Source organism: Helianthus annuus, chromosome 17 (genome assembly GCF_002127325.2).
Source record: "Helianthus annuus cultivar XRQ/B chromosome 17, HanXRQr2.0-SUNRISE, whole genome shotgun sequence".
Lineage (NCBI taxonomy): Eukaryota > Viridiplantae > Streptophyta > Magnoliopsida > Asterales > Asteraceae > Helianthus > Helianthus annuus.
Genome location: NC_035449.2, coordinates 188161693 through 188233781, shown reverse-complemented (window position 1 = coordinate 188233781; position 72089 = coordinate 188161693). Strand labels below are relative to the sequence as shown.

General features: G+C 37.5%; 3 protein-coding genes, 1 non-coding gene and 1 pseudogene across 5 annotated transcripts; 3 read left to right on the top strand and 2 right to left on the bottom strand.

The window, feature by feature from the left end:
- Positions 1-5765: 5765 nt before the first annotated feature.
- Positions 5766-5872, top strand: LOC118489429. Its single transcript, XR_004887449.1, has one exon. It is a non-coding gene; the product is annotated as a small nucleolar RNA R71 (small nucleolar RNA).
- A 32956-nt stretch (positions 5873-38828) lies between these two features.
- LOC110926344 lies at positions 38829-40588 on the bottom strand. The gene is made up of 4 exons (XM_022170087.2): positions 39885-40588; positions 39558-39798; positions 39359-39476; positions 38829-39244 (listed from the first exon to the last, which is right to left on the bottom strand). Exons 1-4 carry the CDS (start codon positions 40421-40423, stop codon positions 39153-39155), a joined length of 990 nt encoding a protein of 329 aa, XP_022025779.1. The 5' UTR covers positions 40424-40588; the 3' UTR covers positions 38829-39152.
- Positions 40589-45999: 5411 nt separating this feature from the next.
- On the top strand, positions 46000-53061 carry LOC110926343 (glucose-6-phosphate 1-dehydrogenase, chloroplastic). The gene is made up of 10 exons (XM_022170086.2): positions 46000-46310; positions 47466-47686; positions 47773-47867; positions 47996-48110; positions 48872-49077; positions 49561-49710; positions 50169-50289; positions 50719-50948; positions 51542-51742; positions 52428-53061. Exons 1-10 carry the CDS (start codon positions 46166-46168, stop codon positions 52675-52677), a joined length of 1734 nt encoding a protein of 577 aa, XP_022025778.1. The 5' UTR covers positions 46000-46165; the 3' UTR covers positions 52678-53061.
- Positions 53062-58812: 5751 nt separating this feature from the next.
- LOC110926342 (probable acyl-activating enzyme 1, peroxisomal) lies at positions 58813-61712 on the top strand. 2 transcript variants are annotated; one of them, XM_022170085.2, is made up of 4 exons: positions 58813-58943; positions 59007-59074; positions 59294-59626; positions 60263-61712. In XM_022170085.2, exons 2-4 carry the CDS (start codon positions 59021-59023, stop codon positions 61676-61678), a joined length of 1803 nt encoding a protein of 600 aa, XP_022025777.1. In that variant the 5' UTR covers positions 58813-58943; positions 59007-59020; the 3' UTR covers positions 61679-61712. The 2 variants fall into 2 exon arrangements, with proteins under 2 accessions (XP_022025777.1, XP_035842327.1); XM_035986434.1 differs by having other exon boundaries at positions 58840-58943; positions 59011-59074.
- A 155-nt stretch (positions 61713-61867) lies between these two features.
- Positions 61868-67205, bottom strand: LOC110925403 (annotated as a pseudogene).
- Between the last annotated feature and the right edge of the window lie 4884 nt (positions 67206-72089).

The window sequence follows — 72089 nt, the reverse complement described above, 5'->3', positions numbered from 1 at the left end:
CAGCTGTTTATATACTCAATAGAGTTCCTTCTAAGTCTGTCCCTAAAACTCCTTATGAACTTTGGACAGGAAGGAAACCGAGTCTTAAATATATGAAAGTATGGGCCTGCATTGCTGAAGCAAAACTCTATAATCCTTTCCTAAGGAAACTTGACCCTAAAACAGTTACCTGTTTCTTTATCGGGTATCCTGATCATTCGAAGGGTTATCGTTTCTATTGTCCTTCCCATGTCACCCGTATTGTTGAAACCAAGCGTGCTGCGTTCCTGGAGGATTTCAAGGTCAGTGGGAGCAGTACCAACCCTTACGAAGAATTGCAAGAAGTACAAGACGCGGGGGGGAGAGACTCGTCGCTTACCATTACTCTGTTTACTCCTCTTGTACCCCATGCAACTGCACCTGAAGTCACTGCACAAATTCCATCTCCACAATCAGAACCCATTATACCTCATAACGAAGGCACATCAAATGCTCAAAACCAAGACAACGCTGAACCCGATAATCAACTCAGGAGGTCATCTAGGCAAAGAAGGCCTACTAATTGGGATGATTATGTTACTGATGTGCGTTAAGTGTAATATAATTTAGATGTATATTTAAGCCCTTTTTACACTTTTAGCCAAGTTTTAAATTTATAAAACACGATATTTACTAACACTAAACACACATATGGGCAAGTGCACCCATCGTGGACGTAGTATAGTGTTGGTAAGATACCGAGGTCGTCCAAGGACACAAGAGCTTTTAGTACCGGTTTATCCTCAACGTCTAACCAAATCAAAATGTTAGAAAAGATTTTTAAACTAAGAAAATAAAAACTAACTAAATGCTGAAAATAAAATAAAAATAAAAACAGATAGACAAGATGAATCACTTGGATCCGACTCGTGTATGAGTATAACCTTTGATTATTTTCGCACTTTTGCACTTGTTTAAGAGATTATCTTAGTTATTGTAGTAGGCCCCTCTTTTGAAGGCGACGTTACCCTCAACCCAGTAGTTTGAGTCAGCAAGGATACAATCCTAAAGGGTCGGATTATTGAAAGATAATGAATTAAGTTATTAATGCATATTATGGTAGGCCCCTCTTTTGGAGGTGACGTTACCCTCGACTAAGTAGTCTGAGTCAGCAGGGATACAGTCCTAAATAGCCGGGTTATAGTATTAATAGTAGTTAACTTATGAGGGGGTCAAAGAGTTTGGATCCCCGCCATCCAATACCTATGGGCATTGAAGGAGATCCTACTAAATTTGACCCAGGTCCCTTGCAGGACCTCTAAACGCTGAACAAGGGCAAGACCCTTACCAAACCGTTCCCTTAACCCCCGACCAGGTAGCCAACATACCTCCATATAGACCGTTCCTACTAAATTTGACCCAGTTCCCTTGCAGGACCTCTAAACGCTGAACAAGGGCAAGACCCTTACCAAACCGTTCCCTTAACCCCCGACCAGGTAGCCAACATACCTCCATATAGACCGTGGAGATATGAATGGTGAAAATCTTTTATTTTATATAGACAGTAAAATAATGCCAAGACACCATGGACAAACGATAAGGAAAGATCACCTTCAACATAAGCAACTAGTTATTAAAGTCATTAATACAAAACCAAATAAAAAGTGCAAAAGATTGAAAATAAAAAGTATTATACTAAACACTTGTCTTCACCAAGTGATGTAAGAGACTTAGGCAAACATGGCCTTGATTGTCAAGAACTCTTACGATCAATCTTGGATCCCGAGACGACTCACACACTCTATGATGGACAACGGATGATGGTGGTGGATGATGGTGTTGTGATGGTGGTGGGTGGTGGATGAAGTGTGAGAGAGGTGGTGTGCCAAGGGATGAGTTGCAATGAAACCAAGCACTCCTATTTATAGGCTGAACAGAAGGCTGGGCACGGCCCCGTGTCCGCTGGACACGGCCCCGTGCCTGTCTGACACTCTCTCTCTTCATTAATTGTAATTCGCAATTACAATTAATGCGCCTGCTGTACTTTCGCCACGCCCCCGTGTTCACTGGGCACGGCCCCGTGGTGGGCAATAGAACCTTCTCTAGGTTTGTCTTTTCTGCTGCTTCTTGGGCACGGCCCCGTGCTGGCTGAGCATGGGGCGTGTTCAGTCTTCTGCCTTCTCTATTTTGCTTGGGAGGATGCTGTTGAGGGGTCGGGCAATCCACTTATGTTCCTTTTCTTGTATTTATGTTAGATTTAGCAGTCTTTTTGCTTCTTTTGTGAATTTGAGCTCATTTAATCCTGAAAATACAAAAGGAAGACAAAAACACTCTTTTTCCAACATTAGTACTTAAAAAGGGTTAGTTTTATGCCTCATTTGATGTAATTTATATGTTGCATTTTACACACATCAAATATCCCCACACTTGAATTTTTGCTTGTCCTCAAGCAAAACTCTTTAATACATGGCTTACACTCCCAAATGGAATGGGTAGAAGAGAAGGTTTTGGCTTGTCATAGAGTGTCGGGAATCCAAGATCTTTTTGGTTTTATTTTTATTTATTTACAATCCTATTCGTTATGATTTATTTAGAACGTTTCATAGGAGAAATTACTTATTTGGGCATAGCATGCCTTTTTAAAATTCCATTTATATACAAGTTCACATACCTCACGGGAGAAATCACTCACACTCGGCCGAAGGTGTATTTTTAGTGAATCACTCGAGAGCGGCGTGGAACTTATCCCTACCATAGGCTTGCCAAGCAATCAATCCTCCTCCTTTTTAACTTGTTACCTTTGTAAATATCAAGAGGACTTTTTGGGTAAAGGCTTGGGCTAAAGGTGGGTAGTTGGGTTAGTGGTTAGTAGAAAAGGGCGAAAAGCGTAAAAAGCGTCGGTTTTCGTAAAACATTTTGTTTTAGTGACTTTTTATTCTTAATGAAGTATTTCTTCAAACAAGCTTTTGTTTTAAGATCTTTGTTTGTTTATTTCTAACTTCATCATTTTTTTTCAGTCACACGAAAACCAAGCTTGTTACTAAAATAAAGGGTAAAAATAACAAGGGTTTTGGTAGGTAAAAGGGTTTTAGGGTAAAGAAATGAAAGGTTTAGGCTCAAAGGGGTTAACTAGGGGGAGTTTTTGGGTAGGTGAAAAGAAAAATAAAAATAATGGTTTTGAAAGAAAAAGGGTTAGTCCTAATGCCTCCATCATTTACTTACTTGGGTTTAAGTTGGTAAGGACCGGGAATGAATCGTCGTGGCAAGTTCTAGAGTCGTAAGAACCAAGCGGCTATTCACACAAGAAACGAAAAATGAGCATTTAGTCTAAAGATGTGTATTTATATGCTCAATAAAGGCTCAAAACTCACTTTTTATGGGAATGGGTTTTTCTATGTGATCAAGTATATATAATCGAATTTTAACTAAGCTTGTCATGCCGTTTCATAATTTTCTTATGTTAGTTCTTTTTATCACGACGCAATCGGTTGTAAACTTGCAAAAATATAACCTTATTAATCTTAGAATTCCCAACTTAAACTTTAGACAAGTAAAAAAAATGAAATTTTTTTTGAAAAATTTGGGGTGATTAGCGGTTCCAATAGAGTTTTGTGTAAGGCTTGTTATTTGGACTTGCAAAATTTCAAGGTTTTAGCATCCCCCCCACACTTAAATTACACATTGTCCTCAATGTGTTCCAAAAATAACTTTTTAGGTTGATTGAATGTGTAACATGGTGTTTAAAAGCAAAAATTTATGTTACTGGCAGCCTGGACACGGCCCCGTGGGGACCGGGCACGGCCCCGTGTTCGGGTGCCAGTAACGATAATTAAAAAAAAGAAACAGAAGCCTGGACACGGGGGCGTGTCTGGTGAACACGGCCCGTGTCCAGTTACCTGAACTGGGCATTTTCTTGCAGGGGGTTCAGCACGGGGCCGTGTTGGCTAGGCACGGCCCGTGTTGAACCTACTGTAACATAGAAATCGTCGACGTGTGGCCTTGTTCTTGTGCATGGGGCCATGTTTCTCATTTCCCTTATCATCCTTTACCACCATGAGTGTGTTTTATTTCTGCAAATTAAAACTAAAAGATTAAACTAAGCTAAGGATAGTTCCGCGGAATGCCTCCGTGGTGCGCCACGTTTATAATGGTCCTTGGCTAGACCCAAAGTGAGGTTATATATTTTCTGAGTGGGATATTTTGCATCCCATGTTGCACCGTCGGAGAGCAGCATCCAAACTCGAATCAATAACCTTCATGTAGTTGACCGGGTCATCGTCCTCTATTCTCTTCCCAACCCCGAACTTTACTTTATCATCTCCGTACCTTAAGGTGAGCGTTCCGTTATTCATGTCTACCACTGCTTGTGCGGTGGCTAGAAATGGTCTCCCTAGTATGAGGGGAACTTCGGTGTCTTCTTCCATATCAAGTATAACAAAGTCGGCCGGGTAGACAAATTTGTTTACCATTACTAGGACATTTTCAATGACACCTTGTGGGAATTTGACGGATCGATCAGCAAGTTGTATGCTCATTTTTGTAGGACTCGTTGTTCCTAGGCCGAGTCTTTTGAACATTGATGAGGGCATGAGGTTAATGCTAGCCCCAAGGTCGGCTAGTGCATTACGAACGGGGGAGTCCCCGATCGAGCAAGGAATTGTGAAGCTTCCGGGATCGATTTTCTTTTGGGGGAGTTTGTTGAGTACGAGGGCAGAGCATTCTTCGCTTAAGTTAACTAATTGCAACGTTTCAATTTTCCTTTTATGAGTGAGGAAGTCCTCATGAACTTAGAATATTTAGGCATTTGGGTTAGGACATCAATAAAAGGAATGTTGACATGCAATTGTTTTAGTAGACTTTCGAATTTTGCGAATTGCTCATTGGTCTTTTGACGAATTAACCTACCGGGGTACGGAACTCGAGGAGCTTTGGTAGGCTCTGATGATGGAGGGGAGTCCTTTTCTTGCAGAGGCGGTGGTATAGTCTCCTCTGTCGGCGGTGGCGCTTCCGCAGGCCCCACGGTGCGGTCTCGTAACGTGATGAGATGAACTTGCGCTTTTGGGTTTGTTTCGGTATTGCTTGGTAATGCGCCTGGTGGTCTCTCGGAAAAATTTTGGGCTAGTTGACTTAATTGTTTTTCTATGTTTTGAATACTAGCTTGTTGATTTCTAAAATTTGATTCTAATTGTAGAAACCTTTCCGAGTTTTTCTTTTCAGTGTCGGAGATGAGGCGAGATACAGTATCTTCAAGCCTTTCTCGTCCACCTTGTTGTTGAGTGAAATTTTGTGACTCATTTCTTGGTTGTTGAAAGTTTGTTCGTTGGTTTTGTTGGTTACTACTATTGCCGGGTTCTCTCCAACCAAGGTTAGGATGATTCCGCCATCCTTGGTTGTAAGTGCCCGTTGGAGGACCCGACGGCCTAGGTCTATTGTCAATGTAGCTTACCGACTCTTGTTGATCGTCCGTTTCTTTCATACAACTCCAATTTTCATGTGGCCCACCACACCCTTCACAAGCCATAACCGAGACCGTTTTTGTCATTTCCAATTTTTTTATTTTTGAAAAAAGGGCCTCGATTTGGGCTTGTAAAGAAGTGTTTTCATCAACCTTATGGGCGCCCGGGGCAATAGATTTATTGCCTCGGGGAGTGTGCCACTGGAAATTGGTTTGAGCAATTTCCTCAATTTGGTTATATATTTCATGCGGGCGGCGATTACCTAAAAGTCCCCCGGAGCTAGAGTCAAGTGTCTGCCTTGGGTGTGGCAACAACCCATTATAGAAAGTGGATACTTGTTGCCATATCACAAGGTCGTGATGTGGACACTTTCGCAATAGCTCCTTGAACCTTTCCCAAGTTTCATATAAGGATTCCCCGTCCTCTTGTGAGTATGTATTAATTTCAGTCATTAATTTAGCCGTTTTAGCGGGAGGGAAATACTTATATAGAAATTTTTGGGCTAGTTCATCCCAGGTGTTTACCGATCCAGCTGGGAGGGCGTTAAGCCAAGCTTTTGCTCGGTCTTTTAGTGAGAAAGGAAACATTCGAAGGTGGATGGCATCATTTGATGCTCCATTGATCCGAAAGGTATCACATATTTCTAAGAAAATAGTAATATGTAGATGGGGATCCTCGTCCGCAAGCCCATGGAAGGTTGCGGAGTTTTGGAGCATTTGTATCAAATGCGGCCGAAGTTCGAAGTTATTGGCTTCAACATTCGGTGCATTGATAACGGCGCCGAGGTTACCTACGGTGGGTCGTAGATAATCCATGAGAGTACGTTGATCCGCCATTGGAAGTGTTTTTCCCGAAACCTTCTCTTGGTTTTTGGCTTTTAGTCTTTTTCTGAGAAAGCGTTCGGGTTCTTCTAGAGGTTCTTTTATGTCCTTATTAGAACTGGAGCTCATACACTACGTAGGGGTGGCGTCTAGTTCCAAGTCCTGCAATAAAAACAAAAAAGAATGCTGGTCAGAAGGTTCACCACGGCCCCGTGCTCAGTGAACACGGCCCGTGGTCGGAGTTACAGTGATTGTTTTCTAGATTCCAGTTACTGGAGAGTTGGACACGGCCCCGTGTTGCACCGACAGGGCCCCGTGGTCAGCCTTCTGTAACTTGGAAAACTAAAAACTGCCAGTAACAACGCTGGGCACGGCCCGTGCTGAGCTCTGCAGAAGCTGAAAAACTAAGAAAATCCAAAAAAAATTAAAAATAAAAATAAAAATATGATTAGGTCGTTGATTCCTAACTTTCTTAAAATTCTTGTGTCCCCGGCAACGGCGCCAAAAACTTGATGTGCGTTAAGTGTAATATAATTTAGATGTATATTTACGCCCTTTTTACACTTTTAGCCAAGTTTTAAATTTATAAAACACGATATTTACAAACACTAAACACACATATGGGCAAGTGCACCCATCGTGGACGTAGTATAGTGTTGGTAAGATACCGAGGTCGTCCAAGGACACAAGAGCTTTTAGTACTGGTTTATCCTCAACGTCTAACCAAATCAAAATGTTAGAAAAGATTTTTAAACTAAGAAAATAAAAACTAACTAAATGCTGAAAATAAAATAAAAATAAAAACAGATAGACATGATGAATCACTTGGATCCAACTCGTGTATGAGTATAACCTTTGATTATTTTCGCACTTTTGCACTTGTTTAAGAGATTATCTTAGTTATTGTAGTAGGCCCCTCTTTTGAAGGCGATGTTACCCTCAACCCAGTAGTTTGAGTCAGCAAGGATACAATCCTAAAGGGTCGGATTATTGAAAGATAATGAATTAAGTTATTAATGCAAATTGTGGTAGGCCCCTCTTTTGGAGGTAACGTTACCCTCGACTAAGTAGTCTGAGTCAGCAGGAATACAGTCCTAAATAGCCGGGTTATAGTATTAATAGTAGTTAACTTATGAGGGGGTCAAAGAGTTTGGATCCCCCCCCCATCCAATACCTATGGGCATTGAAGGAGATCCTACTAAATTTGACCCAGGTCCCTTGCAGGACCTCTAAACGCTGAACAAGGGCAAGACCCTTACCAAACCGTTCCCTTAACCCCCGACCAGGTAGCCAACATACCTCCATATAGACCGTGGAGATATGAATGGTGAAAATCTTTTATTTTATATAGACAGTAAAATAATGCCAAGACACCACGGACAAACGATAAGGAAAGATCACCTTCAACATAAGCAACTAGTTATTAAAGTCATTAATACAAAACCAAATAAAAAGTGCAAAAGATTGAAAATAAAAAGTATTATACTAAACACTTGTCTTCACCAAGTGATGTAAGAGACTTAGGCAAACATGGCCTTGATTGTCAAGAACTCTTACGATCAATCTTGGATCCTGAGACGACTCACACACTCTATGATGGACAATGGATGATGGTGGTGGATGATGGTGTTGTGATGGTGGTGGGTGGTGGATGAAGTGTGAGAGAGGTGGTGTGCCAAGGGATGAGTTGCAATGAAACCAAGCACTCCTATTTATAGGCTGAACAGAAGGCTGGGCACGGCCCCGTGCCTGTCTGACACTCTCTCTCTTCATTAATTGTAATTCGCAATTACAATTAATACGCCTGCTGTACTTTCGCCACGCCCCCGTGTTCACTAGGCACGGCCCCGTGGTGGGCAATAGAAGCTTCTATAGGTTTGTGTTTTCTGCTGCTTCTTGGGCACGGCCCCGTGCTGGCTGAGCACAGGGCGTGTTCAGTCTTCTGCCTTCTCTATTTTGCTTGGGAGGATGCTGTTGAGGGGTCGGGCAATCCACTTATGTTCCTTTTCTTGTATTTATGTTAGATTTAGCTGTCTTTTTGCTTGTTTTGTGAATTTGAGCTCATTTAATCCTGAAAATACAAAAGGAAGACAAAAACACTCTTTTTCCAACATTAGTACTTAAAAAGGGTTAGTTTTATGACTCATTTGATGTAATTTATATGTTGCATTTTACACACATCAGTTACCTGCCTGACTGAAATGGATGCTGGAAAGCTCAATGATCATATCTCTTATAATGAAGCCATTAGCAGTGATCAGTCTTCTAAATGGAATAAAGCGATGATTGATGAGCTTGAATCCATGAAGAAAAATGACGTTTGGGATTTGGTAGAATTACCCAACGGAATCAAACCTTTAGGTTGTAAATGGGTGTTCAAAACAAAACTGGATCCGAATGGGAATGTTGAACGCTACAAAGCGAGATTGGTTGCAAAGGGCTACACTCAGAAAGAGGGAATTGACTATCAAGAGACGTTTTCACCTGTCTCTCGTAAAGATTCATTAAGGATCGTTATGGCCCTAGTAGCTCATTTTGATTTAGAGCTGCATCAGATGGACGTCAAAACTGTTTTCCTTAACGGAGACTTAGACGAAGATGTTTACATGAAACAACCTGAAGGCTTTAAACTTGAAGGTCAGGAGCATCTAGTCTGTAAGTTGAAGAAATCCATTTATGGGTTAAAACAAGCATCACGTCAATGGTACCTCAAGTTTGATGAAGTCATGAAGTGGCAAGGTTTTATGAAGAATCAAGTGGATCAATGCACCTACCTCAAGATGAGTGGGAGTAATTTTACTATACTTGTCCTTTACGTAGATGATATTCTATTGGCAAGTAATAGTTTAGACATGTTGCATGAGTCGAAGCGGTTACTCTCGCATAACTTCGACATGAAGGATCTCGGAGATGCTTCTTACGTCATTGGCATCGAAATTCACCGAGATAGACACAAAGGGATCTTAGGATTGTCTCAAAAGACTTACATAGATCGTGTCCTTACACGTTACAACATGCAACAGTGCAAACCCTCCGTCGCTCCAGTAGTTAAGGGAGATGTTTTCGGTTCATTCCAGTGTCCGACAACAGAGGTTGAAAATGAGCAAATGAGCCAGATACTTTACGCGTCAGTAGTCGGGAGCCTGATGTATGCTCAAGTCTGTACTCGCCCAGATATCGCTTATATTGCTGGAATGCTAGGCTGTTATTAGACTAATCCTGGCCTAGATCACTGGAAAGCAGCTAAGAAGGTCCTTAGATATCTGCAAGGGACGAAAGACTATAAACTGACTTATAGAAGAAGTGATATCACTTAGAAGTGGTAGGTTACTCTGATTCTGACTTTGCCAAATGCAAAGATGACAAGAAATCCACTTCGGGCTACATCTTTATGTTAGCAGGCGGACCTATCTCATGGAAGAGTCATAAACAACAGTTAATTACAACTTCCACAATGATGGCAGAATACATTGCTGTTTATAACGCAACCTGTCATGGAATGTTGCTTAGAAATCTGATCACTGGACTCAAAATCATTAATTCCATTTCTAGACCATTGAAGCTTTACTATGATAACTCAGCTGCCGTTAGTTTCTCGAACAGTAACAGTTTGACTGGAGCTGGTTTATATCTCGATACAAAATATTTGTTCGTACGTGAACGAGTTGAGGAAAATAATCTTTGTATTGAGTATATTAGTACTAAAGATATGCTTGCGGATCCGATGAATAAAGGTCTCCCACCTAAAGTTTTCGAAGAACATGTATCGAATATGGGACTTACTAAAGACCTTATTTAATGGCATATTGTACTAGCTTATATTTTAATTAATAAAATTTCCTCAGTTTGATTTTGTATGTCTCTAACATATGTTCTGCCGGTGTAATGACATATAGACAAATATAAATACAAATCAGACGCTAAAGGGCTTATAAGTATTTTGATCATAACTATTAGGTTTTAAATTGAGGCTATAGTATGATTAATGGGGGTCCTGAGTCGAATGATGATTCAACGGCTGTATTTCTCTGCTATAGTTCTTGGTTTAAGGCTAAAATGAGTGTTAACTCCTGGCCAGGCTCATCTAATACTCATGATAAATGATTACTCGACTAAGTGGGAGAATGTGAGATTAAATATATTATTAATATAATATTTAATCTTGTAGCCATTATAATCATTTATATTATATAGATCAAAATATATTAATAACCTATTAATAATTAGTTGGTAATTGTTGATGGGCTATATTACTCTTACTAACTAATTAGGTTTCCTCTTGGGTGTATACATAAGGAGATTATTAGAGAGTTTAAGGGTTAGACAATTAGACAATTCACACAACCCTCATAACATCTATTTCGGCTCTCTCTCCCAACCGATTCTTCCCTAGTCTCGGTTTCATCACCATCATAACTTTACACCCTAAGGAGGAACCAGATCATCCTGACAAGTATGTCGAACTCGATGGCTGCATCTCTGACTGGATTCTCTGCTGGCCTGTCTGCTGTAACAGGTATTATTTACATGTTTTCCCTTATGTTTAACAGAACTGATCCAACATTGAAGAGTCATTGATATGTATAGTTGAAGGATTGGTTAGTTATAAAGGAGATCAAATATATAAAAAATGCTGATTAAGTTGAACATCAATATATAAAATACTAAAGAAAATGGATGATTTGGTGAGATGTTGAAAAACCACACATTTGAGTTTTGAAGAGGTAAACTGAAGGCATACGTCACTTCATAAAAAAATTGGACTTCACAAACTTTGTTGTCAAAAACCATTTTTGAACGTTTTTCAATGGTTGCGGTCAGTGGCGTACTCAGGAATTTTTTCCGGAGGTGCGAAAATTTTTTAAAGATTTTAGGCCCGTAGGTATATAAAAAAAATTCGGTTCATATTGGGTCAGATTCGGTTGGTTCGGGTCGGGTCATGTAAAAAACGAAAGTACATCAAGCTAAAATTTATATAATTATCAAAAACATGCCAAACGTCATTACAAACATATTTAAAATGTTGTCGTACGGGTTTTCATTTTTTGAAATCTTTCCAAAACATCATCTAGAGCTACTTTACAATTTATAAATCTATCCAAACATATAAATTGATCCGTAAGTTCATAAAACAACACTAAAGTATTAAACATATGAATCGCTCCATAAGTTATCGCTCCATAATTTTTAATTTTCTTTTCAAGACCTACTAATTGTCGATTACTTATGTCTTTTAAGTTGTAACAACCAAAAACTTATCTAAATAACAAAATCACCCTATTAAAGTCTAGAACAACCAAAAAACATCAAAATACATAAAATTTCAAACATTTTTTTATCATCTATATAACTCCACTTCTTATAAAAAACAACATAAAACAACAATAACATTAAAAAGCATAGGTACCTTGTATTGTTTGGATTCCGTTGAGTTTGGTGGCCGGATGTTTGCGATTTCCAGGCAAGAAATTGGAGTTGGATGGCTGTTGTTGGCTGTTGCGTCATTGGGGAAGACGATCACAGAGGCAGACTATGTCATGAGAGAGAGCGGGAGAAACAGAATATGAAAGGCGGTTTGGGTCACTTAAAAAGAAAGTCATCGTTCAAAAAATGTAGCTCTTGGGTTAACTAGTACTCATACAAAATAGAAAATACCGAACAATGTTCTAGATCCTAGTTTTAAATCTTATTCTAATCCCCATTAATTACATGTCTACTAAAATACCAATACAAACTACAAACAATGGTTTAAAGCTAAAGTTCATAACTCATAAGTCATAACTTGTAAAGTTGTAAATTTTCAAACTTTAGTCCCATTTTCCTAATCAAATAAATTAAAACACAAAAAAAATATCAAATAAGTGATATAGTGGAAGGAAACATTAACTACAGTTGGAATCTGGCTGGAAGCTGACGGAAGAGGGCTTGGAGTTTTAACGTACGTATAACACCTAACTTTTTTTAAGGGTGTTGTTAAATACACCCATAAGTCAACATTTTTTTTTTACTTTTTCTTACAAGTCAACTAGTTTATTTCAAGTTCCCATAAATTACTTTTTACAAAACAAGCTTTTAGAGTTTTTTTCTAAAATGGTGTTGGTGGTAAAAATATTTAACAAAATGATGTTGTTTCAAAAATATTTACCAAAATAGTGTTTTAGTTGTTAAATACAAAAAAAATTTCACTATATTTTATCACACCCCTTTTTAAAGAGGTGGTTGCTCTCCACCATTGGCAATGGGTACGCCCCTGCCTTCCATTGCGGAGGCGTACCAATGTCATAAGAGTTTCATACTAACACTCACTCATGACTTGCAAGACAATGCGTACGGTCACGTATTATTTTTTACTCACGTATAATTGTTTTTAGTGGTAAAAAAAGGCTTGTTTGTGGCAACGATATTAGTTCATTCTCATGTATACATTTTTTTTAATTAAAAATAACGTTAAAATAGATACACAAGCAACTGTTACTCACATACAACACGAAGATATATATATCAGGGCATTCACAATAGCTTCTTCATTTCACCGTCCATCTCAAAGTTATGGAGAAAAAAAAAATAGATTTTTCATTCATTAAACATCTATATCAGGTTCTCTAATTTTACTCTTTATCTCAACAATATATAGGGTATGTTTGCCATGGAACTTTTAGGGGCTTTTAGTAGCTTCTAGCTTTAAATTTTTAAGAAAAAACTCATACTCAATAAAAAGCCTTGTTTAGTTGAAGAAACTTGAAGCTTTTAGGTTAGGAGCTTGAAGCTTTTGGTTGAACGCTTCTACTAGTAGCGTTTAGAATGAGCTATAAGCTTTTAGTGAAAATATGACTATTTTAACCTCTAAAGATAATAAAATTCTTAATGCACAAACTTTTTAATTTTTAGTTATGTCTATTTTGGTCATTTTATACATTTTATTAAAAGCTCCAGCTACTCTGCCAAACACCAAATATATCTAAAAAGCTACAGCTACTAGTTACCAGCTACAGCTACCAGCTTCCAGCCACCAGCTACCAGCTTCCAGCCACCAGCTACTTTTGCCAAACATACCCATAGTAGAGAGAGTAAACTCAATCTCTATATTTGATATGTTAGTATTCATCTATAAATTAAATGTTGTGAGTGAATATAACCGGGATAAATAATAAAATAAGTGTTTGTGAGTAAGATGGAGATAAAAGTGAAGAATGAGATGTGAGGAGTTTATAGAAGATAAATGTTATGAATGGATCATTTATAAGGTGACTTTCCACATACACAACTCTTATAACTCCTATCTCTTTAAGTTCTTTTGTATTAATGTATATGCCTATATATAGTGGCATTTGTATATGCTGTATACATCTCAATGAATAACAATTCTCGATTCTATCTTTCTCTCTATGTTCATTTGATATTTGCGCTTTAGTTCATATACTAGTTGCTAGTAGGCCGTTGTTTCACAACACGTTATCAGCACGAGAGTGCTTTCGAAAAACCGACAATCCATATTATGGTTATTGTCAATGAGTCTCTTGGGACCACCAATCGATTTCACGTACCTGCTGAACGTATTGTCGGATCAAGGTAACTTACAACTCTTGAACATCCTTTAGCGGTCTTCAAGGTTGAATAATTAAAAATCTTCAAAATCTTGAGGTTAGAGTTCTGCATTCCTATGTTTCAGATTTTAATATTTTGGTTTTGTTTCATATATATTCCTATTATGATATCGTTATGTTTAACTCTTAATAGTTCTTAATTTATTGAAAGTAAATAAATCTTTGATTCATAGAGTATAACGCTTCCGTATTAACTCTATTTATTCAAACGAATGACATATGATTTTTTTTATAATTTATTCTTTTTCAACATGTTTAGAGATTTTTCATGATTAGTTTGAATATTTATGTTTGGTAAATGAATTTCTAAAATATTATATAAATTTAAAGATCCAGACCTTGTACTACGGTTATCAAAGTTGCACACTGTGATTTTAATATTTATTGTTTTAAATGATTTGGATAGAGTCATTATTTTAGTATTATTTATGAATATACAAGTTAAAAACTCTTAATATGTCCAAATATTAATATTATTAATAAGAATAATGAAAGGAGATTTTTTATATATATTGTAATCATCTTTAATAATTTCGTTTATTTGATCTTACTGTAACCATTGTGATTTTAACTTTTATATTTATTGATGTTCATGAATCAAGTGACATACCAAGAAGATTGAAAATGAATTGAATCCGGGTGCAAGTGTTTACTCTCTTTTGTTATATGCAAAGTTTCTTTGACTAGATACTTGTAACACCCTTATTATTATTTAACGGTTTTCGTATAGTTTACGAAAACAAACGGCTAATTATGATTTCAAATATATTGAAAAATACGAGTTTATTAAAACTTTTACAGAATTAAAACTATGCAACATAACAGGTGTAAGTTCGTCATTTAACATAACAACGATACATAGTGCGGAAGCCTGTATCTTGATCGTGTTCGGTTCTTCGTTGTGCTTGATCGTCCTCCGGTGCTAAAATTATACCTGAAACTCATAAAACATGAGTTGGATTAGTCATACGTAACTTAGAACGTATTTAAACGAGTCCGGGAAGCGAAACTGATTAAAATAAAAAAATTTCGCCAAAACAGTGCTCCGTCGCGCCACGTGCTGGCACCATGTTGCTACCTCGCGTGGCGTGAGGGAGACCGTTTTCCAGCAGGTCTGGATCTGGGACCTGCATTTTCCAGCAACACCAGATTTTACAGAAATGGCCATAACTTCTTCGTTATTGATCCGTTTTACGCGATTCTTTTTCCTACGCGTCCGTAATTTAATTCTCCATCATATGGAGTTAAAATCCAACATCCAACATAACAAATTTTGAGACTTCTAAGCCTTTGACTCGTTACCTTTTTACCGAATTTTAACCCCTTCATGCATTTTATCAAACAAACATATTTGTTTAATCCTTATATCACATACACTTCTTCAAATTAATGTTATCTACCATGTTAGGTTCTAATCACAGATGTCTTACACAATTTAAACCCGTTTTCGCTCGTATGCTTATTTTGACCCGTTAAGGGTATTTTAAGCACTTTAAAGCTTAAAATCGCTTTCATTCATTTCTAGCATCTTATTCCTACATTTCTTATCAAGTAATCTTCAACTACAACTATATGTGTGTTGGATTTAATGTGGATATCTATATGTTCCGAGTTTTACCCCTCAGATTATCATTTTACGGCAAAGACTCATGTAAAGTCATTATACCCAAGAATTTACATCTTTCACTATCTATACTTCTTCTAAGCATTTATTTTATCATAAAACTCGTTTCCGAACCACCTTTAAGGGTCGTTTGTTCGAAGTAGCTTATAAGGGCAATTTGGTCAATTTTCATCCTTCTTTTACTACAGAGGACCTTTAAATACTTGTTTGACCCAAAATCCGACCTTTTAACTATAATCTTGTTTATAAACCCATGTGCTTCTAAAACACCATAATCATAACTCAATTTATTCGGTTCACCTAAAAGGTAACCGAATATCTATATTTTCAACCTTGTCTAATTCTTATAGAATCTCAAGTTCTACATGATGAGTTGGATCATTATACATACCTGGCTCGGATCAATATATATTGACCCGTTTTAATACCTTGCTTTAATTCTCGCTTCTTAATAGCGATACAAGTTATCCTTCCGTATTTACTCCTGTGAACACACAACTCGACAATATTCATTAGTCGATATTTTCAAATGGTGATATATTCACCGTTCGACCCGTTTGGTCTAAGTGACCGTTTGTCTTTGCGAGATGTTAATTAGTACCATCCCATCTACATGACTCGCTCCGGTTTATACCGCACGGTCATTTTACTTATAACCTATTTCTTGATTATTTTGACCCCTTTTATGTCTTATGCCATAAAGTGTCTTTCGAGACTAACGGTTATCGTCAACGAGAGACCGAATTACCGTTTTACCCTTACCATTTGCATTGGTTTGCCTTATAAGGTAGTCATTCAAACTCGTTATCTTTTAGTCATTTCATGATTAAATAATCGTATTAGCTCATTTTAACCATTAAACATGGTTCATTTCCATTGTCTCTCGTTCCGAACCGCACATGTAATATCGGAACATCATAACTCAAACAAGACTTTATATTATTAGTAACCTATAAAACCAATAGGTATTTAGTACTAAGAGTGTAAGCTGTACTTACCTTGCAACCGAAGTACGCTTTCCTTTTACACTTGATTCATTTGACCCGCTTCCTTTCCAAGCCTCCACCTAGCTTGTTGTAACAACTCTCATTAAAATTATTACTTAGTATGTTAATTATCTAATAAGAAACCCCTAATTTAGAAACCCAAGTAATTTTGCATAAACCCTAAAATTTTTAGAACAATCGGAATCAGGATCAGGGCCCCTAAAACTCAGGGGGTAAACCCTAATTGATAATTATCATCAAAACCCGCTGTCTGATTCGAAATTTCGTTGTACGTTGACTCACCAAGGCTACCCAAGACACGAGGCTACCCTAGGCTAGGGGGTACGCCCCGCGATACGCGACAGAAACGGAAGCACCTTCCGCGACTTGCAGGAGGTGCACATTTTCAGTATATATAGAGGGGGTTGGCACTTGACATTCTGCTTTACTTCGATGTAGAAATTCACAGTATACGTTAAGTTATACGTAAATCACTATCAACACACACAAATTACAGAACGCTGCTGCAACAAACAGGGTAATAACTCGATCGCTAATACGATACAACGTCCGATCGATTGAAACTATCCAACGATTATTGAAGTGCTGCCCAAATTGGGTTTATACTTTGTTATTCATCGTGATTTCGACTTGAATGTTTGAGTGCTGTCCGACTTCGGGCTATACTCTGTCATTCGTTGTGAATCCGCTGAATTTTAAGTATTTCACTTTGTAACTCGTTGTGAGGGTTTAATCTCGTGAATTGTCGTAACTGCTGTATTAGTTACTAACCCCGTTTGTGTGCATTGTTATTTAAATTAGGTTAATCAAGGCTAATCAGTAGGCTTATACTCTGCTCGTTAAATCTGCAATGTGAGTCATTCTCTTTTTATCAGCTGTTTTACAAAACTCCAAGTTATTTTCAAAGTTATAATTACAGGGATTAAGTCTTTGTAATCACCAAATTACAGCCGGTATGTGGGGTTTTGTATACATTACTTATTTCCCGTCACCATTGGACAACGTGTTAGCCAAGGGGTGATCTGACCACAGTCACAGACACCATTTGGACAACGAGATAGCCAATGGGTAGTCGAGTGACAAATACTGTGGGTAGTTGGTTGATATCAGAGACATTGTAATCACCCTTAATACTGTAAATTATAACAAATGGGTTGTTTTTAGTAAATTGGATGATTCACTCAGTATTTCCCGCTGACAAAACCTTTTTCAAACATGTTTCAGGTGATCTGTTGTGATCCAAGAAAAGTGTCGTGAAGCACTACAAGCTTAGAGAAGTGGCTCATTGTAAATAAATAAAGAAACATGTTTTGAAAAATAAAGGTTTCCCAGTGAAATCACCTTATTGTAAATAATAGGGTTTTATCCCTAAATTATGTAAACAAGCAGTTTTAATATTACAAGATCCTGTTTTAAAAAGACTTCCGCTGTCACTTAAATTAATACCACGGGATTTCCTGCCTCGCGGCTCTGGACCGGGTCAAACCGGGACCGAGGGCCGTGACAGGAAAAGGTGGTATCAGAGCCACTTATATAAGCTTACTACTGATTAAGTTTATTAAAATTTATTTGAAGAATACTTAAATTGTCATTCTGTGATTATGTGTTTTAATTAGTTATTTGTTAGTTACAGTATGGGTAAACAAAGGCTTTCTGCCATCTACCACAAATTAGATACTGCACCCAAAGAAAAAGGAACCTCTTCTTTCAAATACCCAGCAGATCTGGAAGAAGGAATTTTTGTCCTTAAAGCACAATATGAGAATCCTCTTACCCCAGAGAAAAGAAATTCGATTATTAGGAAAAGCCAGAAACCCCAAGTCAAGAAAGTGAGGTTTAATCCGGAAATCCATGAAATAGGCACTAGTCCACCTTGGGAAGACAAATTAGATGAAAAATGGGCAAATCTTTATATGCTAGCTACCGTAGTAGAGAATGCAAACCTCTAAACTACAGCCTGATCCAGTAGAAAATCACTACCCAGTAAATAAATAAATCCTAGTGTGTTTTAAATTTCCGTTACCCTTTGTAAAACTAGTTTTTCGATATGCAATAAAACTAAATATTTGTTTAGATTTCCTTATAAGATTTTAACTTAGCATTTTTGTGCATTTTGTATATATGCTAAACAGCATGAGTGAGTTATCTGAAGCATTTCAGAATCTCAACCTATACCCAGTACCAATCGAAGTCTCTCACGATTTTACTGGTTATTTTGCTGATGTGGAGGAACCCCTGGAATTTCAAGCTCCACCTCCAGAAAAAGCAAAGCCTAAGAAAAGAAGAAGATATGTAGGATGGAGGAAAGTACGCAGGAGGAGGAGGCCAGCCACTAGGAAACTCCCCAAAGTAGAAAACCCTATAGACAAAGGAAAAGGAATCGAGACCGGAGAGAGTTCTAAACCAGCAGAGATAGAAATTAGAGAAAATTTTAAGCAAAAGGGAATAGAAATAGGAGAGAGCTCTAAACAACCTGAAGAAATCATATTTCAAGACGAAATAGACCGTCTATTGGCAAACTGTGATGTCATTAGCCCTATCAACAACAAACTTTTCCCTTATCCGGCTGAACTCCAACTTCCAGTAAATCTGGAACCAGCAATTCCGAACCCTCTAATCCACACACGACCTTTACGCGAAATGGAAGAGTGGTGGACAAATGACTGGCAGTTTCAAAACATAATTAATAGTCCTTATTCCTTCCTTCCACAGTTTGATCCAGAACCTCTTCCCAACCCGCCAATGAGCAACGAAAACTTGGCCGAACTTCGTCAGTTTGGTGAAGAACTGATAGGTACAGGGAATAGAATCCGGGAAATGGGGGAAAAATTTCCTGGAAATACGACGAAAGGGAGCGTCGCTATTGAAATACCAGTTGATCAAGAAAAAGTGGGTTAGGAAGTTGTGGTTGTATAATAACCATGGTTGCAAAAGTCGCTAGGCGCTCCCTAGTCGGATTCGGGAGTACTCGGGAAGTACTCGGCTTAGGCGGAGATTACTCGGGGAGTAATTGGCTTAGGATACCAATACTCGTGCCTCGGCAGCCTACCTTGTAGCGAGTACTCGGGGAGTACTCGGAGCCTAGGCGGGACTTTTACAACCATGATAATAACAAGTAGTAAACAAACATATAACACTGTAAATAGGGAATAAAACAGTGTAAGATAAACAGTGTGTATGGATGCCTATATAATCTATAAATCAAAATAGAAGTCGAGAAAATCGACAATTTTGGCTATATATATGTGTTGTAAGATTTTATGTGTTTATGTGTAATTATTTTGTTATCTTTAACTATCAGTTATTGGATACTAATAATTCACACCAATACTAATTATCAGATGGAAAACGCAAACGAACCAGTTAATGAAGTAAACCAATCTGAGCAAAATCAAGAAAATCAATATATGACCAGGCAAGATATTGAAAATATCGTTGCTCAAGGGATAGCCAATGCTATTCCAGCAGTTATGGCTGCTGCTCAGAAACCTGCTGAACCACAACAAATCATTCCTAGTAAACGTACTCCGGAAGATAACGGCAGTAACAACATAAATGGAGGCGGCAATCATGACTATCATGACCCACAACAGACCCCACTTCCTAAGAAAATGAAAACGCCTGGTTGCACTTACAAAGAATTCCTTGCCTGTAAACCAGCAGAATTTGCAGGTAATGAAGGGGCAACTGCAACACTGCGTTGGTTAGAGAAAACCGAAGCAGTAATTGCAATAAGTAAGTGTGTCGAAGAAGATCAGGTCATGTATGCTTCAAATTTGTTCAAAGAAGGGGCGCTAGAATGGTGGAACACAGTATTACAAGCAAAAGGAAGAAGGATGGCTTATGCTATGAATTGGGAAGAATTTAAGAATCTTGTAGAAAGAAAATTTTGTCCCGAATATGAAAAAGAACAAATGGCGAATAAGTTCCTAAGCCATCGTATGGTAGGTGTAGAGTGTCGCGGTTATACTTCGACATTCTTTGAATATGCTAGAGTGGTACCAACACTGGCTTCGCCAGAACCGGTACTCATTTCTCGCTATATTTGGGGACTAATTAGTGAAATCCGTAACATCGTTAAGGCTGCAAGACCACGCACTATTGACGATGTTGTGAAATTAGCTAACACCCTAACCGATGAATTGGTATGTACAAGAGATGAAAACAGGAAGAAGGAATTAGCTCAGAAAATTACCCAAGGATTTCGTATGGGTAATAACAATAAGTTCAAGAAAAGGGGTGTCGGGCAATCTTCCACTCCGCCTTTCTGCAGGAATTGCAGAAAGAAACATTTTGGAAAATGCCATGAAATCTGTAATTTCTGCAAGGCTATAGGGCATCGTGAGGAAGATTGTAGGAGAAAGACCAAGATCTGCTATAACTGCGGGGAAGCGGGGCATTTCAAACCCGAATGCCCTAAATTGGTTAGACCAGCAGATAACAAAGGCAAACCAGCTGACGGAGCTACTAAGAAGAATGCCGGAGCATTCCAGCTGACCACCCAGGAAGCAGAACTCATCCCAGATGTGATAGCTGGTACGTTCTTAGTTCATGACGTGTTTGCCAAAGTATTATTTGACTATGGTGCAAACCAAAGTTTTATCAATACTTCATTTTGCCAAGATCTTAATTTACCCTTAACCACCCTTAGGCAGATCTTTACAGTCGAAACGGCAGATGGAAATTCTGTTAAAGTAAATAAGATTTTGCAAGAAGGAAAGATAGAACTTTTAGGTCATAAGTTTTCAGCCAACCTGTTACCTATGAAATTAGCCGGATTCGATGTGGTATTAGGTATGGATTGGTTGGTAGCCAACCATGCTTGAATCCTGTGTGATAAGAATTCCGTAGAAATTCGTACCCACACAGGAGAGGTAATTTTAATTACAGGAGATACACCTCGAAAGCCACTGAAATTCATTTCAGTAATGAAGTTGGCTAGTTATTCAAGAAAACAAGAAATGGTGTATATGATTTCCGTAATCATTACCACTAAAAGTAAGGAACTTCAAGACATCCCTGTAGTTTCAGAATACCCAGATGTTTTTCCAGAAGAATTACCTGGATTACCACCCGATAGAGAAGTAGAGTTTAGAATTCATCTAATTCCTGGTACTACACCAATAGCCAAGGCACCTTATTGATTAGCACCCACCGAAATGCTAGAACTGAAAAAGCAATTAGATGAATTACTAAGCAAAGGATTTATACATCCTAGTTCATCCCCTTGGGGAGCACCAGTGTTGTTTGTGAAAAAGAAAGATGGGTCGATGAGGATGTGTATCGATTATAGGGAACTAAATAAGGTTACAATTAAGAATCGATACCCATTACCTAGGATTGATGATCTTTTTTATCAACTCCAAGGCGCTAGGTATTTTTCTAAGATAGACCTAAGATCCGGATATCACCAGCTGAAAGTACAAGAAGAAGACATACCTAAAACTGCTTTCAGAACTAGGTATGGCCATTATGAGTTTACAGTCATGCCCTTTGGACTAACAAATTCTCCAGCAGCATTCATGGACATGATGAACAGAATCTGTAAACCATACTTGGATAAATTTGTAATTGTCTTTATCGACGATATACTTATTTATTCAAAGAATCAGAAAGAACACTGTGAGCATCTGCATGCACTCTTAACTTTGTTAAGAAAAGAAAAGCTTTACGCCAAATTCTCGAAATGTGAATTCTGGCTACAAGAAGTACAATTTTTAGGTCACATGGTGAATCACGAAGGAATTCACGTAGATCCTGCTAAAATAGAAGCAATCACCAAATGGAAGGTCCCACAAACAGCTATGGAAATTAGAAGTTTTCTAGGCTTAGCTGGATACTACAGACGATTTATTAAGGATTTCTCTAAGATAGTTGTACCTTTGACTAAGCTGACCTGTAAAGCCGTTAAGTTTGAATGGGGACCTAGACAAGAAGAAGCTTTTAAGATTTTAAAGCACAGATTGACGAATGCTCCAATTTTAGCCTTACCCGAAGGAACAGAAGATTTTGAAGTATATTGTGATGTTTCAAAATTAGGATTCGGATGTGTGTTAATGCAACGCAAGAAGGTAATTGCGTATGCCTCCAGGCAATTGAAGAAACACGAGGAAAATTATACAACTCATGACTTAGAATTAGGAGCCATAATTTTTGCCCTTAAAATCTGGAGACATTATCTGTATGGAAGTAAGTTTACTATTTATACAGATCATAAAAGTTTAAGGTACATATTTGGGCAAAAAGAGTTAAATATGAGGCAAAGAAGATGGATGGAAATCCTAAGCGATTACGACTGTGATATTCAATATCACGAAGGAAAGGCGAACGTAGTTGCAGATGCCTTAAGTCGTAAGTATCATGAGAAGCAACGACGAGTTCGTATGCTTAGATTAATTCTACAAGTAGATTTAATAGAACAATTGAAGAAAATTCAGGAAACAGCGATCAAAGATGATGCTGAAGGAATGAAAGGTTATGTAAAAGAACTAGAGCAAGGAAATGATGAAATTTGGAGATTCCACAAGAAACGAATTTGGGTACCTAAGCAGGGAGAATTAAGAAATAAGATTTTAGAAGAAGCCCATAAATCTAGGTATACCATACACCCAGGTAACAATAAGATGTACCAAGATTTAAGGAATAATTTCTGGTGGATAGGAATGAAAAAGGACATAGCTGAATACGTATCTAAGTGTCTTACTTGTTCACAAGTAAAAGCAGAACATCAGAAACTTTCAGGACTACTACAACAGTTAGAAATGCCTGTATGGAAATGGGAACTAATAACAATGGATTTTGTTACTAAGTTACCCAAAACCAGAAAAGGTAATGATGCAATTTGGGTAATTGTGGACCGATTAACCAAATCAGCTCATTTTCTACCAATGAAGGAAACCTTTAGCATAGAAAGATTAGCCAAATTATACGTAGACGAAGTAGTATCCTTACATGGAGTTCCGCTCTCCATTGTATCGGACAGGGATAGTCGTTTCACTTCCCATTTCTGGACTAGTTTCCAAGAAGAAATGGGAACCCGATTAAATCTAAGTACTGCATATCATCCCCAAACAGACGGACAAAGTGAAAGGACGATACAAACCCTGGAAGACATGCTCCGAGCATGTGTAATCGATTTTGGTGGTAATTGGGATAACCACTTACCCTTAACTGAATTCTCCTATAACAATAGTTATCATTCAAGCATCGAAGCTGCCCCATTCGAAGCACTGTATGGACGCAAGTGCAGAACTCTAGTTTGTTGGGCAGAAATAGGAGAAAGTCAATTATCAGGTCCAGAAATGTACAAGAGACCACAGACAAGATAACTCAAATCAAGGAAAGACTGAAGACGGCTCGAGATCGCCAGAAAAGCTATGCAGATAATCGCCGCAAACCACTAGAGTTTCAAGTCGGAGACAAAGTACTTTTGAAAGTCTCTCCTTGGAAAGGAGTAGTACGATTCGGTAAGAAAGGAAAACTAAGTCCAAGATACGTAGGACCATTTCCAGTAATGCAACGAATAGGACCAGTTGCTTATCGTTTACAACTACCAGAAGAACTAGCTGGAGTACATGATGTATTTCATGTATCTAACCTCAAGAAATGTTTATCTGACGAATCCCTGGTAGTACCTCTTCAAGATATAAAGGTAAGTAAAAAAGTTAAAATTTATAGAGAAACCACTACAAATAGAAGACAGAAAAGTCAAGTTTCTCAAACATAAGCGACTAGTGCTAATCAAAGTCAAATGGGATTCAAAGAGAGGACCAGAATACACTTGGGAGCTGGAATCAGAAATGAAGCGAAAATATCCTCATCTATTTCAGTAAATCTCGAGGACGAGATTTTTCTTAAGGTGGGGAGGATGTAACAACTCTCATTAAAATTATTACTTAGTATGTTAATTATCTAATAAGAAAACCCTAATTTAGAAACCCAAGTAATTTTGCATAAACCCTAAAATTTTTAGAACAATCGGAATCAGGATCAGGGCCCCTAAAACTCAGGGGGGTAAACCCTAATTGATAATTATCATCAAAACCCGCTGTCTAATTCGAAATTTCGTTGTACGTTGACTCACCAAGGCCACCCAAGACACGAGGCTACCCTAGGCTAGGGGGTACGCCCCGCGATACGCGACAGAAACGGAAGCACCTTTCGCGACTCGCGGGAGGTGCACATTTTCAGTATATATAGAGGGGGTTGGCACTTGACATTCTGCTTTACTTCGATGTAGAAATTCACAGTATACGTTAAGTTATACGTAAATCACTATCAACACACACAAATTACAGAACGCTGCTGCAACAAACAGGGTAATAACTCGATCGCTATTACGATACAACGTCCGATCGATTGAAACTATCCAACGATTATTGAAGTGCTGCCCAAATTGGGTTTATACTTTGTTATTCATCGTTATTTCGACTTGAATGTTTGAGTGCTATCCGAATTCGGGCTATACTCTGTCATTCGTTGTGAATCCGCTGAATTTTAAGTATTTCACTTTGTAACTCGTTGAGAGGGTTTAATCTCGTGAATTGTCGTAACTGCTGTATTAGTTACTAACCCCGTTTGTGTGCATTGTTATTTAAATTAGGTTAATCAAGGCTAATCAGTAGGCTTATACTCTGCTCGTTAAATCTGCAATGTGAGTCATTCTCTTTTTATCAACTGTTTTACAAAACTCCAAGTTATTTTCAAAGTTATAATTACAGGGATTAAGTCTTTGTAATCACCAAATTACAGCCGGTATGTGGGGTTTTGTATACATTACTTATTTCCCGTCACCATTGGACAACGTGTTAGCCAAGGGGTGATCTGACCACAGTCACAGACACCATTTGGACAACGAGATAGCCAATGGGTAGTCGAGTGACAAATACTGTGGGTAGTTGGTTGATATCAGAAACATTGTAATCACCCTTAATACTGTAAATTATAACAAATGGGTTGTTTTTAGTAAATTGAATGATTCACTCAGTATTTCCCGCTGACAAAACCTTTTTCAAACATGTTTCAGATGATCTGTTGTGATCCAAGAAAAGTGCCGTGAAGCACTACAAGCTTAGAGAAGTGGCTCATTGTAAATAAATAAAGAAACATGTTTTGAAAAATAAAGGTTTCCCAGTGAAATCACCTTATTGTAAATAATAGGGTTTTATCCCTAAATTATGTAAACAAGCAGTTTTAATATTACAAGATCCTAGTTTAAAAAGACTTCTGCTGTCACTTAAATTAATACCACGAGATTTCCTGCCTCGCGGCTCTGGACCGGGTCAAACCGGGGCCAAGGGCCGTGACACTTGTTAAGCGTCAAACTATCATCATGATTCGTAAGATGGTTAGATTAGTCAGCATCGATTATGACTATCCCACCTTACATATTTTCTATGTCGAAACTACTATTCGACTTCATCATTAGTTAACTTTACTTATCAAAAGTTAACTACTTTTCGATCACATGGTTTACACAATTAAGTCAAATCAACATTATGATTAGAACCCGATTTAACCCATATTTCGCGTAATTAGTCAAACTAGCCAATTACGCATTTCTCTCATAAAATCTTTTTAATATTCATTCAGGCATTTTAACAAACATCTTGTAGGCGAGATTTTGTACACACATTTTCTCTAATTATGGTCATCATTTTAACCAAGTTTTAGTATCAAAATCATGCCTCTATGTCTAGTGTACATGAACTACACCTAGAACTAGCATCACAACATCAATGTTCATCCATTTAGCACCTTAATTCAAGTGTTCATCATATTTCTACAAAACCCATTTAACACATGATAGGGTAATTATCAAATCCCTAGTTTTGGCCTCAATTCATCAAGTTTTCAACTATGGTTTGTTTCTAAATGAAGATTTCATCATAATAACACTTATATACATCAACATTCATTCCAGATTTTCGATTATGATTGTTCATCATAATCTCAAAGTATCACCAAATTACAAAATTTGACATACCTTTCGATCCTCTTGACTTGGTGATCGTTTATACGCGTTCATGCATTGATTTGGTCTTGAATTGATCCTCAATTTGGGGTTTTTAGCTTGAACAAGGGTGGAACCCTTGTTTTCCCCTTCCTGGTCGTACGAACACACACACACACACACTTAGTGTGTGTGTGGTATTTTATTTCTTGTTTTATTAAAACAAGTTTGCCCACTTGACCCTACTAGCCCTTCTTGTTTTATTTTGATCAATTGAAACCATAACTCATTATTCATCACTTAATTACATATTATTAACTAGGTTAATTATTCCTAGTTAATTTAATGGGTTCGGGAAGTCATAACCCGTTTTACTTTAAGTCCCGTTAAATCGGGCCTTTTATCCATTCTATTTTTCTGAAAGCTCTTATTCACTTTTAATTAATATTAGGATTATTCACTTGATTCCTAATATTTGCCGGTTTACTTTTACCACTAACGGTACTTTCCCCGTCTTTAGTATTAACGGGGTTTAATTACCAAACCTGTTTTCGGGGTGTTACAATACTCAATCAAGGACATAATATATACACTTTTTCTATTAAACCCCAGGTGAAGTCCTTTATATTCCTTTAACTGAATTTGTTTGCTTGTTGGCTGTAAAAGAAAATAAAATACTAATGTTGATCGTAATTAATTGTTTTCATTAGTCATTGTTAATATATAGCATGCTAAAAGACTTTTACACGATTAGATATAAATGAGTTATGTGTATAGTGCTCAATGAATACTAATCCTCTGTTTATAAACATAACGTGATTTAGTTTTAAATAAAGTATACAATCTGCAATGCAATAAATTATTATTGTTATAGCATGATTATAAAATTAACGTTTGGTATTTATACAAGGGTTATATTTATAGTAAATTTTGCATATAAGAAATTAGTATAATTGATTCCTATTGCTAGATATTATTAGTTGTTGTTGGAGAAACCCTTTCTAGCGATATCGGTATCTCTCATGCATTCATTAGGCTATGTCATAATGTTTAACAATTTAATTGTTGATTAACTATTATTATTGCTTGTATAAAATAGTGACCATTGCTATATGCTTCATATGTGCAATGTATAGATTGCTTATGTGATGTCATTAGTTTTTTTTAAATATCAATATTTAAGAAGAAAAAAAAAGTTGAGTACGCTATGTAATTCATCAGTATTCTAATTTTCAAATACTAGTAATAAATGATCTGAGAACTTGAAAGAGATATATGTTTAAGTTTCAAAGTAAGTGATGAATATACATAAGATATCTTTGTGATTGGTTATACGATGATAGTTATTACATAAATTATATACGTTTGCTTATTAGTGATGAAAAGGATTCTTATTTCATAAATACCTATTATAAGTTGCTTTTATATGATGACATGCTATAAGGTCATGTATTGAATGATTTTGCTATCTATACCTCGTATTCTATATGCTATCACTTCTTTACATCGATAATACCTAATAGAACGATTATACTAAAGTTGTGGTTTATTAATTGTCATTCTCATGAAAGAGTGGAATATGCTTAGATTTGACATCCAAAGTGTCAAACTCCCTGTATCTCATTATAAAGGTCGTAAGATATAAGATTGATAAATCTTATACGACTCAACTACTTCTCAATTGATGGTAAGAAAAGAGAACATTATTTACAAGGAAAAACAAGATAAAGTTTTCCATTGGTCACACCTGAGATATACTCTTGAAGTAGCAATATCAAATGAAAAGTTTGAAATGATTTCATATAATGATCAAATTAATAATGAAATTGATTATAAAAAAGTGTAATGATGGTCATGTTAATAACGAGATAGACCACCAGAAGAGGCGAATAAAGGGAGTGATCATATGAGAATAAAGTTTGAGTTGCTAATACGATGTTGTCTCGTATTTTATACGTTTAGTACACAAACAATGTGCACATAAAACATAGTGCAAGTAATACATATATGATCATATGCTCATAAAGTAGCGATATTATTAAAGAATATTCAAGGTTATTACCAGAATAAAAGTTGTGTGGAGTTATCCATTCTCTAAAGTGAAGGTAATGATATAACGATCAGTGAAAGGTCACAATCATGTAATAACTAAGGAAATTGTAATGATACCACCATGAATGTTGTATGATTATTCCTTGAATAAAATGTGATGATATAATAATTGGTGCAAATATCATGATCATGGTAATTGAGGAATGATGCTCATGTAATGAGATCAACCATGTTTATATTGTGATGACTATAAAACGATCGGTATAAAGGTTATGATCATGGTAAACGAGGAAACTGTAATGATCCTCAACCATGTTTATATTGAAATCGACCACAAGAAGTGGCAATATAAGGGAGTGATTATACGAGAATAAAATATGGAAAACATGTTATAATATGAATGATTGAAATAATAATTGTTATTCTCTTGTATTTTCTATTTGTGTATTGAACAAACACGAGTGCAACTAAAAGCATATATGATGATCACAAACCCGAAGTTTATGGTTCATAATCATTTAATGATTGACATGACCGGTTAGACCATACCGAGTCTAGATGATGTGAAAAATATCAAAGAACTAGAAGATTCTTCATGGTACTTACACATGTAATATTTGCTCTCAAGGGAAGTTAATGATATACCAACCAAAGTATGGTTTAGATCCCTAAATATTTTGGAAATAATAAGGGAATATGTGTATCCCGACTTGATACCATTTAGTATTCTGAAATCAATGCATCGTCTAAATGGTTATCAAATCCACAACCTGAAGGTTGTGCGATTGTGGCTTAGCTAATGTGATTGCAAGCATATTAATCCAGGTTACTATTGGTTACAAAGCCAATGATCATGAGAGGAGCACAAGTTCATTTAGGTACATGTAATTTTATATATAATACCATCAATTCACATCAAGCCAATAAGTTATAGTTCTCCCCATACAGTTGGTTTTTGGTCAGGAACCAAAGATGTCTCATCAAAGAGTTTGGTTGTGCGACATATATTGAAACTCATCCACCACACCGCACAAAGATAGGACTTCTAAAAGGTTTGAGAATATGTTGGGTATAAATAATCGTCTATGATTGAATACTTAAAGCCATTAGTGAGAAATTCGTTTATGGCTCATTGGTTTTCACTTTAGTGAATGAATGTTCCCAACATTAGGGGAAGATAACAAGCAGTTGGAAAGTGAAAAGTGAAATGAATTATCATGTCATCTTGATCCTCAGACTATAAACGATGAACTAGAAGTTTAAAGTATAATTCATTTACCAATATTAAAGAACAAATTACCAGACAAGTTCACTGGCCTAAATAGAGTGACTAAGTAAGTCACATAATCAACTGCTTATGCTCCAGTTATATTTGCGTCCCAAGAGGACAACCATATATTTTATAATGAGTCTATTGCATGCCTGAAGCATGGTAGACTAGTCGATTCCAATAATAAAATTCCTCGAAAATTGGAGCAAGTAACCAAAATGGTCAAGTCAAGGTTATAGTAATAGGATCTCCTGCAGAGACATTAGACATGATGGTTCAAGAAGAACCTCAGGTACCTGAAAATAAAGAGATCTCAATAAGTTGTATCATGTCTAAGATATGTATGGAATCGAAATAAAAATCGACGTCGTTATACTTTTGTATATATTGTAGCGCTTAAAATGATTAAATGATGAGGATCAAGATTTAAGATCTGCCTATGAATGAATATTAAGAAATGATTGGCCAAAATAGAAAGACGCAAATAAGGCAGAGTTTAGTTCTCTAATGAAATGAAAAGTTTCTGGAGCAACAGTCCATACAACTGAAGTTGTAAAATATGCTGGATACAAAAGTGTCTTTACGCGAATCATGTGAAAATCAAATTAAGTGATATAAGTCAAATTGGTGGCACAAGAATTTTCACAAATACCTATGATTGATTATGAGAAAACGTATTCTTCAGTGGTGGATGCATTGACTTTCCAATATCTTATTAGTCTAGTAATATATAAAAGAGAATTGACACGCATCTTATGAAAGTTAGGTATCACTTGATACTAAGTCATATAAAATAAGTTCTCGAGAATATTATGATTATTATATAAATTCGAATCTGAATACGTATACATGTTGTATATGTTATTGAATTGAATATAACTGGAACTCCCCATGAGTATCCTAAAGCATTTGAGTGCTTAAGAGGTTAGTTGAAACACCTTATGGATGTAATTATTGTGCACCAATACTCCAATAAACATACATAGATAATGTGTACCTGGTTATTATGGCATCTCAATGTACATAGTGTACAAACATGGTACAATATGAATTTTGGAGATAAAAGCAAGTGTTCTTGATATTTTTGCATATGATATAGATATATCTATGTGTTAAAAGGGCAAATTTATATAGCAAAACTTCTAAGAGTGAAAGCACATGCATATTTGGATAAGATGGAAAGAATTCCCTCATGTATTGATAATGCTAGAAGAATTAATGATGTCAAAACCTCAAGAACATACTATATCAAGTTCATAGAATATGTTTGGACTAAAATAGTTAGATCGAGTGTTATACAACTCGAGATATTTGCATAAAGAGGGATATAAGTTTGATTAACCATGTTTTATCGACGTTCTACTTTTAAAAGTTCACTATAATCGCAGTTTACAGTGATGATGTCTAGGCATCATCGAGAGAAATTGTCGAGCTTTTAGAGGGAGAATTTTTTTAATGACCTTGGCACGGTCTAATTATTACTCGAACTGCAGTTCGCATATATATGTAATTATATTTTACCAATCCCCCAAGTACATCTAGAAGATGATGTTTGGATATTTGATATGGACATAGTTGAACCTTAAAGTATGTTAAAGGTTGTTAAGTCATTTATTATAAGAAATGACTATTATCATCTTCTATCAAAGTAGAGATTCTCATTCTAGAAGTACCATCGTTAAATGCATAAGTGCATTCATATGTTTTGCTAGCTATGTATGGTTATAATATCTTTTACTTGAGATTATTGTCATGATATAACCTTTGTCAAGCGAAGAGACATTGGAATGAGTTCAAAGAAACATTTTATGTATAAACAATATTTGATTATATTTTACTAACCCATCAAAACAAGTTTGGTTAGTCTTGTAAATGCAGGAATGTAACGAAACACAGTCGTGGACGTATGATAATTTTTGGAAAGAGGCACCTAAAGTCTCGTTAGAAGATTATACAACATTGCTCAACATAAAGGATTGCACATTAAGGGATCAAGCAACAAATCATTCGCTACAAAAGCTTTATTCAACTTTCAAGGAAGATGGACATACGTCACTTAAAGGACACATGTTAAAATGAGGGAGAGACTTATTCAAGTTGCACTCTTTTTCTTTTGACTAAGTTTTGTCCAATTGGGTTTTCTTAGTAAGGTTTTTAATGAGGCAACATACCTGATCCAAAAGTATCAGAAGGAGAAAATACGCGTTGCACTCTTTTTCCCTTAGCTGAGATTTTGTCCCACTGGGTTTTCCTAGCAAGGTTTTTAACGAGGCAGCATCACCAAGCGTATTAAAGGTATGTGGATAGTCAAGGGAGAGTGTTATGAATGCATCATTTATAAGGTGACTTTCCACATACACAACTCCTATAACTCCCATCTCTTTAAGTTCTTTTGTATTAATGTATATGCTTATATATAGTGGCATTTGTATATGTTGTATACATCTCAATGAATAACAATTCTCTATTCTATCTTTCTCTCTATGTTCATTTGATATTTGCGCTTTAGTTCATATACTAGTCACTACTAGGCTGTTGTTTCACAACAATAAATTTGTTTTTGAAAAAAAATATGATTTTTAATTCAATTATAAAGAGTGATACAGAGGTGCTGAGCTCTCATAAGTGTTTTCATCTTACCATCTTTTTTATCCAGAATTTTCTTTCTCGGACTGTTATATTTCTTTCATATACTCCTCAAAGTTCACATTTGTAATATTGTGATTATGGAAATCGAATTTACAGCGTGAGAATGTGAAAGTAGTCTTCATTAGTGGAAGGGGTGACAGAGTGTTTGCGTATACCTCTTTTATCCTGTAGGTTAATGTTACAAAATTTCTACCTATAGTGGATCGGTGAATGTTCATAACAATTTACAAATATGATGAATACGATTCGGATAAATAATTTAATGACGATCACTGCTGGAAGTAATCATCCCTCTTGATTTATTTTTTATTTTATATGTTGATTTACCGTAATGGAAAGTGGATCCCCACCCCTTCAATAGTGAAACAAAACCAGCCCTCCACCACTAGTCCCTAAATAGTGTGTCGTTGTCGGAACTACATATATAAAGTCGTAATAGATTTGAATCTCAAAAATATTGGTACCAACAACAGAAAATCGAAGAGAGGTTAGAGGGAAGGTGTCGCTATTGCGTCGCGTTCATAATCATTTATACACATTTTGTATAAGTTATATGTTTTTTTTTTAATTTAACAGTTCACGTGTATATCTTTTAATTCGAATGCCTTTATTAATTAAGGGTTTTTTTTTCTAAGTGGCGAGATTTCAATTGGTGAAAAAAATAAATAAATTTGGAAACAATATTCGAGAGTATATTTTTTTTTTTTTGAATGGTTAACGTTGCATACCATTGGGATTGAACCCCTGAACTCTCCTATTCTAAGCTTTATCTAAACTCACCAACACCACTGGCCTATTCCCACGTGGTTATTCAAGAGTAAATGAGTTTACGTTTAAAAAAATGGAGTTTTAAGTGTTCATTGAATGGTATGTGTTAATTATCTTTAACTTGTGACTTGATGTATCCTTAAACAAGAGGTGACGTGTAAAAGTCATCCTTTCTCACTTTAATAAATTGTTTGTCGGCTTCTTGTTTGTAAATATGAAAAGAAAAAAAAAAGACAATAGAAATTGCATCATTGTCACCAGCAAACAAAAACGAGACACAGGACATGTCACTTATTCACTATTGGTGGTTCTACACAATAACACAAAGCTGAATTATACAAATGATACTTTGAATCTATGGCAATCACCAAGGATAACCTCTACGTACATCATCATAATTATCATGCATGGCTCTTGGTCATGTGTGTTTTGGACTGGTTTGACATTTGACTGTTTTAATCATATCCGGTATAGTTTTAGGATTGGATTTACGTTGAGTTTGGATACTATGATATTGCTTTATGATGAATATTTATCCCTTTGTTCAATATCATCATATCCATGTACATGTACATGTATCCCCTAGGGGGCCTGGGTCAATGGTCTAGTTAGTCACATGTAAGAATGGTCCCATTGAAACATGACATGTTATTTGTTTTCAAAACAAATTATCCAAATGTAAAACTGCAATGCGACATCGATGGTGAACGATTGACGCTTGACGGGAAGGGTGAGTTTGTATTTTTAATAAAATAAAATGAAACATATATGATATAAATCACATTTGGTTTGGTTCCTCATCTAACCTAGTTTCAATTAAGAGATGCACATAATAAACTATAGCTAGCGGGTTGAATCATAACTCATTTTATTAGCTCAGAAGCCAAAATAGATTATCAACCCGTCAAAATCAAACTCATTAACAAACCAAATAAAACTAGGGTCGGCCATAAAACTTGCGCTAAAAAAGCTCTTGCTTTATATAATTATAATATGTGACACCCAAAATCATTTATGTATACTAGAGTTTTTGTATGTATCTACATATTATCGTGTGTCCGTTTCGTTAGACGGAGAAAGAGTGGTAGAGATGATCTCGATCATGTAATATTAAATCTATTTTAAAGACAATAGATTATGCAATTCGTAGTTAGTATCTTCAATTTCTTAAAAATATGGTTTAGTATCTTCCGTTGGCTTTTAGTACCGGCGTATTATGTTATATTTTTTTAACTAAGCAAAACAATTTTTCACATTTGAATTATTATTATTTTTTATTTTTTTCATTTACATTTACTAAGTTAGGTCATTTACTAAATTAGGTGTTAATTTACGAAAGTTACAACTTACTAGGGACAAATAAAAATAATATACTATAGAAATTGGTATTTCAGAGAATTCTCAATTTTTAACAAGCATTACAAGGAAAATAAGTAAGAACCAAAACATAATATATGCATTCCTAATAGGGAGACTATAACTAAGGAGAAGATATGCATAATCAAAGGAACCAAAAATAAGGGTCCACTACTCCACCTCAAGGTGGAGATTGGAGGTTTCGAACACCTAGCTTGCCAAGAAGGAAACACAATTGTTGTGCTCCTAATGCCTTCCGTAAGTTATTTGAGACTTGGAATCAATGTTTTGAGGTTGTATTCTTTGGACTCAACCCATTCACGTACAAAATAGCAATCCATTTCAGTGTGTTTCCTATGTTCGTGGAAAACCATATTATTTGCAATATGGCGTGCAACTTGATTATCACATAATAAAGACGTTGGTTGAGCTTGGGATTCATAGAGTTCTTCTAACAGCCATCGCATCCACAACACTTCACTAACAGTGGATGCCATCGCACGATATTCCGCTTCGGTATAAGAGCGGGAAACTACAGATTGTTTCTTGGAGTTCTATGAAACTAGGCCTCCTCCCAAAAGAAGAAGATATTCGGTACGAGATTCTCTTGAGAAAGGGCAATCCAACGAACCCGAATCACAATAGGCGGTCAATTTAGTTCCACCTTCCTTTGGTAACAAGATGCCCTGACCTAGGGTATTCTTAAGATAGCGAAGGACATGATTCGCTGCATCGAGGTGGACTTGCAGAGGATTAGCAACGAATTGACTGAGTACATCCACAGAATATGCGAGGTCAGTTCTGATGGCTTAAAGGAAGAGAAGCCGACCAATTAGCCGTTGATATTGGCTAGCATTAACACACGACCCCCCCTTCATCGTTATCAAGCTTCAAGCTTTGTTCCATGGGAAAGTACTCGGCCTGCAACCTTGCAACCCAAAATCATACAAAATGTCTAACGTGTATTTTCGTTGGTTCAACACGAATCTCTCTTTCATTCGAGCCACTTCAATACCAAGAAAGTATTTAAATGTCCTTAGATCCTTAATGCTGATTTTTTTTTCTGTCAAGATAGTTCTTGACTTGTTGGATTTTCTCAAGATTATTCCTGCCATATTGACGTCATCGATGTATATCAAAACCATAATAAAAATTTCATCTTTCTTGTAGATGAATAATGAATTATTGGATTTAGCTTGCTTAAAACAGTGTCGATTAAAGCGAGTGAAAACTTGTGGTGCTAACTCCGGGGAAGCTTGTTTAAACCATACAAGGATTTCTTTCAACTAACACACTATTGTTTCATTTCCTTTGCAAAAACCTTAAGAGATCATCATGTAGATTTCTTCTTCTATATCACCATGCAAAAAAGCATTGTTCATGTCTAACTGATGAATGATCCAATTTCTTTTGATGTCCATGGTCAACAATGTTCGAACGGTCACCAACCTTGCAACAGTTTATGGATGATGTACCACATAGATCAATAATTTGATGCAAAACCCCCTTGGAACTCTTTCCAAGAACCAATAGATAATCATATATATGTCTCTATCGAGCATTATTGACACTATTATCGTGTGTGTTTATACTACCTCATCAATCATACAACATCAAAGTCTATTGTCATATTAGGCAGTTTCACCCTTTAATCCATATTAGTATTCTTATTTTCGTGCTAGGAATTAGAGTTAAATGCCCGGATAGTCCCTGTGGTTTGCCATTTTTCACCTTTAGTCCCTAACTTTCTAAAATTACATCTATAGTCCCCAACTTTTCAATTTTCGTTTCCGGATAGTCCATGTGCCTAACATCAGTTAGTTTTCTTGGTTAAGAGGGTGTGAAATGACAAAAATACCCTCATCTTCTTCCTCCCCCTCTCTCTCTAAAACCCACCACCACCGCCACCACCTTCAACCCACCACCACCGCCACCGTATTTATTTTAGGTTTAACTGAATCACAGTGAGAATTCCTAATTATCTGATTGTGTGATTTCTGAATTCCTAATAATTGAAATGTCTTTAGATGAAAAGCAACAGATGAGATCGAAAGAATCACACCTTGTGGCATCTCACAGAGGATCCAACCCTCCACACACGGATACACTTTCCGTCAAGTTACCGTCGTCGGAATCAAAACCCAATCGGATTCCATATTCCACCCTGTTCTGTTCCCTTAATATTCCAATTTATTTCCAATATTCCATATCAAAACATATCATTTTCACTAGTAACCGTCCGATTGGGGAATAACTCCATAGATCACTCACTCGGGTATCAAATTTCATTTCAATTCTATTTGATTATAATTTCCGAAACAGATGAATTTTGATCAGTTTTTCTAACATGAATGGAATCCTAGGGTTTGTTTGACTGATTAGTGATGAAAATGATGTAATCGGTCAATTAACAGATTACAAAAATGGTGGTGTGGTGGAGGTAGGAGATGGAGAAGAAAAGAGTAGATGAAAGTGTGCAGGTACCAGCTCCAATAAGAGTACCTAGATAGGGGGAAATGGATAATTATCAACAGAATGATTGATTTTTTTTATAGATATTGAAAATTTTTTTGTGGGAAGGCATGTTGTTTATTACGTCTGTGGTTGTTGCGGACTGGTCTGTCTTTTGCTTTTGTATTACAGTGAAGGGTGGGGGTGGGGTGGGTGGAAAGTGACTGTGGAGGTGGTGGTGGGTTTTAGAGAAAGAGGGGAGGAAGAAGATGAGGGTATTTTTGTCATTTCACACCCTTTTAACCAAGAAAACTAACTGATGTTAGGCACAAGGACTATCCGGGAACGAAAATTGAAAAGTTGGGGACTATAGCTGTAATTTTAGAAAGTTAGGGACTAAGGTGAAAAAATGGCAAACCACAGGGACTATCCGGGCATTTAACTCGAATTATAATTACCCATTCCATATGACTTTAGGGTAGCGTTTGGTATGAAGGAATGGAAGGTGAAATGGAATGGATTATTCTGATGGAATAAAAAGAAACATGTTTGGTTATAATGTGGTAATGGAATGGAGCATTCCAAAGGAATGTAACTCCTTCCAAATATAATAATTTCCATTCCTTAGTATGTAGGTATTTTTTTTCCATTCCTTCAAGGAATGGAAAGAAATATGTTATTATTATTATTATTATTATTATTATTATTATTATTATTATTATTATTATTATACTTTTATATGTATTTATATTTATATTTATATTTATATTTATTAATATTCATACTAATATTAATATATATCAAACATCTATTATTAATTTTTTATCATTAATATATTATTATTATTATTATTATTATTGAGGCAATTATATTTTTGTCGTTTTTAATACAGTTGTGTTTCGTTACTTCATCTTTTTTTTATCAAATTGTACAAAGTAATGATTCATTCTATTCACATATGAGTAACCAAACATCACAATGGAATGGAATGATCCATTTCATTCTATTGTCCATTCCATTACCTCGTCCATTTCATTCTCTTATCTATTTCATTACCCCATACAAAACAGACCCTAGATATGTTTTACCTCTTCTTTATAAACCTGTCAAACTTCATTTAACCTAGTTTACCATATCCATACCAAGTCATCCACAAATATGTTTAGTTTATAGCCAACATAAACTTGACACTTTATTTGAACAACCTAGAATCACCTCCAATATACCGAGGGTGATCAAAAACAAAGTCTAAACATCCACCATACTAAAGCATAACTTGGATACCTTCCATCAGTTAAATCGGTGTATAAAATCAAAATGCAATTACCGTAACATAAACCTTACCTTTACTATGTATGAATTTTGGCTTGAATCAACTGACAGAGTTGTGGCTTAATCGCGAGGAACACAGTTGAGAATGTGTGTTTGTGTTGAAATGTTTTGATTTAGGGTTTTTATAACTATACAGGGGTTATAAGGGGTGAGCCGTGAGTCCATGTAGACGCGCCAGGTCACATTATTTTGACACGTAGGATTAAAAACAAACAGAGTTAGTGATTATTTAACAAAGGGGTGATACAGCAACCTAAATGTTAAGGAGATGGTGGGAGCCAAAGTAAAAGTTGGGAGTGTCATCGCCAAAATTGATTAGTTAGGGGTGATAAAATCCATTTCCCTTGATTAAATTAGTTTAAACATTGCCAAGTGGTGATTCAACATACACCTCTGGGTCGGTTGACACTTGCATCGACCTTATGTATTTATCAGTAAAAATTTCTAACATATATTAATAATGTTCTAGTCAACACACATGGTAGATGTTGAATAGCTTAGGTGTTAAGTTGAAAAAGAAGAAAAAAAGCAGAAAAAGAGAGAATGAAATAACAGTTGAAGAAGGAGAAGCCATATAATGAAAAAATATGGCACAAGAAACAAACAGGCACAATTCCTGCTGATCAATGATACCAAACAATACAAAAAAAAAAAAAAAACTAACCCTCGGGACCAACAATTAACTCTATACCCCTGAACAACAACAATAACAGCCGCCCAATAAACCACTACACTTAACAAAATTTTCATTCAATCTTCTTCTAATAAGCCGAAACAAAAAATTTGGAAAAGAATGCCTCCTCCTATTATCCTCCCCCTCCTAATCCCAACCCAAAACTGCTGCAAAACCTCTCAAAGAACCATTGCAACTTTCTCATGGGAAATCACTGAAGACGAATGAGCAATTAGGGGCTCATAGTGATCAGCCCCTGCTCCACACCAACCTATAATAATAATATCAATTGTATCACATATGAGTAACCCATCTATATCTTAAATGAATTAATTAACCAACCTATAAATGTTAATGTACTACTGAGATAGATAAATTAACCAACCTGTTCCTTTCATGAACAGAAAGAATGGCGGTCCACAAATTTCACTCCTTGGACGATGCGGAAGGAAAAACACACAATTATCTTCGTCGACCATCGCATCTGATCCGTGCGCCTGCAGCTGTAAATCCACACACACATATGTTAACGTTACTTACCGATCCATTTTCATTAAATGCTGGAAAAAGAAATGAAAGCATACCACATAGATTTCTCTTTTGAATTCAGTAGCAATACATTCGATTGCTATATCATCTCCAAAAGCTGCAGCATGGCCTTCTCTGTTCTCATCCACAGTCAATAAACCTTCCTCTGTGTACTGCAAAGTTATGATGTTATACTCATCATCTGGAGACCCAGATATCAACATGTACTTGCCCCAGGTTTCACCATTCTCCACAGCAATACATCTCTCTTTATAAATAGACTCTGCAGCCAATTCTCTGTATTACCAACAACAAATCACCATCATTTTTCATACATAAACAATAGATCTGAAACCAATACAGTAGATCTAAAAGTTTTATACCTCTGCATACCGAGACTAACGAGCTCATCGATCGCTGAATCAAGACTCTGTCGATCTACTTTCTTGGCGAGTAATTTGACTTCTTGAACAACATGAATCCCCCAACCAGATCTCAGATCTGGAGCATACATATGTCTAATCGCCGCATCGACATCTTCTCTATCAGATCCAAGATCTTCAAGAAACCGTCGCACCGCCCTCCGTCGTAGATCTGTAGCGTTGATCTCCTTCAGATTCATCGCCTTTTGAGACGCGGTGAACAAGCAGTTTCCGTCGGCCTCGACATCTCCACCGTGGCTAAGCCGGAACACCACCGCCTGTTCTTGATTCTTCCAGAGGACTCCTTTGGTGTGGAGGCGTTGTAGGTGTCGTTTCTGTTGGTCTTCGAGTCCTGACACGTCATCCCATGTGGTGGTGAGGATCTGGTCGGAGAGATCGACGGCGGTGATGGGTGATGGGGCGGGGGCGGCGGTGGCGGTGGGGTCTTTCCATGGGATAACCGGAGACGACGTCGTAGAATCACATATAAGTTTCCCCATGGTAGGTGAATTTGACGAAGAGATTAAGGAAATCTTTGAATAACAGGAGGTGTGAATTCGCCTAATTTGAGATGAGCGGAGGAATTGCAGAGAAAGAAGAGGGATGGATGGGAGGTGAGAGAGAGAGAGAGAGAGATTAGGGTTAACGGATAGATCGACGACGCGGGAGGGTTAGGACACGTGGCTATATCTGCCAATTTTACCGTTCGGGGGTGTTTGCTAATGTGCGCTGGGTAAACAAGTGGACGTTTTTTTCAGTTTCGCTTACGTGCCGTCTTTCTATTGGTTGGTTGGAATGGGTGGGTAGGTGTGTGCTGTGGCGGGATGATATGCGTTTCGTTTTTTTGGAATATTCCTTACACGGTGACAATTGTGTCATTTTGACCCTGGTCAATCTTAGATGTGTTTAAGCCTCAAGAGATCTGATGTTCACTACAAAAGTGTTTTGTGTACAAAAGTTATTCTTTTTTAATATGGGGTAGAAAAAATTTCTATCATGGATATATTAAACTAATAATTAAGATTGACTTTATAGTAAATTTAATTAATATATGTGGTACTAATTAATATATAAATTTAGTTTAGAGTAAGCTGCAATTTTACCCCCTGAGGTTAGGGGTCATTGGCATGTCTACCCCTTAAGGAAATAATTGCAATTTTACCCCGCACTGTTTGCTCTTATGTTGCAACATTACCTCCCGACGTCAAAGTCAATGTTATCTTTAAACGGTCAAAGGGCATAAAGGTAATTTCACCCTTTGGATCTTTATAATTTCTCTGTACTTCTCTTCCACCATCATTCTTACCCCCTAAGCTTCACTCACTCTACTTCTTCTTCACCCACCAACGATCCAGCTCCACCTCCACCTCCATTGCTCCGGCGACACAACGTCAATACCCACCGGCTTCCACTCCAGCTACGGCGACCACAACGTCAACACCCACCGGCTTCCACTCCACAATGAGTGAATCGCAGAACCCCATGCTTCCACCTCCACTTCCGGCGACCACAACGGCGTCCACTCCAGCTCCGCCGATGCACCTGGCTGCCGGCGACAACCACCAATCCTCCCTGTTGTCTCTGATTTCAGGTATAAACATCGATCTTTCTGAACAAGTAAAAAACAGGGGGTTATTGAAACATCGATCTTTTTGTGTTTGCAGTGGACATGAGGATTCGGTGGTCAGTCCGATCGATTGTGGTGTTCGTGGTGGTGAAAATGTGGGGCCGCCCTTTCCTGCACTTCCAGTTTCCCCCGCAGCAGGAAATGGTTGTGTAGTTGATGTTTTATATATTAGGATCTTTTGGTTAAATATATTAGGATCTTTTGGTTTAATACTGATCTAATTGTATATATATTAGGATCTTTTTGGTTTAATATAATGTGTCTAGTTATGACCAATGTTTACAGTTACATGATCATAGTTGATGATAGTTATATGTGCAGTTACTGAACATAGTTGATGACAGTTACATGTGCAGTTGGGATGTTTGATGTTTTGATCAAAATGTGCCTAGTTATGCAGTTACATGTGCCTAGTGTGATTAATAGTCACCACATATTCTAGTGTGGTTAATAGTCAAAATGTGCAGCAGTGGTTTGCTTAATCAGTGGTTTGATACATTGTTAATAGTCATAACAGATTCTAGTGTGGTTAATAGTCACCACAGATTCTATGTGTGGTTAATCAGTGGTTTGATACATTGTTGGTAATGTGTTATTGATAAGCCTTTTTTATACTCTGATGATGGTATATTGGTGTTCTTGATACAGGTTAGGATCAAAATGTGCCTAGTTATGATACAGGTTAGGATCAATATGATGGTATATGATGATGATACAGGTTAGGATCAAAATGTGCCTAGTTATGACAGGTTAGGATCATAGTTGTGATGTTTGATGTTTTGATACATGTGCAGTTACTGATCATAGTTGATGTTTGATATTTTGATAACAAAATTCACAGTTATGACAGTACATGATCTTTACATGATCAAAGTGTGCCTAGTTATGACAGTTACATGATCTTTCAACTCAAAATGTGCAGCAGTGAGTGTGCTTAATCAGTGAATGTGATAACAGATTCTAGTGCAACAGGAAATGGTTGTTAGTGCAGCATACCTGAATGTGTTAGTACAGCATACATGATCAGATTGTTAGTGAATGTGCAGCAGGAAATGGTTGTTAGTGTAGCATACATGAATGTGTTAGTGCAGCATACCTGAACACATTGTTAGTGCAACATACATGATCAGATATGCTTGATTTTGAACAGGTATGCTTGATTTTGAACAGGTATGCTATGCTTGATTTCAGAAATCATAATTAGGTCAGATGATTTAAGAAATAAAACAAAATCTCAGTGAATTGATTCAGAATTAGGTGTTTATATGATCAAAATCAGATTACGTGTTCAAAAATCACAGATTTTTGATTATATAATCATAGATCAGGTTTTTGATTTTGGCGGGAAGGGTTTTGGAAGTTGCAGGGGGTAATGTTGTGTATTAACACAAAGTACAGGGGGTAATAAGAAAGGACAAATTAGTAATTTACCAGTGGGGGGTAATTGTGCGACTTAACAGGAAAGTTGGGGGGTAAAATGGAAGGGTAATATAGTAATTTCAACTTAGAGTTAACAGATCTGTTATTGACTTTGACGGCCGGGGGGGGGGGGGTAATGTTGCAACATAATAGCAAACAGTGGGGGTAAAATTGCAATTATTTCCTTAGGGGGGGTAGACATGCCAATGACCCCTAACCTCAGGGGGTAAAATTGCAGTTTACACTTTAGTTTATATTTTCAAACAACAGTTTCAACATATTTAATCTCAAATATCTTAATATGTACTAGTATTAAGCCCCCGCGTTGCAGCGGTTGTTGTAAAACTGTATCAAGTAGTATCTATGTTATACCACTGTCAGCGACCACCAACACCGGAAAAGCTCGTAAAAACAAATTAAATAAAAACGAAAAAAATAACACCGAGCGAAAAACAAATGTAAAATCTTTGAATCACGAACGCTCGTTGCAGAGAAATTAAACCGAAACGTAAAACAAAGAAAAAAAATAACTAAGTCAATCTAGGACCCGCGCGTTAGTCGAACTTGTTAAACGGAGAAAAATAGATGTGTTGCGACGCGCTAGTCAAACGGGAAAAAATATATGAAAAAATGTTAAACCTCACACGCACGTTATGGTGCATTAACTCACAAAATTTATAACGAAGCGAAAAACTTGAGAAAGATGATAAGTGTGGTGGACCAAAATTGAAAATAAAAAAAGTTGGGATTAAATTGCAAAAGATGAAAAAATTTGGGTTAAAAATAAAAATACAAAAGGGTCTAAATTGCAAAATTAAAGTTATTTAATAATCTTAGATTAAGATAAGGATAAAAATAAATGATATCTATATATTAGTTATTAATATTAATATTAATATTAAAAGAAATTTATTAAATAATTATAAATAAAATTTATGAGGTTGAAGGAGAGAATGACATGTGACATTATTTTGAGTCTTTTATTATAAGTTAGATTAGATACTTAAAAAATATGGGTTTTATCGTACGACGCATACAAGATTGTCTTACAACATGCGAACTTGAAATCTCGTACGCTCGTACGATGTACAATACACTTTCACTAAAAAATATATACCATAAAGTATATAAGTTTATTCTTTTTAATGTGACATGAATCTTGGTATGTTAGTTATAGAAAACAATATTTTTAAACAACCAATCAAGTGTACATGTTAGGAACCTAACATGTTAGGAGCCTAACTTATACCAAAGCTATTGGTTTGATTTAGGGAGGGTGGGATAAAGCAAACATTTCCTCTTAGGGGTGAGTAATTTTAGGCATGACGAAGTCGAAAACAAGTTGTTATAAAACTGAAACTAGGCCTAAGTTTAGTAAATTATTTGTTTCATTTGTATACCGAAAAAAAATTATGTGGCTCGAGTCGATTGAGAAGCTTAAGTAAGATGTTAATAGCCATGTCAACACATAGAGATAAGAGCAATCCGATCATATTGTTGAACATGACTCTCTCTATCGTATATAAAACACAATGTTCACTCTAGTTCTTATATTAACAAAGAAACATTTATGTCAATGACAAATAGGGTGATTAGCAGGCAAAATGAAATAAGAAGCAAGAGCAGGGACATCAAGATACATTTGATACCTGAAATAAAATGGTAGTAGATAAAACATGATACAAGAAACAAGAATCAGTTCAGACATACTAAAGTTTGTTTAATGGAGTTAACAACCATAAACTCACATATTATGTCTTATTATGATGTTTTATAAAAATTAAAACATCTTTTGTTAGATGTCATGCACCAACTAATAAATGATTAATCATTTCCTTATAACTTTTTTAAGTATTTCAAATCCTGAACATGTAGAAATACATGTAATAATAGACAGGCCAGCAGAGAATCCAGTCAGAGACGTAGTCATAAAGTTTGACATAGTTGTCAGCTTGATCTGGTTCCTCCTTAGGGTGTGAGTTCTTGATGGTAGTACCGAACTCTAGGGTTAAGAGTTCGTATGGAGAGAGAGATAGAGGGGGACGATTTTATGATGTTATGATAGTCCAAGTTGTGTAACCTTTAACCTCTCTAATTATCGCCTTATATATACACCCAAGAGGAAACCTAATTGGTTAATAAAGGTAATATGATCCATCAACAGTTACCAACTAATTATATAGTAGGTATAATATATTTTGATCTATATAATATAAATGATCACAATAGCTAATGAATTAAATATAACATAATAATTATATTTAATATTACATCAAGCACCAAATAATAAATAACTAGTCATTTCCTTATAATTTTTTTTAAGTATTTCAAATCCTGAAAATATAGGATTTTACACGTTACCCTGGACAAAAGATCTTAAATACTTAACTTAATTGTTTGTATGACAATGACTTTCAATAATGTTTGGGTGTCCTTGTATTTTGTGCCACTAAAGTTACACTAAGGGTTTGTTGATTACAAAGGTGCGTTAAACTTACTATAACGACGTGTCTAATTCATTACAAAGATGCGTTAAGCTTTCTAGTTTTGATTTTATGCACTAATGAATATAACAATGTACCTAATGTTGCACACTTTAGAAAATGAAAGACTAAAATGTGAAACATGAGAGTAGTTGAGAAAAAGAGGGGCCCATAAAAAATGTTGTGTAAACGTGTTTGATGAAAAAAAAAAAAAAACATTTACATATGTTTGGGAAAAATACACGTATATCTTAAGGCCCAGGGAAGTTTTTGGGCCAGAAGCAGAGAGTAGATGGGCCAAGATCAACACCTCAACAAGAGAAGGCGGCGTGCACGTAACTTGACAACGTTGCTGCAAAGCGAACAGGCAGCAGCCTTTCGGAGACATCAATGTGTTCCAGAGATCTACTTAACAGGGGGATGGGAGGGGAGGGGAGGGAAAATGGTGTTCCAGAGATCCACTTAACAGGGGGAGGGGAGGGAAAATGAGGTTTTTTTTGCCTGAAAATAGTCTTTCCAATTTGGAAAGACATGGAGGGGAGGGGAGGGGAGGGGAGGGGAGGGGAGGGAAGGGGAGGGATTTTTAACTCGGGAACACACCGCAAAGGCCTCCCTCCATCCATAGTACATATCGATCGATCGAACTTCCTTTTTAACGCCTCTCTTCTCTTCTTATTTTCAACCCACCCCCAAATTCCATCGATCTATCTATCATGGCAACCTTTTCTCCATCATCATCATCATCATCGTCTCTGCTTCATCAACGTACATCGATTCCTCCCAAACAATGTTATTATTCCAGAAAATTCTCTCTACAACAATCAACCAAAAGAGTCTCAGCTATTCATCTTCACGACGGTTAGTTAGTTAGTTAGTTACTCTAATTTTACATACATTCTAAGTAAGGGATTGATTTGTTCACGTGTCTGGTGTTGTAGTTTTCTCTGTGAATGTGTATGTCCCATCAAATTTTTGTTTAAAATATTTATCTTCACATCATGATTACAAACAAATAGTTTGATGATATTGTCTTTATTAAAGGACTTTTAGATATCTGACTGACAAAAGTATAGAAATAGACTGAAGAGAATGTATTACACATATCTAGGGGTGTTCAAAAAAATCCGGATCCGAAACCGAATCCGAAATATCCGAAAATCCGTATCCGAACTATCCGAAATTTCGGATATCTGAAAATTCGGATATCCGAAAACCGGATAATCCGAATCCGAAGATTCGGATTCGGATATGGATTTCAAATATTACGGATAATCCGATTATCTGATATCCGAACACTAATTATTTTTTTTTATAGATATATATAGTATATGAGCATTATATTTAGTTTGAAGTATTGTAAAAAATAGTAAAAAAATAGTAAATAATTGTATTCGTGTGAATTTATGATTGTTTTTAGTTTAAATGTTGGAAATTTAGAAAATCGAATATAAGTTTAGTTTTAATCTATACACGAAACGGATTCTTTGATTTTTTTTTTTTTTATAAATTCGGATAACCGTTTGGATATCCGAATCCGTATCCGAAATTTCTGATATCCGAAAATCGGATATTCGAATTTTCGGATACGGATTCGGATATCAATATTCACTATCCGAAATTTTCGGATACTCGAAAACCGGATAATCCGATCTTGAACACCCCTACACATATCACTTCTTGTATATGAATATGTTACATTTAAAGCTTCATAGCTATTGTTTGTTAGTTTCTTTTTTCGCAATCATATTTTACATCTATCATGAACATGAACCGAACTTGTGGTTTTTCAAGGGATATAACTGTCCCTAATGAAAAAAGTTAAATACTTGGGTGGTTTCTACATACAGTCTATCATTTATTAGAAATTTAAATCTATCAACATATAGATTATATATGTGTGTGCGCGCGCGCCTGCATGTCATTTAAGCAATTTATTTAATTTTTTTACTCAGAGTAGTTGATGATTTGTGGCTATTGTTGGCACTTGTGTGCTTATTGATTATTTATGATTAGGTGCATCAACTAAGAAAGTGTCTCCTGTCAAAGCCGACGGTCCTGCTACTATATTAAAAGACGGAATATTATCCATGCCATCTGTCACACTTCCAGAAGAAGCCATAGACGAAGAAAACTCAACTGTTAGTATAACCGTGGTTGGTGCTTCTGGTGATCTTGCAAAGAAGAAGATATTTCCTGCGCTTTTTGCGCTTTATTACGAAGGCTATCTTCCCAAGGTTTTTCTTCTTTCTTCACCATTAAGGTATTTCAACATTCTTTTCATCATGGTGTATGATTTCTGTTTTTGCCAATTGTTTATCAGCATTTCACTATATTTGGATATGCACGAAGTAAGATGAGCGATGCAGAACTTAGAACCATGGTTAGCAAGACACTTACATGCAGAATCGATCAAAGGTGAAGCGGTTCCATTTTTTACATGTTTATTTGCTTTCATGTCATTTGTTCAAAAAGACTTTAAGCTTTTTTAAGGGTGTTTGTTGGGTACGGTGGATCGTGCTGAACTTTTGAACGACATTTTATAGGGAGAATTGTGGTGAAAAGATGGATCGGTTTCTTGAAAGATGTTTTTACCACCCGGGTCAATATGACTCTCAACAAAACTTCTTGGAGCTAGACAAAAAGCTCAAGGAGCATGAGGTAACATATTTTAGTTAAATGATTAGCTACTAGTATTAAGCCCCTGCGTTGCAGCGCTTGTTATAAAACAGTGTTAAGTAGTAGCGATACTATACCATTGTCAGCGACCACCAACACCGGAAAAGCTCGTAAAAACAAAATAAACAAAAAGGGGGAAAAAATAACGCCGAGCGAAAAGCAGACGTAAAAACATTGAATCACGCACGCTCGTTGCTGTGAAATTAAATCAAAACATAAAACATAGAAAAAAATGACTAAGTCCATCCAGGACCCGCGTGTTGGACGAACTTGTCAAATGCAGAAAAATAGATGTGACGCGACGAGCCAATCAGACGGGAAAAAATATACGAAAAAATGTTGAACCCCACACGCACGTTGCGGTGCGTTAACTCACACAATTTAGAACGAAACGAAAAACTTGGGAAAGATGAAAAGTATGGTGGACCAAAATTGAAAATAAAAAAAAAGTTGAGATTAAATTGTAAAAGATGAAAAACTTTGGGTTAAAAGAAAAAAACAAGGGGTCCAAATTGCGAAATTGAAGTTATTTATTAATTTTAGATAAAGATAAGGATAAAAATAAGTGATATCTATATATTGTCTATTAATTAATATTAGTATTAAAAAAAATTTATTAAACAAATAAAAATAAAATTTATGAGGTTGAAGAAGAGAATGACATGTGGCATTATTTGGAGTCTTTTATTATAAGTTTGATCATATGCAAGATTTTAGTTTTACAAAGATTAATTTTGATGTAGGATGGAAGGGTGGCAAACCGTCTTTTTTATCTGTCAATTCCACCAAATATATTCATAGATGCGGTTAAATGCGCGAGTACATCTGCATCTGCTGCAAACGGATGGACAAGAGTAATTGTAGAAAAGCCCTTCGGCAGGGATTCGGAATCTTCTGCTGCATTAACAAGGTCCCTCAAGCAATACTTGGACGAAGACCAAATTTTCAGGTAGGTTTTAGTTATGAGTAAACTGCCATTTTGGTCCCTGAGATTTGGTCACTTTTGCCACTTTATTCCAAAACTTAAACCTTTTAAATCTGGGTCCATGTGGTTTCACTTTTATTGCCATTTTGGTCCAAAAATGAAATCAACTGATATTTGGCTAATAAAATCCTGTTATTTTGTCCTTTTCCTCAGGGGCAAAATGGTCAAATATCAGCTGATTTCATTAATTTAATTAATAATGTGTTATAATAAAATTATATTGACCGTTTTGACCCTGAGGAAAAGGACAAAATAACATGATTTTATTAGCCAAATATCAGCTAATTTCATTTTTGGACCAAAATGGCAATAAAAGTGAAACCACAGGGACCCAAATTTAAAAACTTTGAGTTTTGGCAGTTTACTCTTTAGTTATTTTTTATTTTATTTTTTACGAAGAAACAGAAACAAGACATTAGTGTAACATAATTTGTTATTGTATTGCAGGATAGATCATTATCTTGGGAAAGAACTAGTCGAGAATCTTTCGGTTCTTCGTTTTTCTAACCTTATTTTCGAACCCTTATGGTCAAGACAATACATAAGGAATGTGCAATTCATATTCGCTGAGGATTTTGGTACTGAAGGACGAGGAGGGTAAGCATCCATTCCCCTCAATTTTTATTAGGAAAAATTACAAGTTTTGTCCTTTATCTTTATACCACTTTTCAGGCGGTGTCCTTTACTAGGTATTTTGTTGCAAGTTTAGTCCTTTACACCTAACCCAGTTAAAAAACCCTGTTAATTGTTGACATCCGGTGTCCTTTATTAGGTATTTTGTTGCAAGTTTAGTCCTTTACGTAGGTATTTTGTTGTAAGTTTAGTCCTTTACACCCAACAATTAACAGGGTTTTTTAATGTAAAGGACTGAACTTGCAACAAAATACCTAGTAAAGGACACCGCCTGTCAACATTCGTTAAAAAGGACACCGCCTGAAAAGTGGTATAAAGATAAAGGACAAAACTTGTAATTTTTCCTTTTTATTATAGCGAAGTCATATTTGTATTCTCGGGAAATATATGTGTTTACCTTGTATATTTTCATTCGTTTTTAGATACTTTGACAACTATGGAATAATTAGAGACATTATGCAAAACCATCTGCTTCAGATATTGGCCCTTTTTGCTATGGAAACTCCCGTCAGTTTGGATGCAGAAGATATCAGAAACGAAAAGGTTTTATTTTGTGTTTTAGCAAGAACGATGACGTATCTGCAACAATAAGCTATGAAACATTCCCGTTAAAATCGAGTAAATTATGATTTTGGCCCCTGTGGTTATATCACTTTTACCATATTAGCCTAAAATAGAATTTTTTAACATCTGTGCCCCTATGGTCTCTATAACTAACTATTTTGGCCCCTGAGTCTAACTCAACCCATTACCCTGAGTCTAACCACAGGGGCCAAAATCGTAATGGATTGAGTTAGACTCAGGGGCCAAAATAGTTAGTTATAGAGACCATGGGGGCACAGATGTTAAAAAAAATTTATTTTGGGCTAATAGGGTAAAAGTGATATAACCACAGGGGCCAAAATCGTAATTTACTCCGTTAAAATCATATCTTTATGTATATCTTTGCAATTTTTTTTGATGTTTTTGCAGGTCAAAGTTCTACGTTCTATGAGGCCCTTACGGGTTGAAGATGTGGTAACAGGACAATATAAGAGTCACACAAGAGGGGGTGTTAAGTACCCTGCTTATACTGATGACAAAACCGTACCAAATGACAGTTTAACGCCGACGTTTGCTGCTGCTGCTCTTTTTATTGATAATGCGAGATGGGATGGAGTACCCTTTTTGATGAAGGCTGGAAAGGCTTTGCATGATCGTAGGTTTGTAATTTAAAAATGTTGTAATGCGTTGTGTTACAAATATTAGGGGTGCAAACGAGCCGAGCCGAGCCCGAGCTCGACCAGGCTCGAGCATGAGCTCGTTTAACATATGAAAGCTCGAGCTCGAGCTCGGCTCAATTCGAGCTTTATTTCTAAAGCTCAAGCTCGGCTCGAAGGTAATTTTTCAAGCTCGAGCTCGGCTCGGGCTCGACTTGGTTAGTATTTATTAATTAATTTATATTAATTTTAATTATTATTATACATATAATTTAGTTATTTTTTATATTTATATAAATGGTAATTTTAATTATAAAATATATGTTAATAAATATGTTAATAAAAAAATATATAAACAGAAAGCTCGTTTAGGCTCGCGAGCCGGCTCGAGCTCGATAAGCGAAGCTCGGGCTCAGCCTCGTTTACTAAATGAGCTTGTTTTTAGGCTCGGGCTGTAGCTCAAGCTCATTTAAGCTCGGCTCGTTCGAGCTTTTTTTCGAGCCGAGCTCGAGTAGCTCGCGAGTAACTCGGCTTTACTCATTTGCACCCCTAGTTACAAATATTAAACACTTGGTATGATAATATTTTTTTTTCAGGGCTGAAATAAGAGTGCAATTCAGACACGTACCTGGTAATTTGTATAACAAGAATATCGGGACGGATCTTGATGAAGCAACAAATGAGCTTGTTATTCGAGTGCAGCCTGATGAAGCTATATATCTCAAAATCAATAACAAAGTCCCCGGTTTGGGGATGAGATTGGACAGAAGTAACCTTAATCTTCTCTATGCAGCAAGGTCATCTTTTTATTTTCTCGCTTTTCATAACGTAGATTACAAAAAATGGTTCTTATGGTATGACCAAAATTTTAAAAACGCTACCTACAATTCGTATTTTACGAAAATACTCATTGCTTGGTATTCAGGCGCTGTTTGTTTACCTCTTAATGGTTCAGACCTCTTACTGGTTCAGCACTTAATGGTTCAGGCTGTTTGTTTCACGAGCAGATGTCTGAATGGTACAGACATTTGCCTTTGAATGGTTAAGACTTATACAGAGTCTGAATGGTTAAGACCTCTAATCTGAATTGGTCAGACATTTGCCTCTGAACGGTTAAGCATTATACATGCTCTTAATGGTTCAGACCTCTCTTACTGGTTCAACACTTAATGGTTCAGACCTCTTACTTGTTCAGCACTTAATGGTTCAGACTGTTTGTTTCACGAGCAAATGTCTGAATGGTACAGACATTTGCCTCTGAATGGTTAAGACTTATACAGAGTCTGAATGGTTAAGACCTCTAATCTGAACTGGTCAGACATTTGCCTCTGAACGGTTAAGCATTATACAGGCTGTTAATGGTTCAGACCTCTTACTGGTTCAGCACTTAATCATTCAGATGTTGCCAAACACCCCCTCAGTTTCTTAATAACTTGGAGAAATGAGAGTGAAGCTAAATTTTGAGTTTTATTATCGAAACAGGTACGCTAAGGAGATTCCGGATGCATATGAAAGACTTCTTCTAGATGCAATTGAAGGAGAAAGACGACTTTTCATACGTAGTGATGAATTAGATGCAGCTTGGTCACTATTCACTCCTGTGCTAAAAGAGCTTGAAGAAAAGAAAGTTTTACCCGAATATTACCCGTATGGCAGCCGGGGACCAGTTGGGTCCCACTATCTTGCTGCTAGATACAAGGTTCGATGGGGTGATGTTGGTTCAGAGCAGTAATCAAGACAAGCACTAGCAATCAAGAACACGGATTAATCATTCATATATGTTTAATTATGAACGAGAAATGGGAGCAATTACACATATTCTGGTCTGCAGCGAAAAGTCAAAGCAGATGGTCTCCATTCATGAAATTGACCCGGGTATTATTACAATTTATTTAAGGTATGTGAACTGGAGCGGACAAGGGGATTACACGACGTCGTTTGGTGTAACGGAAACCGCCGATGACAGCTGTTTAACTTTTGATTTCTGTTTTTTGATTAGTTTTGTACACAATTATCTCTAATCTAAATTTGTTCAATCCTACTACATGTATACATAAGTTAAAATAAACATAAGTTTAGTTTATAATTTAACAATATTTATGCCTTGTGATTTAAATTTAACTTGGGTTTAACTTATGTTAAATTTAACTTTTTACTATTGCTCAAATTGTCCAAGAGAATACTAGAGGGAGAAGGATTACACTTGAAGATAAATTCATGTTCATGTTTGTTGAATAAGTTCCAAGTGGATAGTAGCAATCAAACCATCCATAAGTAAATTCTCATCTAAATTTATGCTCTTAAAATTTTACCCAAACATCTAAATCAAATTGTGAGCCTAAAAGTTGCATCCTTAGTGTTGAAGTATAATAGTGAGTAGATTTTTTTTAAAAGTAAATTTCAAAGTTCGTCCTTTATGTATGTCATATATTACAAAGTATGTCCTTTATCTTTAATAAACTCAGAAAACATCCTTAATGTTTGAAAAACCAATCAGGTTATGTCCTTTACTCTAAACCTAGTTTGTTTTCCCAGTTAAGTCAGGTCACGTGAGAAGCACATGAGGGCATTAATGTCATTATACCTATCAATTACTGTGCCCCTAAACCCCACCATCATCTTCTCCATCTTTCAATCACCTGCACATCAACATACCCCTTCTTCTCTTTATCTAACAATCCTACCACCACCACAACCTACCTGCCGCCACCTCCCCCCACCACAACCCACCTGTCAAACCGAGTTATACCAAACCCGAATTCTGAGTTGTATGAAATCCGAACTTAAGGACGACTGTTGTTAACCCGAAATTGACCACACCACTGCCTTCACTTGCCGGCCGGACTGAAGCCGCCGGAAACGGTGTTTTACCACCACCATCATCATCATCTGTCTTCAACATCAACATCATCCACCTTCACCGCCCCCTTCTGAATAACACGAAACAGCCAAAAAAAAAAAAGAAAAACAAAAAGATTTGGGGATCTAAAGGATCTGAGATGATGAACTTAGGAGTCAAAATCTTACCGGTGTTCTTGTCGGGAAAGCGGCTCCGCCTCCTGATTAGCGTCGCAACCCACAGCCGCCGCCATGAGCAACGGCGTCGTCGCCGGTCTGAAATTGACGGAGCAGAGGGAAGAGGGTGGTTCGTCTGCTGGTGGGTGTTGTCGGAGAGGGGAGCCGGTCGGAACTCCTCACCTCTTGTCGTCTGCCAAAGGAAATTGAGAGGTAGAGGGTAAGGCAGAGGGGTGTATCATATGTATGTGTGTTTGTATGTGAAGGAAATGAGGTATCAGGATCTTACATCTGCATTTTTGTTTTGTGAGATTGGATTTAGGATAAGTTTTGAATATTTTTTTCTTTGTGTTTTGAAGATCTAGGTTTTGTTTGAAGTTTTGAAGATATAATGTGCAGTTTTGAAGATATAATGTGCAGATTATGAAGATTTGAATTTTTTATAATTTTATTTTTCTAGTATTAAGGTAAAGACCAATATACCCTCATGTGCTTCTCACGTGACCTGATTTAACTGGGAAAATAAACTAGGTTTAGGGTAAATGACATAACCTGGTTGGTTTTTCAAACATTAAGGATGTTTTCTGAGCTTATTAAAGATAAAGGACATACTTTGATATATTAGACATACATAAAGGACGAACTTTGAAATTTACTCTTTTTTTTAATTAGGTCATGTTTTTTTTACCTATAATAGTGGTTCGTATAAAATGATCTGTATCTTGGTTCATTGTTTAGAAGTGATAGCAACACTACTGAATCATGTTTGGATGCTGTTGAAACACAGAATCACCGCCGGGATAATTTGACCGCTTTCTCTGAGAGGAGGGAGAATCACACCTTGTTCTTTCTCTTGAACCTAGATCATAGGAGAAGAGAAACATGGGGATGTAGAGAAGGCCGGTAGGAGAAGAATCCCTTTCGCTACAAAAAGTGGCCGGTGGAGACCTCCTTATATAGGTGACATGGGCAACCCTAACCTCAATGGGCCAGGCCCAGTTAGAGGTTGTCTCTACAAGCCCACAACCTAGTGTAGTGTAAACTACAACGCGCTAGGCTTCGCGGGTTAGTATGCAATAATAATAAGTATTATAATAAAAGGCGATAAGTAGTGGATATGTCCGATCGTTTGGGTTAGGTCTAATACCATACCCCATCAGATGTTAATTTTAGTAATAACTTGTTTAATTATGCTAAATAAAAAATAACCTATGTTTCTATACAAGCATCTACTTTTTCATTACATTCATCGTTCTCTCTCCAACTCTTATCAATTCTCATTTTTGGTCACGAAGAGTCTATCCTTCGTGGCAAACTTAATGATATTCCTTTGCGCATGCAACGAAGAATTTGATATTGAAGTTAATTATGTAAAGAGTTAAATTGCATTTTATTCTTTATGTGTGGTTTGAGCTATTTTGTCAGTTTAGTCTAAAAGTTTCATTTTTCGCATGTGGGTCCAAAAAGTTATCACCGTTGCCATTTTAGTTCACTAGGATAACATCATCCATTTTTTCTGTTAACAAGAAGGGTAACTTGGTCAATTTATATGGTCGAATTGCCCTTCTAGTTAACAAAACTACATATAAAATGACCGAATTGCCCTTCTCGTTAACATAAAAAATTGGATGAAATTAACCCAGTGGACTAAAATGGCAACGGTGAAACCTTTTTGGACCTACATGCGAAAAATGAAACCTTTGGACTAAACTGACAAAATGGCTCAAACCACATGGACTAAAATGACATTTAACTCATGTAAAATATGACATTTACCAAAGGGTCTGTAGCCCAATAGTACCAAGGTGTTGAAATAATGGCCCTCTCCTAGAGTAGTGACTAGTGAGGGTTCACCAAGGTTCAGACCTCTTACTGGTTCAGCACTTAATGGTTCAGACTGTTTGTTTCACGAGCAGATGTCTGAATGGTACAGACATTTGCCTCTGAATGGTTAAGACTTATACAGAGTCTAAATGGTTAAGACCTCTAATCTGAATTGGTCAGACATTTGCCTCTGAACGGTTAAGCATTATACATGCTCTTAATGGTTCAGACCTCTTACTGGTTCAACATTTAATCATTTAGATGTTGCCAAACACCCCCTCAGTTTCTTAATAACTTGGAGAAATGAGAGTGAAGCTAAATTTTGAGTTTTATTATTGAAACAGGTACGCTAAGGAGATTCCGGATGCATATGAAAGACTTCTTCTAGATGCAATTGAAGGAGAAAGAAGACTTTTCATACGTAGTGATGAATTAGATGCGGCTTGGTCACTATTCACTCCTGTGCTGAAAGAGCTTGAAGAAAAGAAAGTTCTACCCGAATATTACCCGTATGGCAGCCGGGGACCAGTTGGGTCCCACTATCTTGCTGCTAGATACAAGGTTCGATGGGGTGATGTTGGTTCAGAGCAGTAATCAACACTGATTAATCATTCATATATGTTTAATTATGAACAAGAAATGGGAGCAATTACACATATTCTGGTCTGCAGCGAAAAGTCAAAGCAGATGGTCTCCGTTCATGAAATTGACCCAGGTATTATTACAATTTATTTAAAGCCTGTGAACCGGAGCGGACAAGGGGATTACACGACGTCGTTTGGTGTAACGGAAATCACCGATGACAGCTGTTTGACTTTTGATTTCTGTTTTTTGATTAGTTTTGTACACAATTATCTCTAATCTAAATTTGTTCAATCCTACTACATGTATACATAAGTTAAAATAAACATAAGTTTAGTTTATAATTTAACAATATTTATTATGCCTTATGATTTAAGCTGCTGATATCATGAGGTCGAGTTTGAAATCTTTTAGATGTAATTGGGTTTCTGATTACCTAAACTAAACAAGAATTATGCAGGAATATGGAGATAGATATCTGAAAAATGTATGTTTAGTTTATGGTTTCATTTTTCGCATGTGGGTCCAAAAATTTATCACCGTTGCCATTTTAGTCCACTAGGATAACATCATCCATTTTTTCTGTTAACAAGAAGGGTAACATGGTCATTTTATATGGCCGAATTGCTCTTCTAGTTAACAAAACTACATATAAAATGACCGAATTGCCCTTCTCGTTAACATAAAAAATGGATGAAGTTAACCTAGTGGACTAAAATGGCAACGGTGAAACCTTTTTGGACCTACATGCGAAAAATGAAACATTTGAAATAAACTGGCAAAATGGCTCAAACCACATGAACTAAAATGACATTTAACTCTTATGTAAAATATGACATTTACCAAAGGGTCTATAGCCCAATAGTACCAAGGTGTTTGAAATAGTGGCCCTTTCCCATAGTGGTGAGGGTTCAAGCCCCATGTGTAATTTGGGAGTTGTGATGATGTGTGAGTTTTTCATTAAAAGTATAAAATATTGCATTTAATAACTTAGCCATTACAAATATTTAGTTATCCATTACCTACAGATGTGCAAGATTTGTTATTTTAGGTATAAAAAAGTACTTTTCAAAAAAGTTAAAACTATTTGAAATGTATTTTTTATGTGATTGTGATCCTTTAGGTACACATTTATACATCTAGAGCCACCTAAAGTATTAGATCCTACCCAATAGCCTCGACTTAGGCCTTAAGGTGCCATTCTTATCTTCTAACTTTCTATTTTAAAATTTCGTCATTATTTTTATTTAATTTGATTAGTTATATGAACGAATAAGAACAAAGGTGTTAGAAGTTCAATCGTGTTTGTGAACATTTGTTTATTTATGTTTGTTTATATTCGTTTTTATGTTCGTTTATGTTCATTCAGGTTGGTTTGTTTATTTCTTTCATTGAAGATTTTTTTTGTATGTATTTAAATTTTCATATATTTTGATTTTGATTTTATTACTCGTTAAACTAGAAAATCCTAGTGCCATTCCATTCCTTCCTCAATCCTTTAGTTTTTTCTTCAGTTCCTCACATCGACGATTACTCGATTAGGGTTTCCTTGTTCCGCTTGTCCCTCACTCCGCCATCCTACGGCGTTGCGGCTTCAAGTATTTTTGGATAATTATGTCTAAGTACTTAAACTTGATTTATCTTTTGGATGGTTGTGTGTAATGTTAGGATTAACAATGTTGTTTTTATTATTTAAGCTAGCATGTGTTCGTTTGTGTTCGCTTACTTCATTTGTGTTCGTATGTGTCCATCTAGAAAGTAATGAACGAATACGGACAAATCCATTTCCTTAAATGAACAAACACAATGCACCGTTTGTGAACAAGTTCGATGCTTAACGAACGAACACGAACAAGGCTTCGACTGGTTCATTTACAACCCTACCCGATAGCATAATAATCATAGATTTATACTTGATTTCTTTTATAATGATGAAAAAGAACGAAAAATAGAGAAACGTATAAGTGAAATTAAGTGTTATTGATCAAATGTATCTTTGATAAACTTAAACAATTAAAATATATAAAAGAAGACGTTGGATTTGTAAAAATATGATAACCTGGCTAATATGAGGACTTTATCTTTGAAATGCTAAAAAGATAAAAACATGCAATATATATTTATGAAAAAGATATGGAAACTAGTGAGAATTAGTTAAATTGTTGAAGTTGTTAATCATGTTTTAGTGGTATGGATGTTTCTCTTTTTAAAAATGACGTAGGTTTAAATCCTTGTAAGTGTACGATTGATTACGTGTTAAGAAAGAAAAAGAAAAGAAAAGTTGGAACTGTTAAAAAATACATAGCTATCCGATCCAGCATTTAGTTAGGAGGAGTTATGTGTATTCGAGGGTGGGTAGAGCTAGCTAGCTTTAATTGTTAACCTAATAATAATAATAATCTTTTGCTTATAAGTAGAAGATGCTTTGGACATTGCATTTCCATAAATGGAGTAAAATCTGTCTGTGTAAGCTATCCTCTCCTCTTAACCAGACCACCAGCCATACCATATTCTTAATACTTTGTATGATCAAAGCTGAATTCACAGCCAATAATAATAATAAAATTAAGTTATAAGGTACGGTTTGATTTCTGATTATTTATATTATTCATATATATTGTCATTAATCAAATGTTGTAGGCAGGCAGGGAGGCATGAATCACACGCTCTTAAACTACAAGCCCGTTTCCTCCTATTATCCGAATATGGTTTGTACTCATGTTATTCTTGTGTTTTATCTGTAATCATTTTCTGTTATTATCCGAATATTTCTTTATACATTATTTTATCATAATCACACATATACATTTTTTATATTCTTTTTATTAACATTGTTACAATACATACTCATATAGAAGATACTCACTCATGCTTAGGTGAAGTTTTGCGTTATGGATCCTCTTACATTCTATTTAAACTTGCTGCAGGTGGGTGCCACCGTGAACAAGAAGATCTTGATCAACAAGTCCAAAACCAACGACCTTCACACCACATGGAAAATAACAAAGGCTGGTTGTTGCAAGGTCCGATGTGAAGCTGATCATCAGCAATCTATGGAAGGTGTCGTCCGGTCGTCAACAGCAGCAAATTACGTTCCTTTATCACCTATTAGCTTCTTGGAGCGAGCCGCCCAGGTTTACAGAGACCGCCTCTCCGTGGTTTATGGGCCCAATATTAAGTACACATGGGAGGAAACCTACCGTAGGTGTCTCAACCTTGCCTCTGCTCTCAACCGCTTGGGGGTTTCTCGCGGCCACGTTGTAAGCATATATATATATATATATATATATATATATATAGAATAAGTATAATGTACTTCACGGCTTAACGTACGTTAACGTACGCGACAAATTTACGCACGTTAATATGAAAATCACGCACGTACAAAACTGATAAAACCTAATCACGCTTTCAGCAACTTGGATATAATCACGCATACATGTGTGTAATCACGCATGGGATTTTGATCAAATATATAATAACGCACGTTATAAACTTAATCACGCATGTTGTTTTTCGTCGCGTACGTTAACGTACGTTAAGCAGTTTTGTACGTTAACCTTTCTCTATATATATATATAGGGTGGGGTTCTAGAGTGAACAATAGTGTATTTGCGAACTGAGTGAACAAATCCTGGCCATTGATCTACACACGTGTATGGCCAGAATCTCATCATCAAATCGTAATATACACTAGTGTATTTCAACATCAAATCCTGGCCATTGATCTACACACGTGTATGGCCAGGATTAGTTCACTCAGTTCGCAAGCTACACTAGTGTTCACGCTTGAACCTAATCCTATATATATATATATATATCATGCATGCATGCTTCTTTCTAGTCACGCTTTTAAGAAATATTCAGTCTAACGAATGTGTGTTTGAATGGTGCAGGTAGCCACACTAGCACCAAACATCCCTGCAATGGTAGAGCTTCATTTCGCAATCCCCATGGCTGGAGCCATTATCTGCCCTCTTAACACACGCCTCAATCCCAACATGCTCTCAACCATTCTCCAACACTCGGAAGCCAAGATCATCTTTGTTGACTACCAACTACTTCAACTTGCCAAGGAAGCAATCCATCTTCTTAAAGAATCAACATCCCTCCCGCCTCTTCTTGTCACTATACCCGAACCTGGCTCTGGCTCTGGGTATGAATATGAAAATGAATACGAATACGAGAGTCTTGTGACGAGTGGGGCTGATTCTGAGTTTTCTATAATTCGACCGCATGATGAATGCGATCCTATTAGTTTAAACTACACATCAGGAACCACGTCAAAGCCAAAAGGGGTCCTTTACAATCACCGGGGCGCTTATCTCAACTCACTTGCATGTGTGTTCATGCTGGGCATGGGAGAGATGCCTACATACCTTTGGGCAGTGCCTATGTTTCACTGCAATGGATGGTGCTTGCCATGGGGGGTCGCAGTAGTTGGTGGGACCAATGTCTGCCTACGCCGTGTCGATCCTGAGCATATCTTTGACAATATAGTCCTTCATAAGGTCACACATATGGGTGGAGCTCCAACCGTCTTGAACATGATTGCAAATGCTTACCGGAAACTTCCACACAAGGTTGAGATCATGACCGCAGGCGCACCACCACCTGCCACGGTTATTTCCAAGATAGAGGAACTAGGGTTCCGTGTGTCTCACGCTTACGGGCTCACCGAAACGTACGGCTTAGGAACATGGTGTTTGTGGAAACCTGAGTGGGATTCGCTGGCGACGGAAGAAAAAGGAAGACTTAAAGCACGACAGGGAGTCAAACACTTTGGAGTGGAGGACGTAGATGTAAAAGACCCGACTACAATGGAGAGTGTAAAACATGACGGCAAATCAATAGGGGAGATTATGCTAAGGGGTAATACGATCATGAGCGGGTACTTGAAGGATCCCAGGGCGACAGAAGAGGCTTTTGCAGGAGGCTGGTTTAGAAGCGGGGATCTTGGGGTGAGGCATGAAGACGGGTATATAGAGGTCAAAGATCGGCTAAAAGACATTGTGATATCTGGGGGTGAAAATATATCGACCATCGAGGTAGAATCTGTGATATATAGACATAAAGGGGTTCTGGAAGTGGCGGTTGTGGGGCGGCCGGATGATCATTGGGGGCAGACACCGTGTGCATTTGTCAAGTTGAAACAAGGTGTTGAGGTTGATGCTCAAGAAATTATTGACTACTGCCGAGATCATATGCCACATTATATGGCGCCTCGGACTGTCATATTTCAAGATTTGCCAAGAAATTCAACCGGTAAGATAGAGAAGTCTGTGTTGAGAGAAAAGGCAAAAAAACTATGATAACCGATGAAAGCGTTACAAGTGCAATTTTTCTTTTCTGATAAGATAAGTACTTTTTTCACGTGTAATAATATCATACCGTCCAACATCTATACATTTGTACACAAGATGTGACAAGTCATACGAGTTTTATATGCGATTTGTGTACTTTGTTTGCTGTCTTCATTCAACCATTTGTATATTACTAATCTCGAATAGCATAGCATAGCATGTTTCCTGCTCCTGCTCCTTAGATTCAAGACCATATATTAAAAAAAGGCCCGGCCTATACAAACAACTCTATGAACCTAATATGTATGTGTGAATTTCCCGAAACCTCATACTAGAATGCAAAAGCACATCACTCCAATGACCGACTAAAAAAACTGTACACACATAAATCAATCTTAATCTTCTATGCGTTGAATCTCACCCATCATGATACGATTACTAGTAACCTTAAACCCAAGTAGAGCTGGGTCGATTTGCCTCCCTTTTTTACCCTTCTTTTTCCCACCTTTGCCCCCATCTGCACCACCCTCTTCTGCCAAAGGTGGCTTTTTAACATTGCTTTTACTTTTAAGCATGTCACTGAAGGATGTTGTCTCTGCCACATCACCATCACTCAACGGCCTCAACCCAACATCTTTCTTCCCACCTTGCTTTGCCACATCTTCTCCTGTCATTACTTACAACTAAATAAAACCATCTATTGACCTTGGTTTAAAAAAGCGCGAGGCGCTCCGAAGCGTTTTGGTTCCAAAAGCTTTAAGCGAAGCTTCAAGCGCGAAGCAAGAGCTTCACGTATACGAAGCGCTCAAAATAAAAAAAAATATTTGTACACATCAATATGACATATTCTACTTGTTAATCAATAATAAACACAAAAACATGATTAAAAACACACTTAACACATAAAAAACATAATTAAAACATAAATTAAAGTCGATTATTGGAGAAAGTATGAAGAATCGATGGAGAAGAGGGAGAGAGCGGCTGAAGATGTTTACTAACGTTCTTTTTTAGGGTAGCGGACCTCAATTAAACGCTATTAGAGACTATTGGGCCTAAATTAAAAACCTAATTCTGACCTGATTGGGCCAAAGCGTCGCTTCAAACCAATGGCGCTTCGGGCTTAAAGCGCGCTTCAAAACGCTTCACGTGGTTTGTCGCCTCAGAGCAAAAAAAGCGACAACCCTAGCTCTTCATCACCTCATGCTTTAAGCTCTCTTTTTTAAACCAAGCTATTGACTTTGGCAATCCCTTAGGCCAAACAAATCATTTTTTTACATATTCACATGGTCAAACACTCGTCTTATAACTAACATACCTTCAGAACTGGTCAACGTGGAATCATTTATCCCTCTCAAAGCCGAACCAGATACCAAATCAGATAATGCTTCATTGGATGATGATGCCCGTGGATGTTTCAGCAATATACTATTATCAGACGTTTTGGACACCCTGCAAATAAATATGTATGTATGTGCAATTGCATGTATGGCAATTCATTATGCCCCGCACCTAAGAGTTCTCCTTAAAGTCCGAAAAAATGGACTTCCCTCACGTACCGAGCCAGAACTGGATCTAGTAAGCAGTCTATGGTTGCCTTTCAAACCAATTGCTGATTCGTGAACCAACTGTCCCTGTGATGCAGATCCAACAGCAAATGCATGATTAAGTCCAACTTCTTGATTCAAGAGGTTAGATTCCCTACTTCCAAACGCTACCATATTATTTACATCCGATGTTCTGGCAGATTGTTTGTTAGGGTTCTGATGAAGTAGCTCCATAAGCAGTCTTTTTGAAGGGTCATCATCAGTTCCAGCAGACATCCAACGGCTAGGATCTTCTGAGATCCTTCTCATTTCCATATCTCTTTTTTGCCTTGTGTTATCAATGTGCAGTTGTTGAATCCTTGACTCAATCCATTCATTTGGCGCTTGCACATTGTTTTGTGAGGGATGGAAAGATTGATGAGCTCGAGCTACGAAATTAAGATCAAGGTTCATTGCTGGACTGCCACCTGGCATACGGAATGAACGGTCGAATGATAGTGGGTTAGGGTCATAAACACCCTGCTGAAGTCGTTCTTGTATTGAAAGATTGTGGTCAAGATGAGTCAACTCCTCAGGAGATGGTCTCTGATGCTGATAAATATCTAAAGGATTGAGACTACCAGAGTTAGCTCGGTTTAGACCACCAGTATTTACTGGCCAGACAGAACCAGGCTGGTCAAGATGGCTTAACTGCCTGCCATGAAATTGCTCATGTTGAAGCATCTGGAGTTCGATAGGTGCCATCTGTCCATGTTTTGCACGTGCTATCAGGTCCAATAGCTCATTTGGATGCCCTTGATGAGTTAGTTGACCGTACTTGGCTTGAATCATCTGCTCGTTCGATAGGTCAACATTATGGGGCTGGTGGTGGAGTTCATTCAAAATCTGATTCTTGAAAAGAATCTGATCAAGCATATTACTGGATCTTGCCACACCTGTATCACGTATATGATTTTGTGCCAACTGTTCAAGCAGCAACTGCTCCTTAAGTAGCAGTTGCTGTTGATTGAACTGCTGCTGTGACTGCAATTGTTGCTGGTGGTGAAGCTCAATTTGCCTTTGCTGCTGTTGCAACTGTAGTGCCGCTACAAGGGGATCCATACCTTGACCGGTTAACTATTTTGGGTTTATAGGAACTTGGTCTAGCATCGGTTCATCGTGGAAGGTTTGACCCTCAGAGTTAAACATTTGTAATGGGCCTTCATGCTCAGGCATTCTTGCTTGAACATGCTTTCTTGACAACCCGTTAAACTCAGGCAACTGCCAGTGCAGATTATCTGATGTAGATAGAAAACCTGTTTCAGAAACAGGTACACTAGCATCTTCGAAACCATTACCCTTATTCAGACTGGGACTTGCATCATTGGTGGTGGTGTATTCACGGCTAGCAACTAAGTGTGGCATAACAACACCTAACTCCAGGAATGGAGCTCCATCCGGTGCATCTGCCACCCGAACGGGTAAATCTGCCCCGAAAAACCCTTGCTCAAACCATGAAATGATATCGACCCCAAGAAATGGTCCCTGGATTTCCCCTTGAGGATCCCGATAGTAAAGACTTAACTCCTCGGGTAAAATATTTGTGGTTACATGTTGATTCATATTATTCTCAAAGGAATGCATGTTTCTTGTCCGATATTGTTCAGAAGATGAGTTAATAAATAAAGAGTTTGAGTCGATGCCCTGATACCCCAAAGTAGCCAAATCTGGAGCATCAACATAAGAAGCTCTATCATGAATTCGGTCAATAAAACTGTTGTTTGACCTTGTTTGCAACGCAGAGAATCTTTGTTCGTGATCCTGATCAGCATATTGACATGAATGTGGTTAAAATATCTAATTTATCATAATTGATTACTGACAAACAGTAGAGTTCACAGATTACGGTTAATAGGCTACTCACCCTCTTTTGTTTTATCCATTTGACCATCAAAGTGTAAACTACCGATAACTGTTTGACGAGTGTTTTGATTCGGGTCAATTATATCGTCCACAAAGGGGAGAGTGTCATCTTTCCCATTTGTGATTCCTAAATCCGAGACATCTATAGGATAATATCCAACTTCTTAGACACAGAAGAAGAGTCAAGTTTTTCTTCAACTTTTTCAGGCATGTTGGCAAAAGAAGAGTCAAGTTTCTGCCTACGGTAAATATCAAGAAGCTTTCCCCTTGGGTAAGTAAACATATCTAAGGACACAACTGGCTTGCCAATCATCCCTTCATTTTTCTCAATCAAACTTGCATATGAATGCCTCACAACAGTACCAATAGCTCTACCGTGTCCAATAGTAACGCCTGTGCTTGCATTTAAACCCTCAACGCGACCTTTATCAGGCCCAAACCCAGGTGCAGCCCGAAAAGAACCTGGCCCACTAGAATTTACCTCCATTCTATGGCGTGGTCTCCATTTATCACGAGATTCAGGATCACGGTCAGAAACTAGTTTAGTTCCACTTGCCTGTGTTTGCGTGTCACCATGAACATCCTCCTTTTCTTTTTCATCTGGGCCCCACCTAGATGACCATTTGCTATTACGGTTACCAACATCAATCCACCTGTCAGAGGAGGGAACTCTATTATCAGAAGTATCAGCACGGCGGTCGGTTTTCCTGCGGTCTTTTCTGCCAAGTAAGCCTGTTTCTCTTTCCTCTTAACGCCAGCGGCGACCACTTTCTGTTTCACTTACGGTTTTTCTCCAATCTTTTTTGTCGTCAGATCCATCAGAACGCAAAGCCTCCTTCAAACTGAAATCAGCAGAACTTCCAAGAGAGAGAGAACTTGGTGCACGCATTTCCTATAATCCGTATATGAATGTAATATTACAAAGCATGGCATTCATATACATAAGGACTGATCATGTATGCTGTAATTTAACCATAGTTATTAAAGGCGCTAGGCGCACTCAAGGCGCATAGGCCTCGCCTGGGGCCTAGGCGCAAAGCGCAAAAAAAGCAAGGGCATGAGAAAAATAAAGCGCATAATGAAAAAAAAATTAAAAATATATTATGTATTAGAAAAAGAATACTATTCTTTAAATAAAATAAACAAAATCTATTATACAACACTTTATATCATTTATTTAGTACCAAAAGTTCTAAAATATTAGTGTATTAGTGCAGAAAAGTAGTTTTCCTTGGATAAAAGTACGGAACTGGCTAGAATCTTGCCGGTATTTAGAAAATTTGGCCGGAAACTCTCAGGAATCTAGGAATCTCGCCGGAATGTACACCTGAACCATCACCTGGAGAATTAAAGCGCAATTTCCTTGACTTAAAGCGCAACTGCCTCGCCTCACCTGAAAAATGGGCCTAGGTGCAAGAGGCGATGGCTTTTAACAACTATGAATTTAACCATTATTTAAATCAAGGGAGCTCTTAATGATAGCATACAAAAGGTTAGAATGCAACCAACTAGAGCATATTCCAATGATACCATACCCATAGATATTTCTGCACATAAAATTTGAAATAAGTTGAATAAAACTCACCGTCTTACTATCGCCTGGTTTATCGTAGAGCCACTGCGGAGACAAGGGGATGCTGCTGTCCAAAACTGCTTGATCTTTGAATGATACAACCAAACCAAACCAATTTTAAAAACTAACTCAAATAGACGATATTCGAAAATCAAAGTGTTAGATTAAAGACAGTAACAGAATTTGAATTCTATAAAAAGTAACTGAGAATCAGATAGATGATAGGTGAATGTTATGTATAAGTGTGAAGGTAGAGTAGTCGTAAGGTGCAATGAAACAGAAGAATGTAAATCTAGATTCGGTAATTGAAAGATAAATGAAAGTCGCAATAATAGGTAGGAAGAGAAAGAGAAATTGCAGTAGATGAATAAAAGAAATACAGAATGAAGGGAGGTTTTGGAGGAGAGAAGATCGTCGGGAAGATCAGCCATCGGACGGAGATTCGTTGTTGTTGTTGTTAGGGTTTCCAAAAACTTCTTACTCACAGGGAGGGAGGGAGGAGAAACGGGGCCACCCCTTTCTTTCTTTTTATTGGATTACGTCATCATCTTCTATTTAACTAATATCCCATTTTTACAGTAGGCTCAAATAGGCAGTACAATCACTAAACACCCACCACCGCCGGAGCACCATAATTTTTTATGTTTAATTAGGTTATTGAAGACTCAAAAACCAGTTGATACGGACTGGCCAGAGTAGAACTTCAGATGATCCGACAAGAGACCTGCAAGATCACAAAAGACAAGCACGCCGTTAGCCTCGTCACAGGGAGGGGGGCCTCTCTGTGACCAAGCTCGGGCGTGAGAATAAGTATTTGTGAGGAGGAAAATAGTCAGGGAGAGAGAGAGTAGCGATTACCCCTTGCTGGAAGCTTTGGCGGGGTATTTATAGCTTTTGGGTGTGCTGACGTGGCGAGTTAGTTAGGGTCGGACCAGTCGCTATCATGACGGTTATGGAGGTGGGGCCTAGTTAGTTACACCGGACCATTGTAGCGTTCGGTTCGTTTCGTGGTGCTAGGCCCGATCCGATCTGTTTGTAGCAATGATTCGGTCCGGTTAGGGACGTATCCTCATCAAGTCCCCCTAGTTCGTAATGTTTGTTTAGCAAAAATATCGAACTATTTGTCGAAGTGTTCTGGAGTCCACGGTCTTTTGCTTGGCGGTTTTAAAATTTTGAAATTTGGGCGGTGATCTAAGATTGGTGACTGTCAGTCGTTTTAAATTTTCCGCCCGATGTGACGGTTGGTGTGCGTCAGTTATCCTGACGTGTCGTCGTCTGATTGGGACCTTTGAGGCGGTTTCGTATCCCTATAAAAAGGGAAGAGGTGATTTCTGATTTTACTTTTTACTTTATACTTTTATCCTTCACCTTCCTCTCTTCCTTTCTTCATCTTTGTGGCGAGAAAAAACATCGATCTGCTTATTCAGGTTAGTAAGTTCTTGTTTTCTGTTATGGCGAATAAAAGCAATCTTTCTGGTTGCTTTAATGTCTTGACTCAAAAGGGGTTAGATTGGTATGTGGAGAGTTATGCGATCCCTAAATCGCTAAACCCTATTCTTCCGGAAAAAGATACGCCTATCTACCCTTTCGTCCCGGGGAAGATCGGGATTTATACCCGTTTTTTCGACTACTGTAACTGCCGTCTGCCTCTGACGAAGTTCTTGGTTGAGGTTCTACTTTTTCATGAGGTACACTTGACTCAAGTGAATCCTTTTGGCCTTGCCAAGATTAGTCACTTTGAGTTGGCTTGTCGTAGCTTAGGGTCCGAGCCGGATTTGGATGTGTTCCGGGCTTTCTACAAGTTGAACCGGTCCGGAAATTGGTATACTTTTGAAGTTAGGGACAAAAGTTCTTGCTGCTATACATGGATCACTACGAGTATAAAGGACTGGAAAGATCACTTTTTCCTAGTTGATGATCGGTGCGTTCCGGAATTCATGGTGTGGAGGATAAAAAAGTCGAAACTCCCGGCTCCTCTTCCTGAAGATTTTTCGTATAACGAGAAGCTATACGCTGATTTGATAAAGGAGGCCGGACGTATACAGAAATATCCGGAACACATCCTCGTCATGGGTCGGATCAGTACGATGTGGGCCGAGCCAGAGTGGTATCCTACCCTTCGGTGGAACAAAGAGGGTTAGTTGTATAGAGTCTTATACATTTATGTGTTACTTATTTATATTCGAACCCCCTTCTTTTTCTTTTTTAGGTTGGTAGATATTACTTATCATTTGTCTTCTTGTGCAGTTATGGGTTTGAAGGAGGCGCTGCGGTTGAAGTCCTTCGATTCGAAGGAGCTGGATGTTCGTGCTACCAAGACTCCGAAGGGTGATACTCCGTATTTACAGCTCGTGCAACAAAATCTTTATCCAATTCGTGAGCCGGAGGCTCCTGGTGGTCAAGGTGCTTCAGGTTCGGCCCCTATTGTGTTGCCAGCTGCTCAAGTTCAAGCGATGGTTACGGCAGATGATGCTGGGGGTCGGAAAGCTGGTTCATCGATGACGAAGGGTTCCGGTTCTAAAATTATTATCGAGGATGAAGGGGTCCATCTTTCTGTCGGAGATTCAGAGACGCATGCTAGTGGGGAGAAAGGAGATAATGACCGGAACGACGATGAGGACGTCGGGGGAGATGGTGAAGACGAAGGTGAACAACCTCGGATTGCTTTGAAGAGGAAACGGGCTGCTCCCACTAAAACTGACCCAAAAGCCAAGCAGCCGAAAAGGACGAAGGCAGACTTCAAAACAATTACACTCGACGATGACGACCAAGTTACCGAATTCTCTACCGCTGGAGGTGTACTAGCAAACTTGGATGCTCATCTCCATGAGGGCCGCACCCCGCGGGATCATCCGTTGCAAACTCCTGTGAGCCCGTTGTCTTTTGGTAAGGGGGGTGTTAAGGTTGTTACGGACTTGCGCACGTCCGACCCCAAGAAAACTGTGCTTTCTCCTTCGGGTAAGTTTACTACGGGAGTTGCATCTAATGTGTCTAGGCCGAGCTCTTCGCCGCTTGATGGTGGGGACAGTGCTTCTTCGTCCCCTCTATGGTATGACACTGAGGCTGTGTTCTTGTCTCGGGAATTAGGTTCGGGAGATTTTGAAGGTGCGGATGCGGCTCATGCTTTGGAGAAGTATGTGCCGGAATGGTCGCTGGTGAACAAAGATAGGATCGTGGATGCCCTTTCGGCCAAGATGTCTTTGTTTCATTTGGGAACTCCTGCAGAACACTCCCACTACCGCAAGATGAGCGGACCGGAGCTTGGAAACACCTTGATGTTGAATCAAGCTCAGTCGAACTCTCTGGTGGTGGAGACGTACAAACGTTGGGTCGAGTCGGAGTCATTGTGCCACAAGCTTAAACGTGAGGTTGCTCATTTGAAAGGCGAGGGTGATGTTCGATCTAAAACGAAACAGGAGCTAGTTTCCCTGCGATCTCAAGTTGACCGACTGAAAGGGCAGGTATCGGAAGCCAAAGAAGTTACCAAGTCTTCTCAAGCTTCGGCCGCTGCGGCCCATGAGGCTCGTGACAAAGCCCTTCAAGATTTGGAGACTTCTAAGTCAAAACTTGCTGATTTGGAGAAAAAATTAACCGGAGCAGAGATGAAGCATGCCGCCGAGTTGAAAGAGATGCAGACGTCTCACGATCAGCTTCTGGCTGATTACCATCGCTTGGTTGATGGTACGTTTACAACCTTCTCGTCTTCCCCCCTTTTTTTATATAGTATTGTTATTGATCCTTTGGAGCATCGTCTCTTTGCAGCTAAAGACGAAATAGAGAGATCTCGTGACAGGGAGATCGAGTCGCATAAAACAACGATTGATGAAGCAAGAGGGATGTTGATTCGGTGCGAGCGTGATATGATTGAGGCATATGCGCAATTGTCGGAGCTCAAACTCACGAAGCACTGGTTTTTGACCGAGGGGGTTGCATGGGTTGTGAAGTTGGTGCATCAAAGCCCTGAATTGGAGAAGGTGGTTGCTGACCTGGTCAACAGTGTCAACGCGGTTGGGGCGAATGAAGGGATAAAACAGGGTTTTAAGGCCGCGCAGGATCTGGTTGGTTCCGCGGAGGAGGTTCCAGGTTACGATGCCGGAGCTCAGAGTGCCCTGGATGCTGCGGTGAAAGCTTTTGATGAGCTTAATATCTCCGTTCTTGACAAGGTAGCTGATTTGATAGACGAGCCCCTACCTGTTATCCAACAAAGAAGCAAGCTTCCCATTGTTGGGGAAGATGATAATATAGTTCAAGTTTAATGTTTTTGTTTCTTTGTAATCGTACAATGTGTTCTGTTGGTATGCTTCGCTTGAAACAATTTTAATTGCACAATGAATGACTGTTTTTGTGTTAAGTCATTTTTATTTTAACTTAGTTATTTAGCATCGGTTTGCGTCCAAACCTTTGCCGTATACTTTTAATCTTGGCGATCGCACCGGATGAAGTGCTTCGCCTGCTCAATAGATTTTAATTTTCTCTTGAACTATTTAAGCCTTCTCGATCAGCGCGAGGCATGGGTCGTGGCCCGTTCGTGCACGTTTAGAAATTTTGTTCGAACTTATATGTATGCTATCTTTATGCTTATAAAGATGTAGATCGCTTTATTTACTAGTTCGGGGAAAAAACATCCCGATTACAAAGGAAATAAAAAGTTATCGGGGTAATACCCTCCCGATTTACATATTGGAATCTGGAAATACTAAAAATATAAATTAGCGATCTTTCTCAGCCGTAGCTGGTTGTTTACATGAAACACTTTTTTAAGTGTACCCCATTCCATGTTCGAGGCACTGGGGTTCCGTCAAGCTTCTCTAGCACATACGAGCCCTTCTCACTGGCTTCCTTGACTCGGTATGACCCTTCCCACTTTGGGGTTAGTTTGCCGGGGGTTTCGGTGCGACTTGCGTCGTTGTTTCGGAGCACATAATCTCCGACTTTGAACTTGTAAATTTTAACCCGAGCATTGTAATACTTTTCGATTTTTTTCTTATACCGAGCCTCTTTGATTGCCGCTATGTTTCGGCGTTCCTCCAGCAGGTCAAGGTTGGACCGGAGTTCACATTCGTTTTCTTCCCAATTCTTGCATCTTTGATTTGGGAGCCCGATTTCGGCCGGAATTACTGCTTCGGTACCATAGGTCAAGCTGAACGGTGTTTCACCGTTGCTGGTCTTGTGCAGTGTTCGGTGTGCCCATAGAACGTTTGGCAGTTCGTCCGCCCAACCTTTTCCTTCCTGACCCAGCCTTCTTTTTATGCCGTCGACGATGCGTCGATTGATCTGTTCAACCTGCCCGTTGCCCTGGGGGTGGGCAACCGAGGAAAAAACTTGATTGATTTTTAACCTTTCACACCATCGCTTGAAGGGATTTTCTGCAAACTGTTTTGCATTGTCACTTATGATG

Coding starts and splice junctions, on each gene's coding strand:
- LOC110926344 (XM_022170087.2), bottom strand. CDS start 40,423: ATGGGGAAACTTATATGTGATTCTACGACGTCGTCTCCGGTTATCCCA. Junction 39,799..39,884: donor GTTAGTCTCGGTATGCAGAG/GTATAAAACTTT, acceptor TTGGTAATACAG/AGAATTGGCTGCAGAGTCTA. Junction 39,477..39,557: donor TCAAAAGAGAAATCTATGTG/GTATGCTTTCAT, acceptor GTGGATTTACAG/CTGCAGGCGCACGGATCAGA.
- LOC110926343 (XM_022170086.2), top strand. CDS start 46,166: ATGGCAACCTTTTCTCCATCATCATCATCATCATCGTCTCTGCTTCAT. Junction 47,687..47,772: donor ACGAAGGCTATCTTCCCAAG/GTTTTTCTTCTT, acceptor ATTGTTTATCAG/CATTTCACTATATTTGGATA. Junction 50,290..50,718: donor AAGATATCAGAAACGAAAAG/GTTTTATTTTGT, acceptor ATGTTTTTGCAG/GTCAAAGTTCTACGTTCTAT.
- LOC110926342 (XM_022170085.2), top strand. CDS start 59,021: ATGAATCACACGCTCTTAAACTACAAGCCCGTTTCCTCCTATTATCCG. Junction 59,075..59,293: donor CCTCCTATTATCCGAATATG/GTTTGTACTCAT, acceptor AACTTGCTGCAG/GTGGGTGCCACCGTGAACAA. Junction 59,627..60,262: donor GGGTTTCTCGCGGCCACGTT/GTAAGCATATAT, acceptor TGAATGGTGCAG/GTAGCCACACTAGCACCAAA.